General features: G+C 44.3%; 2 protein-coding genes across 2 annotated transcripts; both read left to right on the forward strand.

The window, feature by feature from the left end:
• Positions 1-14,390: 14,390 nt before the first annotated feature.
• LIPA (lipase A, lysosomal acid type) lies at positions 14,391-42,429 on the forward strand. The gene is made up of 10 exons (XM_058671221.1): positions 14,391-14,413; positions 17,246-17,357; positions 18,522-18,639; positions 30,949-31,147; positions 32,229-32,338; positions 34,022-34,158; positions 35,997-36,143; positions 37,233-37,304; positions 40,753-40,824; positions 41,544-42,429. Exons 2-10 carry the CDS (start codon positions 17,253-17,255, stop codon positions 41,775-41,777), a joined length of 1,194 nt encoding a protein of 397 aa, XP_058527204.1. The 5' UTR covers positions 14,391-14,413; positions 17,246-17,252; the 3' UTR covers positions 41,778-42,429.
• Positions 42,430-50,682: 8,253 nt separating this feature from the next.
• Positions 50,683-52,714, forward strand: CH25H (cholesterol 25-hydroxylase). The gene is made up of 2 exons (XM_004583566.2): positions 50,683-50,749; positions 51,131-52,714. Exon 2 carries the CDS (start codon positions 51,226-51,228, stop codon positions 52,117-52,119), a length of 894 nt encoding a protein of 297 aa, XP_004583623.1. The 5' UTR covers positions 50,683-50,749; positions 51,131-51,225; the 3' UTR covers positions 52,120-52,714.
• The last annotated feature ends 18,834 nt before the right edge of the window (positions 52,715-71,548 follow it).

The following is a 71,548-nucleotide window of genomic DNA, read 5'->3' on the forward strand; positions in this document are numbered from 1 at the left end:
GTCTCCATTTGCCCAATATTTCGCTGCCAACATATAGCTGAGGTGGTTGATTGACTTGTTCTGTCTTCTGTCTTTTCTTGGTTAGGGTTCTGAGTCCAGCAGTTTGATTGGGGAGATCCCCAAAGAAACTTTTTCTGAGGTATTCCCAGACCAGATTCTTGTGTTTATTAGCAAGCTCAGAGCCCAGCACAGTGCATCGCCCCAATCAGCTGGTGGTTGCAATTGCTGGGTTGGTTCTGTTTTCAGCCCTGGCTTCTACTGGAACCAATGGGTGTTGCAGTCCAGCCTAGTTCTGTCCAGCACATACTCAGTGCTCACATAAACCAGTGGGAGCTGCAGCCTAGTCAGAGCGAACCACAATAACCATTTGGCTCTCATACATGTCAATGGGTATTGAAGCTTAGTTCCATCTAATCAGCTCAACTATCCAGCCCTCACGGATGTTGTTGAGTGCCTCTCTGTCTAGCCACCCCAGCCCCCGTCCGAGTTTTCGTGCCCTCCCGTGGGAGTGGTAACCCCAGAGGGAGGAGGCCACTATTTGCCTCCCAGGTCAATCCCACTCCCAGATTATGCACCCGCCAGGTGGTCCTGTAGTTTGACTTGACAGAATTAGCCCCCAGTGCCAGCTTCTGCCAGCTGATGCTGCGGCTAAGCACAAACAACCTTCACCCACTCTAATTTTGTTTGCACCAGTAGGAATAATCAGCCCAGCCTGGCTTTTCCCTGATCTAGTCCACATGAGGTGCACAGGTGTTGTAGCCCTGCTTAGTCTGGTCTGCCCCCATCCCAGCTCACGCTCTCCAGTGGGAGTAGCTATCTAGCAAGGGAACCCCCCATATTCCCCCTGCCGGCTCCACCTCCTCCCTTCCTGGTTCTCACGTGTGCTGGTTGGGTGCTGAAGTCACATCCAGTACAGGCAACCTCACCTTGGCATTCCATATTGTGCACTGGTTTTTGTTGCGACCAAACCTGGCTCGGCCCACACCCTGTTCTGGTGCTCAGATTTGCCAGTGGATGACGTGAACTGATTCAGCCTGGTCTGCCCCCGACCCATGCCAAATGAATACCAGTGGGAAACTTTCCATGGCCTACTCTGGGCTGTTTTCTATCCTGCTTCTTGCACTTACCTGCATGGACTATGTCCTGCCAGAGGAGTTGTCCAGGCTCCTCCATCAGAACCCCTCCCAGTGTCAGATTTTGCACATACCAGGGGGTCCATGAGCCAGCCCTACTCAGTTCACCTCCTGTCCTAGCAGGAACAGTGGCTTTTTCTGACTGGCCTTCAACTCAAGCTGGTTCTTGCTGTTCTTGATGTTTCAGCCCAGCCTTGGCTCGTCCATACCCACAAACGGCTCACACATGGCTCAGCAGGGATTGAGACCTAGTCTAGTCCATCCCACATCTACCCTGGTCCTCCAGAGCACCAGACAGTGTTGGAGTCTGGCCTGACTTGGTGCATCCAGTCCCAGTCCATACTTGTGCCAAGGGAGACTACAACCATTTCCTGATCAGAATGTAGCCCCCATTCCAGCCTATGCACCCCTTGGCGGGAACCTCAACCCAATTAGGGTGTCCCCTTAGCTCCCCAACCAGGCCTGTTTCCAGCCATAGATCACACGCATGCCAGTGGTTGCTCTCAGTTTGGCTTAGCCCCTCACCTGTCCCGGCCTCTGCCTTAGACACTGTGGCTTAGCGTCCCTGACTCACGCAGGCCAGTAGGTGCAAGAGCCTAGCTCAGTATGACCTGTGCTCCGTCCTGGTTTGTAGTTTCGCTTGTGGGCTAAGGTTTGCTCAGTCCTTCCCAATACATCCTGTTCCATTACCAATTCACACATTAGTCAGCTGTTGGAGCTACTTTGCCCAGCTTGTCCAATCCCCAGGTCTAGACCACATGTTCACCAGCGGGAGCTATGACTCGCCAGGAGAGTTTCCCAAGTTCCTCCACTTGATCCACTCCCAGACCCAGTTCTCATATATGCCAATGGGTTTTAGGCCAGTGCCCGGCTTAGTCTGGCCTTCCACTTGGCCTTGTATGAGCTGGTGAATGTTGCAGCCTGGCCCACCCCACACCCTATTCAGGATGCACATTTGGGTACTGCTACCTTGATCAGTCCGGACTGTTGCAGTTTCCTTTACCTGTGGTTCATTTCAAGCTCCTTGGTCACACCTAGCTTAGTCCATCACCACCCCAACTTTTGAGCTAACCAGTGGGGCTAGAATTCCCACAGGGTATGGCCCACACATCCCCCACAGAATCTACCCCCGGATATGGTTCTCGAGTGCTAGTTGATGCCATGGTTCTGCCTAATGTGACCCGTCTGCTGGTCCATCATCATGTCAGGTAATAGGATATCCTGCTGGACAAGTCCCAAGCCTTAGCTTTTGCATGAACTGGTGTTCAATGCTCAGCATTATTAAGTGATTACAAGTTCTTCAAAGGAAGAGTTACTGTCATTGGGAATCTTTAGGATTGATTCACATCCCAGAATCACAGTGGGTTCAACCTGGAGTTACCTAAGCAGCGATTCAAAGAAGCAAAACCCCAAAGCTCCCTGGCCCGGTGGCCAGCAGGCAGAGCCTGGCACCAAATGGCACACTGGCCGCCCAGGGACAGCTCACCACGTGCACGTGAGACTCCCCATCCTGAGACCCACCCACAGCCAGCAGGCTGCAGGAAGTTTAACCCCCCAGGCCCAAGGTCACGCCCCTCCCCAATCCCATCCACCACTCAATGAGGGTGGCGGGTGGGCCCAAGGCCTGCCCAGTCATGTAGACCTCCCGCCTCGGTTGGTGTACTCACCCTGAAAGGGAGCAGTCCCCGGAGCCCGGGCAGGCCCAGGGATGGCTCACCACGTGCACACAGTGGCTGGCATCTTTTTCCTTTTTTTAATGTTTTAAATTTTTAAAATCTGGGAGCAGATACAGGGTACCTATTGTTATGTTCCCGTGAGATCTTCCTGCAAGATTGAGCCAAGGAGCTCAGATTGTTACCGTCTGTGTTATTGTGACCATGAGAATATGTATTCCAAGATCGTAACTTCATTCACGGTGGAAATCTGAAGCAGAGTGTAACTATGTTGCACAAGTGAGAACAGGATTCATGTAACAATGAGAGTGTACATTCAGGTATGAGGGAGGGTGACCCCATAAGAGAAGCACCTGCTGTGAGAGGACCAGAGATGCCTGGGCGCACAGAAAGAAAATCAAGAGGGTAAGAGGGCAACCCCTGAGTGTAACTGTCTTCTGTGGCATGAGGGGGGTGTTCCCTAATCAGATATACAAACACGGTAAAGTTTGGATAGGAATTAGTGAATGCAAAGTTTTCTGGGAGTTTTAGGTCACCCTGGTGTGGAATTTAACTTTCACGTGTTCATTATGGTGTCTTCTTCCCAACTCTCTCCCCCATAAGGTGTTTAGATTAATTCCATTTTTTAAAATTACTAAATGTTCTACATTGTGGCAACTTCATTGGGATTAAGTCCTAAATACAAAACTTGTAGGTCTAATATAGGCATAACCTTAAAGATACTTCGTACTGTAGTTAATATTTTATTGTTCCTTTTAACATTGTCTAAAACTAAGAGTATATTAGATAAAAAAAAAAACCATGATGACATTAATCAGTAGCTTCTCTGGTGACAACCATGGAATCCTTTAAGATCAGATGAAAGTATATGTAGATGAGCATGAGAACAGCCCGCGTGCACTTCATTTGTGGAAATTTAAGGTCAAATTTAACCTTTGGTGGTAAGACAACACAGAGCTGTAGCTTTAACAATATCCATTTCCTTACCAAAGGTTTGTGTCATTTCATTAAACCTGTCACCTGTTGGATCAATGAACTCGGTCAGATAAAGGACAAGAACGACTCCTCCCAACTCCACTCAACACCTCCAGTTTCTAGGAAGAAGACACTAGAGAATGCTTACCAAGTGTTTGGTTGGTTTCTTTTCTTGTTCCCCCTTCTTTTCTCTTGGAAAGGATGACAGCTTTCTTCTGTTCTGGAATAAGGAGCACTTCAGGTAGAAACTGGAGAGTGGAGGATCTTTCCAGGGGACTAGATTTCCCTGGAGCAACTTGCAGACTAGCAAACACCTGAGGCGTTATGGGCACTGATTTGATTCCTGGCTGCTCCAATTCCAATCCAGCCTCTTGCTAATGAAAGTTGTGGAGGATGGCTCAAGTCTTTAAGCCCCTGTACTCACATGGCAGTCTCTGAAGAAGGATTCAGGATTTCTGGCTCAGTCCTGGTTGTTATGGCTATTTGGGGAGTAAACTAGTGTATAGAAAATTCTCACTGTCTCCCTCTCTTAAATTAACTCTCTCTCTCCTTCTCCTTCTATCTCTAACTCTTCCTTTCAAATAAGGAAATTTTTTTAAGTGTCCTGTGATATCAAATGAGCTTAATAGTGAGAGATGTAGGAGATCTTCCCAATGTCTGTCTTCAGAATTCATCATCAGAGGAGTCCTCTTGCATCCTCAGTGTGTGTGACAGCACTCGAGTCATTTGCTTCCTCCAAGCTGGGTCAGAAGCAGAGATGTTGGTATGACATCAGGCTCTCCAATAGGGAGTGCAATGTCTTCACTCTGCACCACAATGCCCAGCCAGTTTCTGCTATTCCTGTGTATGCCTACATGCTGTCAGTGCTCCAGCTCATGGGCCACTCTTTGTATAGCAAGCTTGTAAATGTTGTGATAGTTTTAAGACACACAGAAAATGCAGCGACAGAAAAAAAAAATCAAGGTGTGCTTAGAAAATGTGTAATGTACACAGGAAGATTTTATATAATTATTTGCTTGCAGTTGGGCCATGTAGAAGCTTTAGGTGGTGAGTAGAAAAGAAAGACACTCTATCAAGTTCTGAATGGAGAATGAAGAGATAAGGAAAGCAGCTTGTGGACAGAATCCAGGGCTGCCCTTTGACCATCAAGGAAAGGATTACCCATTTAATTAATGCCTCACTGCCTGCAAGGTGATTTGGAGCTGTTAGATAGTGTGTTCTATTCTTTGTTTGCTTTAGAAAATCTGATTCAATGATGTATGTATGTAAGATATTTAACATTACATGCTTTTCACAAAGAATACCAAGAGAGGTGGGCAGTGATTAAGATGCCTAATGAATGCTTGAATTCCATGTGGGAATATTTGGTTACATTTCCAGCTCCTCCACTTCAGATCCAACTTCCTGCTGACGTGCATGGTAGACATAGCAGATGATGTTTTATTTACTTGGGTCCTTGTCATCCATGTGGGAGAATCAAATTGAGTACTGGGTTTCAGGCTTTGGTCTGGCTCAGCTCTGGCTGTTGCGGGTATTTGAGGAGTGAACCAGCTGGTGGAAAGTCTCTCTCTCCTAAGTAAAATGAGAACAAACAAGAATGCCAACAGCATGTAAGTCCTTAGCACATGTCATGTGAAAACCATTCCCCTTCCTATAATCTCATGTCCCCCAGATTCCAGCTTGGAGAATCCATCAGCAGTAACTGGGTAGGTGGGTAGCAGAATGCCTTGGAAGAGGGAAAGAGCAGTTTGCACATTCTTGTTTGGTGAAACCCCATATGAAGCAGGTGTGAATGGAGGTGGGGATAAAGTTTTCACTTGGAATCAGGATTGGAATTGAACTGACCACGCCAAGAGCCAGCCTAAGGAGTTATTAAAGAATAAGAAAGACAGCTCTGAAATAACACTCAAGGGGAAAGTCATGAGAGAGAACAATTGTTTTCTGGTGTATCCTAACAAGTTCAGTCCATTCAGTATAAGCTAGATCTGATGCACAAGTTGTTATTATTTCTGGTTTTGTTTTGCTGTATGTTAGAGACAGACTGAGAACTTGCTACTACTGCTACTATCTGCTAGTACTCTACTCTCCAAGTGCTGGTAACTGTCCCTGGCTAGGGCCTAAATCAAGAGCTGGGACAGTGTAAGTCTTCCTTCTGGGCATCAAGGCTTAAACTTCCACTTCTGCCTCTCAAGGACCACTCCAGCAGGGAACTAGAATAAGGATGAGGAGCCAGTACGCCAGGTCAACTGTAACTATAACTATAAACTGGCACCTCACTATAAAAAGGTGCACAGGTTTGAATAGGAAAGTATAAGACAAGACTAGGAAAGGTAGGAGATGCAAATGGAGGTTCACTGTGTACTCGGGAATGGTTGATCTTGAACTTAGCAGAGGGTTTCTCCTGAAACTCTACAAGAGTTCTGTTGTATTGTGCTCAAAGGCCAGATTTCTCACTGCTCTTTCAAAAGACTTGAAGAGATAAGAGCTATACTTTTCTGCTCTGTTGGGCATATTAAGCCATGACTCATACTGGAAAGGGAGATATTATAGAAGGGGGTGGAAGAAAAGTAAAGACACAACAAAGTTGCTTATACAAATAAGTAGCAAACTAGCAGATACAGAGTAACACTATAGGATAATCATTGTGGTTACTTATAGTTGCATCCTTAGCACTGTTCATATTTGCTGTTTCTAGAAACATGTAAATAAATTCAAAATACACAGAAAGATGAATCTTATTGAATGTAATTGTAAGACTGGCCTAAGTGTCTGAAACTGGCCAGAGTTCTTCTTCTATGACATGAATGCTAGCATAAATGGTGTTTATCCACTTCTACTTCAATACCCCTTTTGCTTCTTGTCTATTTTTAAGCCCAGTGAACTTTTAAAATAATGATTTGCTAGCAGAAGAGCAGCAGAAATTTGTGGACTGTAATGTGCAAATAAGGGGGAAGAAAGCATCATAGACAAATTGTTTCAAGATATAATCACATTTCACAGAATTTTAAAATACTAATGTAGGTGATAGAATGACAAATTTCTCAATAATAACTGCTAGCCAAATAAAGCAGCAAAAAGTACACTATTTTTAAATACACAAACAGAATCCTAAAAGTACATAGTATAAACTTTTACATACAAAATATTTCATTATGGTAGAAATTAATAATTTTGTGTTTGCAGAAAGTAGATCAGGAGAGATATATAGCAAATGTTAACAAAGCTTCTTGGTCATGAGTTTTATACATTTCTGTTTATTTGCTTGCTTTAGTTATACTCAATTTTTTTTCTTTTCAGAAAACATTATTTGAGAAGCAGAGAGATATACAGAGAAAGATAGCAGATGTTCCCATCTGCTGATTCTCCAGACGGTTGTAATAACTGACACTGGACTGGGACTCATGCTGGAAGGCAGAAACTCACTCCAAGTTTCCCACCTGGGTGGTAGAAGCTAATTATTGGAGCCATCACCTCTGCTTCCCACAGTCTGCATTAGAAGGAAGCTGGTGGCAGAACCCAGAACAGGAAACCAAACCGAAGTAATCCAAAATGAAATTTAGGTAGCTTAACGACATTTTCACCAACAGGTCAGACACTTGCATTTTCTGTTTCTTTTCTTCAATTAACTTGCAGTACTCTTGCAATGACAGGAATTTTACTATGTATTGGAGAATAGAGATTATAGCAGAAGACAAATGAGCATTTGTTATCTGCCAAAAATTGTTGAAGCACTTCCCATACATTTTAAATAAAACACATGTAAATAAATGGTTGATTTAATATAAGAACCCTATTAAATGGGTGCTTTTTAAAAATCTGTTCATTTTTATTGGGAAGGCAGATTTACAGCGAGAAGGAGAGACAGAGAGAGGCAGAGATCTTCCATCCACTGGTTCATTCCCCAAGTGCCCATAACGGCCAAAGCTGAGCTGATCTAAAGCCAGGAGTCAGGAACTTCTTCTAGGTCTCCCATGTGGCTGCAGGGTTCCAAGGCTTTGGGCCATCCTTGACTGCTTTCCCAGGCCACAAGCAGGGAGCTGGATGGGAAGTGGAGTAGCCAGGATATGAACCAACACCCATATGAGATCCTGATGCTTGCAAAGCAAGGATTTGACCACTGAGCCATTGCATTGGGGCCCTAGATGGGTATTTTTGTAATGTCCATTTTACAGATGAAAGTGCTAAGAAAAGGAAAGATTCCAGAAACATTTATAAAGTGAACAAAATTGCCAAATGATTCACTGAATATCAAAAAATAAACTGTATGGTGCTCACCACATTATTGATGCATTTTTTAAAAAGTCTTTTATAGAAAGTGTTGTTTTTGCCTAGTGCTCTGTTTTGCCATTTTGTTTTCCTTCAGCAACTCATCTGGAACCAGGATACCTGGGAGAGACAAGAGGCATGTCAAACGATTCAGTGAGTTTCAGGGAGAAGACACTGTTGGAGCTGATCTTATATAACAATGAGATTGGCAGTTTATTATAAGGGGTCCCAGAGGGACAGATATTTTCCAAGCAGGAAACAGAAGCCATGGGTGAGATGACAACTCAGAGCAATAGAAAACAGTTGACTTGGCTGCAGTTTAGATTCTAAGGAACCATGAATCCAGAAATGGGATTGCTGACATGAGCAAGGGTGAACTGTTAGATGTCATGCCTCTGTCCAGACACTAGCAGCCCAAATTCACACAGAAGTGGGTGGATGTCCCTCTAGGGTGAGGCAGAGCTGGTGTGTGGTAGCACCTCCAAAAAGTGCCAAAGCTCCAGGTCCAAGTGACAGGTGTTGCTCAGTACACTGTTGTCACAGGAAGTACAAATGCCAAGTGGCCTTTTACCTGTCTTAAGAGAAGCCAAATGTTCTAAAGATCTAGCTGTGTTAGTTGAAGAAACTCATCTGTGAGCCTAGGCATCATGCCTGCTGCATTTATGCTGGAGAGCCCTGAAGGCTTGGACTTACTCATCAGCTTGGGGCTAGGTCCATATAGTAGGCTCTGTAGATAATGCTAATAGAACTCAAAGGAAATTATGTGCTGGGGACTAATGGACTCTTGCGTAACCATTTCCAGAAATTCTTCTGGTGCTGGGATGTGCTACTGGCAGCCATCATTCAAGTTTGCTGATGGAATCAGGGGAAGAGCTCATGAGGAAGAAGCAGTTCTTCCTTCTTTGTCCTATGATAGAACCTTTCCCTCTCTCCTAATTTGTTTTATTTGGCATGTCAAGTTCATGCCAATGGAAGTTTTATTAATTTCAACTGGAAAAACTGGAAGGAAGGAAGGAAGGAAGGAAGGAAGGAAGGAAGGAAGGAAGGAAGGAAAGAAAGAAAAAGGAGAGAGGGAGGGAAGGAGGGAGGGAGGGAGGCAGGGAGGGAAGGAGGGAGGGAGGGAGGCAGGGAGGGAAGGAGGCTGAGAGGGAAGTAGGGAGGGAAGTGAGGAGGGAGGGAAGGGGGAGAGAGGCAGAGCAGAAAGGAGTCAGGGAGAGAGCGGAGGAGGGGGGAAGGGAGGCTGGTTTCAGGAGTCCAGTGAGTCACTGGATCTGTTGAGTTGGAACTCCTTGGACTCCAACATTAGAACCAGGATATGTGAGTCACAAATGTGGAACTAGAGACAGTCTTTTAGGAGGAACTTCTGCCCACTCCTGGCAGTAAAGGGTGAGACAACATTCAGGATGTTTTTTTTTTTTTTTTAACTTGGTTATTTATTTGTTTTGCCATCAAGAATTTTTATTATTAGCCCTTTTCTCTTTTTTGTTCACACAGAGAATAAATTTCACATATTTCATATATACAATTCTAAGAACATAATAATACTTCCCTCCCTCATTCCTTACTCCCTTTCTTTTTCCCTCCAATCCCCCCATTTCCTTCCTGGGAATCCTTTGTTTTTGATTATTTGTCACATCAGGACATTCTTACGTACTTGTTAGACAAATCACAGAACTGCAAATCAGTTCTTCTGATCAGCAAGTGCCGCTGAATCCTTTCCCTTCCTAAATTAATCTAACTTGCACTCTTTAAAATATTTATTTTTACTGTAAAGCCAGATACACAGAGAGGAGGAGAGATAAAGAGGAAGATCTTCCGTCCACTGGTTCATTCCTCAAGGAGCCTCATTGACCGGAGCTGAGTGGATCCAAAGCCAGGAGGTTCTTCCGGATCCCCCATGAAAGTGCAGGGTCCCAAGGCTTTGGTCCTCGACAGCTTTTCCAGGCCACAGGCAGGGAGCTGGATGGGATGTGGAGCAGCAGGGACACCTGGTATTCATATGGGATCCCGGTGCATGCTCAAGGCAAGGATTTAGCTACAGACTCATTGCACTAGGTCCACTACCCCCCTGCCCCCTTTTTTGGACACAATTCTTGTATATTTATTTGAGAAGCAGCTCCTAACAGCAGTTTATTCCCCAGATGTCCACAGAGCTGGGCTGTGAGCAAAGCCAGGGGACAGGAACTCAGAATCCAGGCCTCCCAGAAATGGGACAGGAAATCAGTGACTTCAGCTGTCATCACTGCGCCCCAGATTCTCATATTAGCAACAAGCTAGAGGCAGGAATCAGAGGTAGGATTCAAATCTAGGTACTCGGAGGTGGGAGGCAGGCATCATAACTAGTAGGTTAAATACATTTTCTTCACCAGCCTTTCTAACATGGTGGGCGGAATGGTGGTATCTCATTGTTTTCATTGTGTTTCCATGACTATTGACTAAGTATCTTCCACATGCTTGTCATCCACCTGCACTATTTTCTTTTGTGAAATGTCCATTCAGATATTTTTCCCAAATTTGTTTGTGATTTTAGTCTTCTTGTTAAGTTGTAAGCAGTACACATTAACATTGTGTAGTTTAGGGCCTGGCACGATAGCGTAGTGGCCAAAGTCCTCACCTTGAACACCTGGGATCCCATATGGGTGCCAGTTCTAATCCCGGCAACCCCGCTTCCCACCCAGCTCCCTGTTGGTGGCCTGAGAAAGCAGTCAAGGATGTCCCAAAGCCTTGGGACCCTGCACCCGCATGGGAGACTCAGAAGAAGCTCCAGGCTCCTGGCTCAGCTCTGGCCATTACAGCCACTTGGCGAGTGAATCATTGAATGGAAGATCTTCCTCTCCGTTTCTTCTCCTCTCTGTGTATCTGCCTTTCCAAAAATAATAAATAAATCTTTTAAAAATTGTGTAGTTAAAAAAAACTTGATGAGATATAAACCACAAACTATACAATTCATCATTTAATAGTAAGCAATCAGGATCAGCACATTTGCAGAGTTGTGCAACTGTCACCATAATTAACTTTAGAGCATTTTCTTCACCTTGAAAAGAAACCTTCCGCTGTTTAGTCATCAGCCAGCTTCCTTCCACTTCCCTCCCCCTCTATGGCAGGCAACCACTAATCTATTTTTCATTTGACCTTTCTAGACATTTCATATTAAATAGGATGGGCTTTTATACTGGCTTTACACTCAGCATAAAGTTTTTAAACCCTATTCATCTTGCAGTTTGCATTAGTGCTTCACTGTAAAATTATAGAATAAAATTCCATTGTACATACATAGTGTAGTTATCCATTTATCAGTTACTTTTTGATTATTGTGAGCGATGCTCCTACAAACACTGATGTACAAGCCCCTACATGCAAATAAGTTTCATTTTTCTTGACAGTAAAAGGAGTGAAATTTCTGAGTCACAGAACAACTCTATGTTGAACATTTTAAGGAATAACCAGATCGTTTTTCAAAATTAGCCACACTGTTTGCATTCCCATTGGCTCTGTGTGAGGGTTCAGAGTTCCCCACATCCTTACCAACACTGATTACTTATTTGTTTCTTTTTATTGTCCTCATCCCAGTGGGTAAGAGGAGTTACCTTATCGTGGTTATAAAGTGACTTTTGAAGAAATGTCTTAAGTGGAAAAAGTCCACTTCCTCTTTCCTAAATTGTTATCATTTATGTGTATGTGCTTGATGTCAAGGATAGCACCTTCCAATGTTTTCCAAGTGTCTTCTCAGCCTTTATTCCTCTGAGTCTCTACATACATTCTTTGCTAGTTGTACTTACTTCACAGGTGTCATCTAGCCTTCATTTTAAATGCTGTCTCTGAATCAATAGTTCCCAAATTGCATCTCTAGCCTGATCCTTGACTTGGAGTACCAGACCCATAAGTCTTAGCATCCACTCAACATCACCAAGTGGAAGCTCTATTTTCCTTTGCCCTTTCCGATCTCTCTTTTTGACCTGCTGTGCTCTGGGTTGGAGGGCACAGGCATTTGCTTCTTGCAAGAGAATTTCTTAGGTTCCTCTGTCAGCACTTTAGGCTGCATTTGGTGCACAGGAAGCAATCTATATAAGGTGCACAGGAAGCACGGATGGGAGACTAAAGAGAAGAGCGGGGGTGAAGCCACAGCTGCTGTAGTTTCCCCTGTTGGCCTTGGGCAGTGTCTTCAGCAGAGGCTGCTGCTCAAGCTCTAGTCTCTCTTGGTTCTTTTTCTCCCACTGCTGCACCAGCCCTTCTTCCCACTGTTGTCAGTCATCTCTGCTTGGCTGCCCAGCCTATATAACCATATCCTCTGTCTGGCATGGGTAGAATGTTCTCTGCTTCCTGGTGTAGTCTGAGCTCATTGAATTCTTGAATGGGCATCTCAACACGCCTTGTACACACTCTGGCTTTCCCTCTCCTGCTGTTCCTCCTGTGACTTTCTCCACTTCAAGCCATGCAACCCCATCTCACTCAACAAGTGAGTGCTGTCCTTGACACTGCTTTTCCTCTCCTACCTCTGTCCAATACAACAGCAAATCCAGTTGGCTTCACTTCATGAGTCTACCTAGAGTTGCCTGTTTTTCTCCACCTCCACTGCTCTCACTGTCTGGTCCAATCCATGACTTATTCTCACCTGGATTATTGCTGTCGTCTTCCAATCCTCTGGTCTCCATAGATAAGCCAAGCAGCCCAGTGCCCTCTCTAAACTGTACATCAGTTTATGCCATCCTTCTACTGAAAATGTTCCACTTGCTTCTTAGCTGGGCCTGAAAACAAGACAAAGTCTTGACAACCAAGTCCCAATGCACCTGCCACTGAGAGGATTCCCTGTTGCGCCCATCTCCACCAAGTGCATTCTGTTTCAGCCCCACAGGCCTGTGACTCTTGACAGAATGCCCAAGCAACAGCCCTGCTTCTGTCTCTTGCTCCTCCCTGCACCTTCCCTTCCATGCTTTTCTTGCAGTGGTCACAGGATCCTTGATCATCTCCTTCCCCTCTGAGTCAGACATCACTCCTCTGTCAGAATCCTTTTTGGATCACCACATAAAAGGGTCCTTCAAAACATTTGTGGGAAAATGGAAGAAGCCATGTATTTAGGTGCAAAAAAATGTAAAGTCCATGCACAGTTTCTTCGTATACTCACGAACTTTTTGGAGACTCTCTCATTTGTAGCAGTATCCTACTTCAATATCCTTTTCACCCTGGTTAACTGCTCTCACAGCACTTAGTGCCAACTCATGTATTACATAGCTGTTTGTATGTAGGATGTCTCTTCCAGTTGCAAGATATTGGGAAAATCAAGAATTTTTTAGGGCTGCAGTAGCCAGTCTCTTAATAATACCTTTCATTTGGTTAAGTGCTCAGTAACATGTTTGTAGAGTAAAACGATTAATACAGAATCCTGCGAGTTGGATATTGTTTACGTTCTTCCACTTTTAAACAAGGGCTAACAATAAATCTAAGATGTACAGCAAGTTTGCTTTGTGTCGGGAGTCACGCTAAGTTTTACAGGGAGTACATAATCTATTTTCATTAACGGCCCTCGGGTTCTCTATACAAGGCACAGAAGACGCCGGCCCAGCAAGAGCTCCGGGGCTGGACCTGGTTGCAACCGGTAAGGAAAAACCCAGCACGTGCAAGCTGCTGATAGCCTTGGGGATTCCGCCCAGAGCAAGGCCTGCGGGCCAAACCTCCAGGGCCCTTCCAAGGCGCATGCTCCGCCAGTACAGGGTTCCCGGGCGAGCTGGACCGCAGTGTTGTCCGGAGAATGCGGGGCGGAGACTCGGCCGCACTTCCCGTGCTCTGCGGCTCTGGTTGGCGGCGCTCATGGCTTCTGTGCTGTGGCGGGTGCCCGCCCACTCACCGGAGCCGCCCCGGTCTGCCGCAAACTCCTCCTAGCCCCGCAGCCCCGCCAGCTCTCTGTGAGACTTGGGAAGGTGGCCCGGGACGGCGGTCTCAGGTAAGTCCAGGCCCAGCGCGAGGCGTGGGGCCGGTCTGCAGTCCGAGGGTCCTAAGGAAACCCCGCACCACCACCCCCATCCACAGGGCGCAACCCTCGCGCCCTGCGGCTATCTGCTTGGATCCTGGCGCGTTGTGTGTGGGTGTCTGTGGGTGCTTTGCCTGCGGCTGGAGGTGCCTGGCAGGCAATCTGGAAAGATCCGGGCGCTCCGGAGCTGTCCGTTCTTTCCTGAGCGCGCGCTCCGGTTCCAGGAGAGTTGCAGAGTCCCTTGCCCTCAGGGACAGCCGGGGCGTTTTGCTCCCAGCTCCCCTTTCTTGCGCCTCCGCCTTGCTTCCCGTTATTCCCTGCAGAGAGTCTGCCTGACAGATAGGGGTCTTGATTGAATACTAGCGATTCTGCAGCCTGGCGCTTTACCTTCAGAACTTAGTGTGGGTGCAAGGGACTTTACAAGCGCTGCTGGCGGTTCCTGGCGCGGAGGTTACGCAGGAGCCGTAATGATTCTTGTTGGTATTATCCCTAGAAAGCTGAACGGAAAGCTGCACTTTTCTTTTGCCCCTGAATTGTTGGGCCACCTCGTCACCCTCTTCTTCCCCCTCCCCAACCCAGTATCTGTGTTGGGTATCTGCTACGTTTTGGCAGGTAGAATCAGACTCAGGCTCTACCTTGCTTTGGAGTGAATGAGCGCAAACACTGCCTGTATTGTTAAAGAGTCAGAAGACCCAGGTGACTGTGCTGCAAAGGTCTAGGACAGAAACAACAGGAATCCAACTTCGAGGGTTTTTTCCCTCCTTTGAATGATTCGCACCATGATTTGACTAAGTGGCAGAGGAACGAACATAATGTTTTCTGACAAGTTAGTTCACTGAGTAGCACAAACGGTAGAGTAGTTTAAGCTGTTACTTTGGCTGGATAACCGGTCCAGATTCCGTAGAATAGAGGCTGGGGAAAGAAAGCAACAGTTACTAACCCCTGCTTTCTCCCTTTTAAGTACTTCTTATTCTCTAGTGATAACGGACTTCGGAGGAGGGAGGGGATATGGAGTTGCAGTAACAGGTACCCTTGAGAATTACCAATTTATCGGTCAGTGCCATGGGCTTGCTTTGCCAGTTAAAACTCAACCCGATGTTTGGTCTTGTCTTAGAATTTAGAGGAAATAACCGGGAAAATAACTTCAGGAGAAATTTCACCAACAGAAGCAGATCAGTTCATTTTGCAATTTCCTGAGAATTCTTAAGCTTCTTAAGAATTGTGGAATACTTAGTTGAAGCACAAGTCTTGGCTGAGAAAACCAAGCCCAGCAATAGAGAGGGATTGTTGCTGTAAGGTGGCTGGATGTATTTCAGCTGTACATGTTTTCTGAGTGAGTTCTGGCATGTGCGAAGTGAAGCCATCAGTACCTTCTCTGGCATGAACCTGTGTGTCACACCCTAGCAATGCACGGGCATTGTCATCCTTCTCCCTTTCTTCTCTCTCCAGGCAACACGGCCCTACTTTTCTTTCTTTCTTTTTTTTTTTAAATTGCATTTCATTTTATGACATCGTTTCATAGGCTCTGAGGTTCCCCCAACCCCTCCCTGTGCCCTACCCCCATGGTGGATTATTCCACCTTATTGCAGTATTACAGTTCAAATCCAGTCTTGTTTCTTTCATTGCAAGCATATACCATGCATAGAGTCCAGCATCTTATTGTCCAGATCACTTTCTCTCAATATAGATCAAGTTACACTTTCTAGAGCTTTCTATAAATAGGCTCATACATTTTTACTTTTCTGTTTTCAGTCAGCCTAATTATTTTGAGTTTTATCTGTGTTGTTGAGTAGTATGTATGTACCATAATTGGTTTATTCATTCACTCTTTTGGGGCATCTGGATTTCTCCAGTTTTTGGCTGTAGACATAAATAAGGGACTTCAGGAAGTTTGTGGAAAGAGGAAATTAAAAGATAATTGTATTTCATTGCAAGCATTGAAATCCATGCAGTTCTTTTTGGACACTTTTTGAACACTATTGAATGCATAGATTTCAGTATCTTCTGCAGCACATAATTTAAAAAATAAATTTCGGGCCCGGCGGCATGGCCTAGCGGCTAAAGTTCTCGCCTTGAACGCCCTGGGATCCCATATGGGCGCTGGTTCTAATCCCGGCAGCTCCACTTCCCATCCAGCTCCCTGCTGGTGGCCTGGGAAAGCACCCGAGGACGGCCCAATGCATTGGGAACCAGGAAGAGGCTCCTGGTTCCTGACTTCGGATCGGCATGCACTGGCCGTTGAGGCTCACTTGGGGAATGAATCATCGGATGGAAGATCTTCCTCTCTGTCTCTCCTCCTCTCTGTATATCTGACTTTGTAATAAGATAAATAAATCTTTTAAAAATAAAAAAATAAATTTCAATTTCATTTGGTGTGAACTTGAAGTACCCTCAGACCAGTCATTGTATGAGCATAAATGCATGCATATATATGTGTGTGTGTGTATATATATGTGAATATATATATTATATATATATATATATATATATATATATATATATATATATATATATATATGTAAAATCATGTTTAGTGTTACAACTTGAGAGTACTGGGCTGTGTGTAGTCCCAGCTTTTCTTGAATCATCTGGATGTCTTCAGGGGAAGGAGGACCACCTTTCATCTCTGAAATGTTTTCTTTCTGGTGATTCTTTAACTATTGCTTCCAGCAACTGAGCTGATTTTTGCTAATGGTTGGAAGAGTTTCAGAGAGAGTGAGAGAGAAGAAAAGACTTCTTCTTTTCTGTTTCTCTCTTAGGCTCTGTTTTGTTTCATTTCACTTTTTTACCTTGAGTGACAAATCTGACCTTACTTTGCACAAGAGCAGAAATGGATAGATGATAAGAGGCAATAGCTAATGTCAACTGAGAAAGTGCTTTCATCACAAGGGAAGGGGAAGAGATGGGAAATTAATAGGTTCCATAATGTTGTGAATATTCTTCTTTCTCAACCTGTCCTGCTTTAAGTTCTGTCTTTTGTTATTTCTGCAAGGAACAAGTTGTTTAATCTGGTTAGGAGGAAAGTGGGTATCCATTTCCGAAGGTCACGTGTTATTTGGGGGTGACAGGTACGGAGAATCTTAGCAGGAAAAAATTCTCATTTTTTGTTTCCTGTTTGTCTTTCTCTTTTACTCACCCTACATTGCTCAGAAATGCTTGGGAATCTTATTCATCTGCTAAGGTACTTTTGTTTAGTAAGATTTGGCCAAATAACAATAGACTGTTTCATACAGAATAAAAATGCAGCTCCTGGCGCTGGTGAGCTGTTTGGTCCTTGGGACACTGCATTCTGAGGGCTCTAGAAGGAGGCTCACTTCTGTGGATCCTGAAGTATACATGAATGTGGTGAGTATGTGAAAGCCATGCGCAATTAGAATGCCTTTGCGACAAATGTTACTTTCTTCGTCCAGTTATATGGCTATCCAGAGCCAGAACTCTAATCTTTTTATAGCTTGTTATGTTTTTCACTTTCTAGGAATCTTAGCTTCTGTAAGCTGGAGTTTGCCCAGCAAATAATATGTATTTAGTAAACCTCATTTTACTTTTATACATTTCTTAGTAAGATGCATTTTTTTTATTCACTCATTTCATTTTTCAGTCTCACAGTTTGTTTACAGGGCAGTAAGAACGTGTTTAAACTCTTCATTGACATTGCTCATGAGGGCTGCTTTTGGAATTCATTGAACCAGATTGTGATTAAAGAAAAAAAAATCTTAACAACACTCATTTATGTTTGAACTAATGGGAAAACATAAAATATTAAAGAAAGCAACATCTTTAACTAGCTGATGCAGTGGCCCAGCTGAATAACCCAGAGATTGGCTAGTGCAGAGAGTATGACCTGGTAACAAATATTCCCCCTTGCAGAATGAAAACATTATATCTTTTCAAGAGAGGATGATGGACACTTATTTACACATGAACTATTTTGAGTAGCAGAATCGGTCTTCCCTTTCCCACAGGAACTCCTGATTAGTAATTGCTCTGTGGGTCTTTCTTTCTGGGAAAGCACATCTATCGTAATTCCTTACTTTTTCAATTTTTCTTACTCCCAGCTCTTGGTACTCCAGTTTAATATTTTTTTAGTCAGTGATTAAAAACAAATACATCGTTAAGCTTTATTTCTCAGCATGGGCTTATTAAAATAAGGAAGATATTTTCTAATTTGACAGGATTATGTGGTTTTCTGTAAGAAGAAAGAAATGAGTTACTCTATTCCTGATAGGCAAAATGGGAACAGTGAGGCCCATAGCCATGATAAAGTTAGAGGTACTTGGCATAGAGCATCCCGAATGATGAAACCGCATTTAACGAAACACCTGTGAGTTGGTAAATTTTTTTCCCATTTAAAGTGATGTTGGCATCTAGATTGAACAGATTAAAATTTTAGTAACAGTTTCTTCCATAGAACCCAGAAAATGTCATCTGCAGTCTGCTGTTCTCAGCTGTCTGTTCATGGAATTTGCATCAGAATCTGCTCATAGTACTTACATCTTTTTCTATCTTCAGAGTGAAATTATCAGTTACCGGGGGTATCCTGCTGAGGAATACCCGGTGGAGACCCAAGACGGATACATTCTGAGCCTTCACCGGATCCCTCATGGGAGGAAGAACCATACTGACAAAGGTTTGAGAATTTTCTCATACAAAATAGCAAAGCTCTTGAAATGTTATTGAGACACCTGTGTACCACATCAAAGTGTTCCTGCTTGCTCTCCATCCTGACTGCGGCTTCCTGCCAGTGCATACCTTGATAGGCACTAATGTTGGTCCAAAGTGTGAAATTTCTTCCACCTGTGTGGGAGAACTAGTTTAAGTTCCCAGCTCCTGACTTTAACATGACCCAGTCCTGGCTGTTGCATGCTTTGGAGGAGTGAAGCAGCAGATAGGACCTCTGTGTGTGTATGCGTGTGTCTCAAATAAATACATTTTAAAGAGACAAATATATGGATCTTACAAGAAATTTTTTTAGGCTGATAAAATGAGCAGTGTGAATCCTAGTTAAATGCACTGAGAATCCCAGGAAAAGCACATTTCTTCTTTTTCTGTGTCTGCTCTAAGATTCCTTCTATGTGCAGGTACAGCACTTAGAACCATGTACCCTGCAAGTCCTGTTGCAGGTGAAGACGTGGTATCCGGAGGTAGGAGGACAGTGTGCTTGGGCTTGACCTGTACCTGGAGGATCTCAGTGCTGAACCTGGCTCTGCCCTAACTGCTTGTGTGTGTGCACTTCCATGGGTCTCAGAGCCTCATCTGCAAAAGACACTCAGTGATCTGGAATGGCTTAGTTACGCTCACTCTCTCATCCTATTCGGTTAAATTTCTTCTCTTTATCTTTTTTGGTAGAGCTGTTAGAGGATGGGAAAGTATACACTGTTGGTCTTCAGAATGGACAACACACATTATTTATGTTGAATCTGGCCTTTGTATTAGATACCCAACCTACTTCTCTGTCCCTCTCACCCCCATTGGGGATCAGGAAGGATATCTATAACTAGCTTTGAGCTGATTTCAGAGGGACGTTTTCAATAAATTCTTGATGAAAGACTCAGCTCTGCAAAGGAACTGAGTTTTCCTAGAAACTGCATAGGTGCTTTTCTGATGCTCCGGGTGGCCCTGGGACAAAGAGGAACCTGGATCAGTGACCCTTGGCTGACTTTTACTGGAGTAATTCTGTGTGGTGTCACTTTGCCTTCTTTAAAGTACGATAACAAGAATGAACAAGGAACCTCTCAGGCCTGACACTTCCCCTCTGGACTTCTTCTTCTATTAATAGCACCATCATCCTCCCGATGAACTGGGCTGGGAACTGTAGACTCATTCTTGTCCTCTACTCCCAAATACTGGCAGCTCTGCTCTGGGCAATCCAGGTTACACTGCTTTCCTTAACCAAGGCCTCCTTCAGGCACCTGAAAAAAAGCTCAGAAACAGAGAGCCCTGTTCTGCTATCCTTTTGAATTAAAAAAGGGAATTACAGGGGCTGGTATTGTGGTATAATGGGTAAAGCCTCCACCTGTGATGCTGACATACAGTGTATTTGTTGATTTGAAACCTGCCTGTTCCACTTCTGATCCAGCTCCCTGCTAATGAAACTGGGAAAGTAGCAGAGGATGGTTCAAGTGCTTGGGACCCTGTACCCATTATGGGAGACCTGGAAGAAATTCTGGGTTCTTGGCTTTGGCCTGGCCCAGTCCCAGGCATTGCAGCCATCTTGGGGGAGAACCAGCCATCAAAAGATCTTTGTCTCTGTTCTGTTTTTCCATGTGTCTCTGTCTCTCAAATAAATAATCTTTTTTTTTTTTAAGTGAATTACGAAAAAGGAAAATGGAAATTCACTCTGCTTATAATTTAATAAATTAATGCTTCTAATATGCCCTCAAAATAATGCCATATACCTGTATTGGGATTTTGTTTGTTTGTTTGACTGTCCTTCTTTCTATCTGTCAGTTCATTCTCTGAGTCTCCACAGTGACCAGCACTGGGTCAGGCTAAAGCCAGGAGCCAATAACTCCATTCGGGTCTTCCTCGTTGTGGGCAGGGACCCAAATACTTGAATCATCTTCCGCAACTTTCCCAGGCACATGAGCAGAGAGCTGAATCAGAAATGGAGCAGGTAGGACTGGAAATGGCACTTAAATATGTGATGATAGTGAGCCTTGATTCACTGTACCAAAACACTGGCACCTCCTCTAGACCATTTCTAAGAAATTACAGGACACGTTAACATGTTAATAATTTGTCGCTACGGCAGTCCTTGTGGAAGCCAAGTTGCTCCTCATTCAACTATGCTGTGGTGGGCCCCTGTGATTGTAGGTGTCCTCCCTTGGAGATAATTGGAGATTTTTAATGAACACAGGGCTGGCCTATTGTCCTGTCAGTGACTTCTTGTAAGTTCTGCCAGCTGCCCTCTTCTCTGCCAGCCTCCCAGTTCTTATCCATGCTAAATGGCTTTATGTGATTTAAGTTTCTTAAGATATACATTCTGTCCTTGCTGTGGTGTGCACCTTTCACCCCATTCTGTACAGTAGTAGCTTTTGGCTGCCTTTGGAGTGAGTATATGTAGGCTCTTTCCCACTTAGTCAGCAACCTTCTTATCTAGGATTCAGCTAGGGCTTGCATTTTGGTAACCCCTTAAGGGAACTGAAATTCAGAACTTAATCATTTATAAGGAAGTGCTTCTATATTTATCTGCTCAGCCTTACTTCAGAAGATCATGGGATGTTAGCACCAGAAAGATCTCAGCTTCTTGCCTGGACACACTCCTCTAGTGGGTTCCAAGATAAAATGCTAAAGTTAGGGAACTTGTGTTCTAGCCCAACACCCTGATTTTACTGGGAGAGACTGCTTTTTCAGGAAGGCAAAGATACTTGCCCCAGGTTGAAGGGTAATGGCCCAGCCAATGTGACTACAGAATTCAGTGTTCTTTGATCTGGAGAGTGTGGTGTTATGTAATAAGTATTGAGTAAGTTGATCTCATGATACTCATATCTTTTACTGAGTAAAAAGAAGAAAATCGATGCTGTTTTTGTATGAAATGCATAAAATAGCAACAACATACAGGACAGATTTACTCTTAGCCTAACTGGGAAATTGACCAATTAGTGGCACTTGTGTAGTTAAAATGTTATGTATACAACTAATGGCCCTGTGGGAGCACAGGAACAGTTCCTTCTCGGAAGGCCTGGAAAAGAGGTTGCCAGCTTCCAGACTGTGAGGAAAACAAACAACAATGACCAGGAAAAAAAAATCAGCTCTTCAACTGTGGCCTTGACAGAGACTGCCCCCTGAGCTTTGAGTCATAGGTATATACTCACAATGTGGCTTGTGGCTTCAGTCATTGGTAGGATAGATCATTGGCTTGTGTTTTGATTTGTTTCTTTTAAAGATTCTTTCTAGTTTCAGATTTTTTTTTTTTCCCTTTCAGAAACTGTTCCATTTTACAAATACCATTTACGGAGCAAATTCAGTGTGTGCTAATAAGCTTCAGACTTCATGCAGGGCACGACCCAACCCCACAGGCCTCACCTCCCATGCTTCTTGTTCTTCTTTTTAAAAATGTTTATTGGAGATTTTTTTATATTATATATTTTTTATCAGAAAGGCACATTTAGAGAGAGAATAAGAGACAGAGAGAAAGATCTTCCTTCTGCTGGTTCACTCCAGAAATGGCTGCAATGGCCAGAGCTGAGCTGATCTGAAGCCAGGAGCCGGAATCTTTCTTTGCATCTCCCATGCAGGTGCAGGGTCCCAAGGCTTTGGGCCATCCTCTACTACTTTCAGGCCATACGCAGGGAGCTGGATAAGAAGTGAAGCAGCCAGGACATGAGTTGATGCCCATATGGAATATCAACACTTTTGCTTGCAGGTAGAGGATTAAGTCCTTGAGCCATGACACTAGCCCGCCTCCATCCCCCACCCATGGTTCTAGGCAAATGCGGTTCATTAATCCATACCTTGGCTGGGTGACAGTGAGGGTTCCTTTGCCTAATGGAGTAACCTGAATCAGTGTCAGCTGGGCAGCTGGTCTTACATATCCAGGTTGTAGCTGGAGTACAGGGGCTGGGGCAGTTTGGCAAATGAGAGTGTACTCAGTGTGCCCTGCTCACTCCCCGGCCACTCTCCTCACCCTTTCTTCTCCTGGCAGTTAGTACTCTGATTCTTCCTCTGTCTGCAAACTTGAAAAATAACTTCTTCAGGGCAGCTTTCCTAGCCTTTCCTACTAGGCCAGGCCCCTGGCTATGTATTCTCTGAGATCTCTGCTAATTTCACAACAGTTAAGATAGTGAACAAAAACTGTGGGCTGGGTGTGCCTGAGCTCTGTCTTCCTCATTGGACCTAAAACTATCCGAAGTCTTTTCTGACTCACTCCTCCGGTAATTGCTCTGGCCTGAAGTATGAGGTATCTATCATGTGTCCTGGCAGCCTTCCTGCTGTTCACAATGCATTGAAACCTCACAGTGATCCTTGCTCAAGGCCACATCAGATTAAGGATTCTCTGCTTCTGTTGTCAGAAATTGCCCACAGAGATTGGGGACCTCCTAAGATGGGTGACTAGAGGCTTTGTTCTCTGGCAGTTATACGTGGGCCTGTGAATGGCTGCCAACCTGTGGGTTAAGTTACAGCTCTACTGCTTTACCTGAAAAACTCAGGGATTTGCTGAACCTCTCTTGGTTGTTAATTTTTTTCATCTCTTACATCAGAAATGTAAATCCCCACACCTCTATTGTGAAAGACATTCAGATAAACTAGGCTTGTGGCATCATCAACATCCAGATAAAATAGGTCTGTGACTTGCCTTACCTGGTTCAAATGGGAGTTGTAGTTTCATGTATTGCGATCATATCCAGTCCTCCTTGATAGGGAGTGTTTTCTTCTTTTGTTATTATTATTTTCTTTTTTGAAAATTTCTTTTTATTATCATATACATAGTTGAGAGGGATGTACGCCCCCGTGGGCCTCTGATTTAGGGTGGAGAGGGTCAGGTATGGAAGAAGTTGGTTGGGACACATGTTCCAATCTTTTTTTTTTTTCTCCTGTGTCCATAGGTGGGGAAGGGGAGAGGGCTGCTCATTGCTTTCAAACTACATCAACGATGGGGAGAGTCATTTGATGATGCCCTGGAGAATCTGACATGGGGAAGAGTGTTCTGAGGATATTACTCCAGCGATTTCAGTAGCCCTGAGACATTGTCAGTTTTATTGCTCCAGAGTTAAGAAAATTTTTCCACGGTCTGCTTGTTGACTAAGTCTACTTTGGTGAACCCATAGACCCAGGGACATGCTACAACGCTTGGCCAGGAGAATCCCAATGTAAGACCTGTTTCCAACTGTGGATATTGAGTGTGCCAGTTGCTGCTATAGCCTGGCTTAGCCTGCCTTGACCCTAGTCCCAGTTCTAGCCAAGACTTAGCCCAGCCCACCCCCAGCCCTGATGTGAGCAAGCAGGTATTGTATGTCAAGTAGACCTGGCCTGCACCCTGTCCTGGCTCTCACTCATGCTAGTGAGTGCTATGCAATGACCATGCCCACCCACCCATCTCATACTTGTGCCCATGGTTGCTACAGCCTAGCATGGTCTAGCCTGCTTCCAGCCCTGGCTCTCACACTCACCAATGGGAACCGTGGATTAGCAGGGAAGTTCCCCAAATTCTGCTACTAGGTCTGCTCCCAAGCCTGGATTTTGTATGTGGCACTGGGTGCTGTTATCTAGACTAATATGGCAAGCACCCAGTCCTGGTAGGTACTACAGCCTAGCCTGACTGGCCTGCACTCATTCCAGCCCTCACTGATGGCTGCTACAGCCTGGCCTAGCCTGGCCGATCCCCAGACTCAGCTGTTGTGTGACACTGGTGAATGCCATGGCCTAGCCTGGCCTTTCCCACATCCATTCTGTCTCTTGTGAGCACAAGCAAGTGCTGGAGCCAAGCCCAGCTTGGCTTGCTCCCAGATCCTGCCCACATACATGCTGCTGGATGCTGCAGCTTTGCCCAGCCTTGTCTGCCTACAGCCCCAGCTCTCACACTCAACAGTGGGAGCTGTAGTCCCCAGAGTCCCTCTACCAAACCCATTCTCAGCCCTGGGTCTTTGCTCATACTGGGGAGTACTTCAACCCAGCCTGGCATGACCCACCCACAGTTCATTCTCTCTTACATGTCAGCAGGAGCTGAGGCTTGGCCCAGCCCAACCTGGTCCCAGACCTGACCCACACAGCCTTGCCTGGCCTGGCCTGCTCCTATCCCTGGTTCCCCTGCTCCCCAGAGGGAGCTGCAAACTGGTAAGGAATTTCCTCAAGATCCCGTATGAGGTCTGCTCCCAGTCCTGGATCCCATGTGTGCCAGTGGGAACAGCAGCCCTGCTTGGCATTGTCTCAGACATGAGTCCCGGCTCATACAGGCACTGATGGGTACTGCAACCTTGCCCCACCCAGCCTTCTCCTTGCCCCAGCTCAGAAAAATAAAAAAAAGAAGAAGCAACTATGTTGGCATACTGGTGTAGTTAACACAAATTTGGCATTAACCAGGTTCAGAATGCCCTCCAGCTATTGGTTGCTTTTCTCCCAGCAGTGTAACATCAGTGGAGGGTAATGACTCAAGAAGTGTATTCAGTAAGACTGTAGGGAATCGCTGATGGTATGTTGGAGCTTTTAATTGATCGGGATGATACTCTGATGGCTCTGTCTTCAAACCAGAGAGGGTCTACCTAAGAAGCCGTTGAACTTGACTGGTCAATAAGATGTTGGACTCTAGGTTTGGTATATGCTTGCAATGAGGGAATCTCAACTGAACTTGAACTGTGGTTATGCAACAAGGTGGAGGAATCCACCATGGGGGGAGGGTTTGGGGAGGGGAGGGGAGAAGCCCAGTTTCTATGAAACTGTGTCACATAATACAATGTAATTAAGGAATAAATTATATATAAAAAAAGACTGTAGGAATCAAGTGACCACAAGTGTTATCTCTGGCCAGGTTTCCCTGGGATTCTTTTTGTTTGTTTTAAGATTTATTTAGTTTTAGTGGAAAAGTAGTTATACAGATAGGAGGAGAGACAGAAAGATCTTCCGTCTGATGATTCACTCCCCAAGCAGCCTCAATGGCTGGAGCTGAGCCAATCTGAAGCCAGGAACCAGGAGTTTCTTCCAGGTCTCCCACACGGGTGCAGGGTCCCAAGGCTTTGGGCCATCCTCAACTGTTTTTGCAGGCCACAAGCAGGGAGTTGGATGGGAAGCACGGCCGCCAGGATTAGAACTGACGCCCATATGGGATCCCGGTGTGTTCAAGGCGAGGACTTTAACCACTAGGCTACCGCACCAGGCCCTTCCCTGAGATTCTAATGAGCACCCAGGTTGGGAAGTCACAGGATAGACTCAGTGCCTACATGCACAAATTGCAGCTGATGCTTCAAAAAAGGGAGTTTGCGCAACCCCTGACACCCATGGCGGGGACATCAGAATTGCAGAATCCAGAGGCTAGAAACAAGGCTGAGAGACCATTCTTGGTGCCCTGTAGCCATGTATTTTCCAGGCTGTCTCTTTCCTATCAAGGCTAGGCAGGGAATGGTGGGTGCTGTGCCCAGGAAATACTGCTTTTTCTGAATCCTGTCTCTACCATTGATGGATATGAAGCTATGGCCACATTCTTTGGCCTCTGTGTGCCTTAGAGTCCTCCTATGAAAAACAATGTACTCAAATCCAGTGTCTGACTCTATTAGTGTCTGATGGCTGTGTAACAAATTGCTATGTGCATAGTGGCTGGAATCCGTACACCTGTCTTTATAGCTCTGGAGTACTGAGATCTTGGCAGGGCTGTTTTCATGCTCTTGCTAGCTCCCAAAGGCTGCCTGCACTTCTCAGCTCTGAATTTTGAACTCAGGGTATACACCTTCCTGTTTCTCTGTTGCTGACCCTTTGTGAGGATCCTTATGGTTGCATGGGACCACCTGGATGATCTAGGATACTCTCCATGTCTCAGGACCCTTAATCACATCTGAAGGGTCCCTGTTGTCAGATAGGGTAGCATATTCACAGGTTCAGGGAATACATGTGTGTCTGCAGGGCCATGATCCCAGGGGTGACTGATCTGAGTTGTGGAAAGAACTTAGTGCTGACACAAAGTCAATGTTTGTGTGCTCTTGCTGTGACTGTAGTTACACTCTCTGAGCTGAAGAATACTAGTTTATTTCATCTATCTTTGCAATGCTTAGTTTCTAAGATTTTATTGCATTTGTGTGTCGTATATTGTATATTGAGCTTTCCTACCTTTCAGCCAGTGTATCAGTCCTGTAACTTTAGGAAAGGACATCTGTAGTTCAGATGAGTAAATCCAACAAGGTTCCTGGCTAGTGAGAACTAAGGTCTGTCTTATGCTAATGTCTTCATATTTGTATTTGTTTCTTTAATGTATTTGAAACTTACACACCCACCACTTTTGTTCCATCAGCTGCTTTACTCCCCTAATGCCTGGAATATCCGGACCCGGAGCAAGGCTAAAGCAAGGCACCCCAGAAACTCAATCCCGGGACCCAAGTGAATGAGCCATGACCTACTGCCTCCCAGAATGCACATTATCAGGAAGCTGGAATTAGGAGTGAAGCTGGGCCAGACACTGACAGGAGGTGTAGGTGTAGGTGTCCCAAACCATGTCGTAAGTTCCGTGTTAAATGCTAACCCCACATAACTTCATCTTTAACCTCCTCTTGTTCTTCATTTCGGTTCTACCCAGGATCTCAGCTGGTTTCTCACAACTGTTTTTGAGTTTGGAGGCGTCTCAGCTGGACTAGTGGCATGACAGAGGATGTCAGTGTCTGGGAGGCAGCAGGAACTTCCCCACCCTCCTGGTCATGTTCCTCCCACGAAGTTGTGGGCTCATTACTTCATTGTCCAAACACAAGGCATCCCCTCCACGCTGCTACCCACACTTTAGCCTCATCAGAGAAGCCGCACTGTGCAAGGCTGTTTCTAAGCTGGTCCACTGTCCCAGCTCTGTGCTAACTACCATAGGTGACTCTGATAAAGTCACTTACTCTCTTTGGGCCAAAAAATTAGCCCCTTCTTCCTGCTCTGTTAGAGCCAACTATTGAAAAACAAATTATAATTATTTTTAAGATGTAGTAATTTTTATTAGAAAGGCAGAATTACAGAAAAAAGGAGAGAAAAAAGAGATTTTCTGTGTGTTGGTTCACTCCTTACATGGCCACTATGGCTGGAGCTGGGCCTATCTTCAAGCCAGGAACTAGGAGGTTCTTCTGGATCTCCTATGTGGGAGCAGGAGCCCAAGGGACTTGGGACATCTTCTGCTGCTTTTCCAAGCACATTAGTAGGGAGCTGGATGGAAAATAAAGCAGCTGAGACTCGAACTGGTATCCGTATGAGATTCCAGCATCAGAGGAGAGGCTTAACATACTCTATCATGGCATTAACCCCTGTTTTCGGTAATTACTATTGTCACACTGAGGTTTATCATTTCAAGGTGTTTTTATTATTTTTCATATTTTCGCCACTGATTTTGTTCTTTGTTGAAATCAAGGAGTCACAAATTCACATAAATGCTGCATCTATTCCACTGTTTTGAACATAGAACTTTCACGGTAAACGTGGTCTTGTTCAGGTAGCAGTGAAAGGAATGTTGGGAAGCAAGCAGTGTGCACAGAGCAACCTCTGTGCTCACCTGCTTGTGTTTTAGTGTCCGCCACAGCTGAACGATCACCTTGTCACTGCGGAGGGCTCAGTTTTATCATCTTTTTCAATCATAGTCCTTCTGGATTCTGGCTGGGGTGGGGAGGTCCCACTCTTTCAACAGATGAGGGAAGTAGGACTCCGATGGTCTACAACACTACATGAGGGGCATTCACATCATCATGTAGGTCAATAGTTGTCACCTAACATCAGAGGAACTGCCATTTAAAAACAATTTATCATCAAATCTAATTAGCCCTCAAAGCTGATATCCATGCATTTAACCAACCACAGATCAAAAATACTTGGGAAAATTGGCTTTTACACTGAACTTATACCAATAATTTCTCTTATTAATATTCCTTAAACAATGTAATAGTAACTATTTGTGTAGCACCTGTATTTATTACATATGATAAGTAATCTTGAGCTGACTTAGAGTTTGGAAAGAGGTGTGTAAGTTGTGCACATGTTTGCATACTGCGCCATTTACTATCAGGGACTTGAGCATCTGAAGAGCTCCTGGAATCAATACCCTGTGGATACCCGTGGATGACTGTATGTATTAGGACATTAGCAAAAATGAAGGTTTCTTTGTGGTTTGGTTCCCCTGCTCATATGGAATCAATATTGAATCTCATTGATAAACAAAACTGTTTTTAGAAGTTAAATATGCCCATGTCACAGCATGAGCTCTCAAGGCTGTGAGATGAGGAGTTTCATGTAGCTCTGAAGGTATGGGCTCACATCAATGACACGTGGTTGTTTCTGTCGCAATGACTTCCCTGATCAAGATTTCTGAATTGGGGTGTGTGTGTTAATGGGGTAGACTTATCAAAGCAGTCACTATTTTCTATGGACACTTCTTCCAGAAAGTTTATCGTAACGTTTACTGAATACAAGATTCTAACTACATTGGAAACTTGTTTTTCAATTCACTTGCAATTTTATAATCCTGAGATATTACTCTTCCTGCTTCCCCTTGATGCTGTAGACTCCTTCTCATTACGGTGCAATAGTTTTGCAAAGTATAACCTGTCTGTAATTTTTGTATTTTACTTTTTTTCTCCTCAAAGCAATGTAAAAACTTGTGTGCTGTCACTGTTCTTGTCGTTGATGGTTTAGTCATTGTGCCAGCTGGATAGTACTTTATGTGGTTGACCACGCATTTGATTAGTCATTTCTGGTGTTTCACTGTAATTAAGAATGGGCAGAAGGCAAACAGAATTCCTGTTTGCTTACTTTGACCCATGCATGTGTCAGTCACTGTGCTAGATACTTAGTTGTCTCATTTATTGTTCTTAATTATTTATGGAACTGAGATTCACACTGGTTAAGTGATTTCATGATAAGAGCTGGTATATGTTGAATTTTTTGTATGTCAGTTGCTTTGCTAAGAGCTTTTCTAAAATATTTCACATTTTATTCTCTGTAAGGTTCATGTGAAGAATTTCTAAAATGCTCATGAGAAATGCATATCATGAAAAAACCCACATAGACTTCAAAATTTTTGATTCCATTTTCTACATACGTTTTGAAATACCTTTGCACACAAAGTTAGGACTCAATAGAGGTCTGTTTGTTGCATGACTGAATGGTCTCAACCTGTTAAAAAGAGTGAGGTCAGATATCATTGACCTCCAAGTCTTTTTTTCTTGCTGTATCCGAATCTCAATACAAAATATGGACAAAATGTAAAATAAACTGACATACGCAACACATTAAAATGTCCTTATGAATTTATATAGTGTGATAATTTACCATTTTGATCAACTTGAAAGTTTTATCCTTTTTGTTGTTGTTGTTCTTAGTTCACAGAAAAATTGCTTAGAAGGTACAGAGATTTCCTATACCAGGCCTCTCTACATGTTCCTCACTCCTGGCAACCACAGAACTTTTCATTGTCTCTCCAGTTTTACCTTTTTCTAGAGTGTCCTCTAGAATGTAGCATTTTCAGATTGACTTTTTCAGTAATAAACTTTGAAGTTTTCCTCATGACTTCTCCCGACTTAATAGCTCATTCCCTGTTAGGGATGAATAATATTCAGTTGTCTAGATGCACCACAATTTATCCACTCATTTACTGAATGCCATCTTGGTTATTTCCAACTTGTAGCAGCTGTCAGAGTAAACAGCCATGTGCAGGCTTTTGTGTGGACATAAATTTCCAACTCCTCTGGGCAAACACCAAAGAGCATAATTGCTGGACTGTAGATAAGAGTGTGTTTAGTATTACAGGAAACTGTCAAACTGTCTTCTAAGGAACTTGTACTATTTTGTAATACTACCTGTAAGGAATTAGAGTTCCTACTGGTCCATTTTTTGGTGGTGATTAGTCTTGTCAGTGGCTTAAGATTTTGAATATTCTTGTGAATGTGTAGTGTTATCTCATTATCTCGTTATGTATCATCTTTTTGGGGAGGGAGTTGTTTTATTGAGACTTACTTGAGAAATGCAATTATTAGAGTAAATTGTAGAAACATTTTGTAAGTTCTTACAAATTTATTAAAAATTTCCTTTGTTGGTGAAGTCAGTGTATTTTGTTACTAGACGTGCAACAGTAATCCTGTTTTGTTGCCTCCTTGCCTGTAATATTTTAAAATGTCTTCATGGTTTTACTAATGTCAAATAAGAGTACATTGCTACCTTAACATTTTAATCTGTTTCTGTTTCATTATGGGCTTTGGGATCCCTTGGGAATTACTTGTTTAGTATGATATGTTTCAAAGAATGGCATTGCTACCTTCTAATCATGAATGCTTTTCAGGTCCACGAACAGTTGTCTTCCTGCAACATGGCTTGCTGGCAGATTCCAGTAACTGGGTCACGAACCTTGCCAACAGCAGCCTGGGCTTCATTCTGGCTGATGCTGGCTTTGACGTGTGGATGGGGAACAGCCGGGGAAACACCTGGTCTCGGAAACACAAGACTCTTCCAGTGACAGAGGATGAGTTCTGGGCTTTCAGGTGAGGTGCAGGGATTATGTCATGGGCCTTTGTCCCCTTAGATCAGATACATGGCTGTCAGCAGAGAAATGAGTAACACTGAGCTAGTCTGAGAGGAGCAGCTGCTGTCTTGTGAGAAGCTTAATAGCAGGCAGTAAAGCAGATTATAACTAAATATAAAAAGATTGAATTAGTTGAGGGTCATTTTGTCATTTCTGGTAATGCAAGAGCTGCTGGGTAAGATGTTCCACATGTTCTAGAAGCCTGTACTCTAACATCACTTTGATCTTCCCAGAAAGTCTCCTCATCTGTGTCAGTCTTACTTGTGCCTCTGTTGGTTAATATTTGTCTGACATGGAGTCTGTTGCGTAAGCCTTCTTTGTCTTGGTTTCTGTGTTTTGAAACTGGAGATTATAAATACTTGTCTCCTGAGATTATGGGGATCTTGAAGGAGAAGATATGGCAGAAGAGCAGGCTCAGTGCTAGCAGTTGGTATCAACTATCTTGTCTGCCTGATGGCAGATCTACACACACAGGCTCCTTCCCTTGGCTCCACACTCGGACCCAGGGCTGTCTTGGTGTCAGGTATTAGAGAAGGTTGGCACTGTGGACTCCTGGGTTTGCTTCTCATTTGTAACACCAAAGCCATCCTAAGGATGTGAAACACAAGAATGAGAGTCTTTATTAAGACCTATGTAAAGCAACATAGCTATCATGTGATTGTTTATAATATGTGAAAAGTCAAAACTACCCAAGTACACCTGCTAGTCGATGGACAGAGTGTGGTCATTTGCGTAATAGAAAGCAAGTGAGCAAGCTTCAGGTTTCTCCGCTACCCTGAATTAAGCCAGAGGTGGAAAAATACTCACAAAAAAAGCTTCCAAATTAGTGAAACTGATTTATGATATGAAAAATCAGGACAGTGGTTACCTTTGGCAGGAAGCTGAAGATCCCAAGGAACTCTGTCCTGGTAACATTCAGTTTCCTGAACTCAGTGTTGGCTTTTCCTGCTATGCTCATTTTGTGGTCCTGTATCCAAACGCGTACTTTGGGCTTTTGTGTTGTTCTATTTCAATGAAAGAGTTCCTTATTTGGATTACAGTTTTGATGAGATGGCCAAATATGACCTACCAGCTTCTTTTAACTTCATAATGAATAAAACTGGCCAAGAACAGCTATATTATGTGGGTCATTCTCAAGGCACCACAATAGGTATGTATGGAATAAAGATAAGTGGGTGATTTATTTTTAAGTGGTAAGTGGGTGGTTTGCATTTGTTATTAAAAAATGAAGTAAATATTTTTAAAATGTTATTTCAAAACTTTAAGGGACCAAGCTGAGATAATTAATAAGACAAGAAATGTTGATGGTAGGCTTTTATGGAAGTTGAGATTTTAGTATAAAGTTCTAAACATGGTGGCTGGTTCTCTTAAAAATGTCAATGTAAGCCACATGCTACTCGGAGTTTTCCCATTTATGTAACCTGGGGCTGTGAGAGTAGGAAACAGGTTTTCTAAAGTCACAGAAAAGGAAATAAGGAAACACACAGACTTTCAAAGATAAGTGGAGTGTTACTGAAAGCTGGCAATCTATACTTTATTTACAGATTTTCCACGCTTGATGCATTTTAATTTTATGCTAATTCTGGAAGTAATGTGAATTTATTATAAGGACAAGTGGAAAATTTAGCAAAATTTAAAGAAAATAGGAACTGTACGTAAATCTTTCAAGCAGGCTTCTCCAGTGGAGGGCCAGGGAACAATGCCATGATTGATTTAGTTTTCCTTTTTCATGTTTACTGTGACTAACAGCTTTGTGTCACATGATCTCCACAAAATACATTCCTGAAAAGATAGTTGCTCTTAAAAGCACTATGTTTTTAAGGCTCTCAGTATATAGGTTTTGTTGCTTCATCTGCAGAATGTACAGTTTATTCATCTCCATTAATGTTCCTTTTTTTGAGTAATATGTAGTACTAAGCATATTTTTTATAGAATACCATGTGATATTTCAACACAGTGAAATATTCTTTCTTTGACATTCTTTTTTATATTCCTTATTTTTAGGTGACTTGTCTACTTGTGCAGTTTATCTCTCTTTTTTAAAGATTTATTTATATTTATTAGAAAGGCAGGTTTCCTGAAAGAGAAACAGAGAAAAAGATCTTTCATCTACTGGTTCACTGCCTAAGTGGCCACAGTGGCCAGAGCTGAGCCAATCCAAAGCCAGGAAGGAGCCAGGAGCTTCTTCTGGGTCTTTCACATGGGTGCAGGGTCCCAAGGCTTTGGGCCATCCTCCACTGCTTTCCCAGACCACGAGATGAGAAGTGGGGCAGCTGGAGTTTGAACTGGTGCCTGTATGAGACCCTGGCATGTTCAAGGCAAGCACTTTAGCCACTAGGCTACCATGCCAAGCCCACCCCTCTACTTTATAAAGCATCTGTCCAAGTAGGGAGAGGTGAGCTGAGAGAGGGTTACGAGATATTTTGGAACCAGGAAATTGTAAAAGTGTGAGTTCTTTTGAGTCGTGATTTTTTTGGGTACTCTGGGACTTGTGTGCAGGCATGGAGGAACAGGAGAAGGAGGTGCTGGAGCTGTTAGCACATCAGTGCTGTGGACATGAAGATCTGTTGGTTCTCACAGACTGGATTGGATCCAGTGCATGTCTAGGTTGAGATTTAGAACAAGCACTTAACAAGTACTTGTTTCACTAGCTTGATCCAGTTCAGTGTTTGCATACACAGTTGAGGGTTGCTCATTTCAAGTAGTTTGCCTCCCAGAGAGGCTTGCTTGGTTCTCTGGCTGCTTCTAAAAAAGTGTGGGGATAATCATCCCTGCGGTTGCTAAGAAAGTTCTGGAAGATGGAGTACCTATTTTCTTCCTTTTGTTCCCACAGGATTTATAGCATTTTCACAGCTCCCTGAGGTGGCCAAAAGGATTAAAATGTTTTTTGCCTTGGCACCTGTGGTTTCACTTGATTTCTGTACCAGCCCTCTAGCCAAAATCGGAGAATTGCCAGAGCCGCTCATTAAGGTACTTGGCCATGCCCTGTCTTCCCCTCCTCACAGATTTCCTCATCAGATCTGAAAAATTGACTCTTGGAGGGAGAATCTGTGCCTTCCTCCTGCAGCTTGCTGCCAGTGAAACAGTAGCTTTTTCTCCTCCTGGTTGTCTGCACTGCCTCCAGGCCAGGCAAGTCAGAGCAGGTAGCTCACGGCCTGCAGCTGCAGCACACACAGTCAGGGCCAACACGGGACAGCATTCCCATGTATACTTCACAAAGATGGCGCACACAGTCTGGGAAGATCATTTACTCCTGCTAGGCATACACAACAATATTCAGGGAATGAGAGACCCAAAGTATGTTTCTCCCATGTGCTTGTCTTCAGCCACAATGAAGGTGATCTTAAGGAACTGTTTTATTATATCTTATAATAAACAGAAACCAGTGACTTTGTTCAAGCTCAATCCTACAGCGTGGCTGCCCAAGCTCTGCTCAAGAAGCCATCAGCTGACATGAGAAGGCTTTTTAAAGCCAACTGAGGCCACATGGTCCATTATACATGCATTATATGTGTTTTATGTATAATGTGTTCACATACACAGCATCTGATACAGAAGTGTGTGCAGTCTTGTGCTGTGTGGCAGCACTTCTGTCAAAGGTAGATTGCTTATTTGACGTGTTTTTTGTAAGGTTATGGTAGAGCTTAAAAATTCCTGCTGCCTTGCAATGTCATAATGCAATGTACTGCTCACAAATTTCAGGCATTGCTGAGGTAAACAAACTCTGCCCTGCCCATTATATAAAAGTACAGCACATGCAATACATGTAGCATGTGATATTCAATAATGATAATAACCAGCGGTGTTGCTGTGCTTACTATACTTTTACTTAGTATTTTAAACTAGGTTTCCACTGCAGAAGAAGGTTACTGTGAAATAGTGGGCTGTGTTAACTGCCAGCAGCCTCGTACATCTTCCATTGGTTATGTCTCAACGCATGGGGTTTGTGTGACCACTCTGTGATATTAGTTCAGTGACAAAATCACCCAACCGCACATATCCCAGAATACATCTCTGTCCTTAAATGGCACGTAACTACACTTAGAATCAGAGATGCCATCTCTGATGAACCATTTCAAAGACACTCAGGAAATAGGAACCATACCCCGATCTCAAACCCGACTCTGATGTAAGGTGAGACTCCCTGTGGCAGTGACCACATTAAGGATGGGCATACAGAAAAGAGGCGACCCCCATCTGCCCACATTCACCTTTAGTGCCCTAGAAGACATGTCAGAGCATTCACTTTCATTATAAACATTCGAGTTGTTGCTAATGTGTTGTTGTCATGTCTTTTGCCTTTTTAAGGGTCCATCATAGAGTGGGGACCGAGAATTGAAACTGCTGTGTCATAGAAATACATGTTTGTAATTTAGTGTGTGAGACTGATTTAGTAGTTTGACTACCATGCACACTCCTGCTCCTCTTCTTCGACCCTCTGTCTCCTTCCTCCATCCTCCCTTGGAGATGGTGTTTTGTGAAATCTAAAATGAGCCCAGAAATCTGTGTGATGAGAGACTCTTGTGGTTTCTGATGTAAGCTGAACAATCTGGCATTTGGATAATCATGAAGACCATTTCCCATCCTGAAAGTGCCCCCAAAACTAATTAGGTTGTTCACCTCCGTGTTTTTGTTTTGAGACTTAAAAATGCCCATGTGTACCATAAGCTAACCATGCTGCCAAAGGTGGCCACTGGTGTCTGTTCTGCTGCCAAGAGATGCTCATGTCACCTCTGCTTCCAGGGCGTCTGGGGGCCCACACCCCAGGAGGAAAGGCTGAGGTGTAATATGTTCTTTCCATTTTGTAGGACATGTTTGGGAGCAAGGAATTCCTACCCCAGAATGACGTTTTGAAGTGGCTGAGCACTCACGTTTGCACCCATGTCATTCTGAAGGAGCTTTGTGCAAATATCTTTTTTCTTCTGTGTGGATTTAATGAGAGGAATTTAAATATGGTATGTATATTGCTAACAAGACTTGATTGAGACTCTCTGACCTTGTTGTGCATGTGGGCTTTTTTGTGTTGAGGGACCTGAGACAAGCGACCTTAGTGGAGCGCTAAAGGGCCTTCAGTGTGGTCCAGCAGCGCCACCTGTTGCCAGTCTTAGGCCTGCTGCTGTCAGCTTCCAGCCTGAAACCCAAATAGACTCCTGAATGAGGAGGGCTGTCGCAGTTTAAGTCATTGTATTCATCAATATTTATTTCAGTGATTTATTTCTTTTGCAACAACACTGTAAGAGTGTTTAAGGTTAGAATAGCCATTTGTGCACATACATATACTACATACGTGCACACATACATGTGTGTTTATTTAGTCAGTAGTAAGCTGCTGTTTCTCAATTATGTAGTTTTTAAGAATTCCTACAGTGAGGGCTCTAGGGAACATTTTGTTTTTTAAGCTGTATATATACTTCTTGGAAAGGCAGATTTACAGAGAAAAGAAAAGACAAAGAGAAAAAGCTTCTATCTGCTGATTTACTCCTAACTGGCCACAATGGCCAGAGCTTAGCCCATCCAAAGCCAGGAACCAGGAGCTTCTTCCAGGTCTCCCATGCAGGTGCAGGGTCCCAAGGCTTTGGACCATTCTCGACTGCTTTGCTAGGCCACAAATGGGCAGCTGGGATGCGAACCAACACCTCTATGGGATCCTGGTGCATGCAAGGCGAGGACCCCAGCATTAGGCTACCACTACAGGCTCTCTAGGGAATATTTTAAAGTTTTAAAGTAGGCTATTATTGTTGTTGTTGTTTTTATTATTTTTGCAAGAAGAAAGCAGACAGAAGAAAACAAGTGAGATACAGCTCAGCCTGTACAGTCCCCCTCTTAACGATGTGACTGCGTTTGCCTCACAGCTACTCTGAGTGGTTATATAGGCTTTCATAGGACATGTTTATAGTCCAATAAGGTTTTGTTTGTCTGTTTGTTTTAATGCTTGTCGTACTTCTTGGACTTCTGGCTCTGTGGTTTGTCCTGGTTTGAAGGGTCAACTGTAATGTTACTTGCCATCCATGCCTCTGTAGCACCGTTCTCTGTTTCTCTTGCAGTCCAGGGTGGACGTCTATGCAGCGCACTGTCCTGCCGGAACCTCTGTGCAGAATGTGCTGCACTGGAGCCAGGTATGCATCCAGGAGAGCAGTCGGGCTCATCCCAGTCAGTGTGAGCAGGGCCTTGTGTCTCATGGAGCTCTCCTCTGCAGACCTTACTCGGAACCTCGTCTGCTTCCCTGCCCCAGGGCCCCTGCTGTGATGGCCCCAGTCCTTCTCCCAGGGGCACATGAGGTTCCCAGTTCCCAGTTACCTCAGGAGTCTGACACGTCAGCAGTGTGGCAGTGAGCATCATAAACCCCTCTCCATGCGAGTGAGGAAGGACCTGGGTTGTCACTTCATGCTCCCTGTTCCCTAAACCCTCCTAACTTTTTTTTTTTTATTCTCCCACTGAGTGGACATTCTTCATAAGGCCCAATTTCTGTCACCTCAGACGCTGGTGTGTGTAAGAGATGCCTGGAAGGTGGCTGGGCCGGCTAGAAGGCCAATACAGAGCTGTCCACTGTGGCCAGCTGAGTGGTCCGCGGGAGCCCATATGGGACCAGTCACTTCCTTCATCTAAGTACAAACGGCCCTCTAAATCTAAATTTCCAGGGGCCCTTGGGAATATTGAAACCATGGTGTTCTAAACCTGCTGTTCAATGTTGCCCAACCTTTTGGGGTCTCAGATCTGGGTTGATTACTACGTTTGCTGGAGAGCTGTTGGACTAGTCATGATCCTGTGTCAATACTTGTTACCGAGCAACTGGCTGGCATCCAGGCTGTGGGCTGTTCTCTGGCCCAGCTGTGACCTTGCAGCTGTAGGTTCTAACCACACCGAAATGCGTCCACAAACATTTCCGAAGTCTGGATTCCCTGCAGAAAGCAGCCTTGCCCTTTAACCTTCCACTCACACTGCCATCCCTGTGTCAATAGAATAGTTGCTTTGTGCAGCTGTTTGACAGAGCTTGTGCTTGGTTAGCCTTCCTTTGTGCAGTTGGCCAGAGGCTGCTTCTCTCTGGGCTGCTCCACAAGGCAGTTCCAGTGCCTGCTGGCAGTGGTTTCTGCTGGGATTTGGCAAGGCCGTGATGGTGGGAGGCAAGGACTGCAGTTGAGGTATGGGGTATGAAGGCCTCCATGGTTTGAGTTTGGGGTGCTCTTAAAGGCCAGGGTGGTCACACTATCTTTAGAAGTTCACTTTTTATTTAAATAATGAACACTCACTTGTTAACAATTCTAAGATCCAATTATTCCCTGGGCTTTTAAATCTGGTTTGCCCAGTTTCCTACTTTCATATACACCTGGTGAATTTTGGAGACCACAAAGCCAAGACTTTACTCTCTCTATTCCTCTTAAGAGTATGAACAGGTCAGGATTATTTAGAGTGCTTTTAAACATGCAATTGCCAGAATCTGAATGCCTGGGCTGTGTCCTGGACATGCATTTTAATGGACATCAGGTGAATCTAATCTCTTCCCTGGCTTGACATCTACTGCTTTATATAAGGAAAGCCAAAGTGTGCATTTAGTAGGATCTTTTAGAAGGTTTTCTTAATTTGGATATTCAGTATAATGTCTATTCTACATTTAATATATGTTTGATGGGATTTCAGACAATATGTGAAATAATCACTTTTATGTCTACTTCCCAGCAATAACTACTATTCTGCTATTATCTTTTGATTATGCTGTAAGGTAAGATCATAGCACTCACACCTGTTAGGAACGTTTTGTGTAATAAACAGCATCATGTTGGTTATGGGAAAGTGGCTGTACTGGAAACCCCAAGACTCAGTTACTAAAGAAACCATTTCTTCCTCTTAATGTGCACAGCACAGTGGCACAGGCTTGTGGCAGCAGCTGAGGCTGAGCTGCATGACGTCATGCAGAGACTGCCCCTCCACACTGTAGCTCTGCCATCCTTGGGCTGCTCTTCCCGCCTGCCTGGTTGCAGCCAGGTCGCCTCCATGTCTGTTCTTGCCCCCAGGAAGGCAAGAGGGTGGAAGCCCAACTCAAGGGCTTTTTTCTTTCAAGATTTGTGAAAGGCAGAGTTACAGGGAAGAGAGGGTAGTACAGAGATTCTCCATCGGCTGATTCCGCAACACCCCCCAAATGGCTGTAACTGCCAGGGCCGGGCCAGACTGAAGTAAGGAACCTGGAATTCCATCTGGGTTTCCCACATGCGTTCGGGGGCCCAAGCACTTGCACCATCCTTTATTGCCTTCCCAGGCACACCAGCAGGGAGCTGGATCAGAAGTGGAACAAATAGTAGAATTTTAAGTGCTTGGGAAGAATCTCAACCTCACAGTAATCAAAGGTGGAACTGATGTCTTGAGTATTTCTTTGCATCAGACGCCACCATGTGGTCAAAACTTACAGTTTCTGATTGATTTTGCTTGCATATTTTGGGTTTAATTCTTGATACATTTTTAAAAAAATTATGTTATTTTAGATTTTACAGATAGTTGACCTTTTATTCATGTTTCAGTCATATTGCTTTACTAGACATAAATTTAAATTTTATATCCATTGTTTTATCTGTAGTATCTCTAGCTAGTTCAAATTGCAGCGTGAAGAGCCACCGCGGCTTAAGAAAACCCATTATAATAACAACATTATTAACTGATAGAATTGCACAACTAGTGTGAATATATAGAAAATATGTAGCATTACTGTGTATGTTTTATATGTAGTCCTGCATTGCCTAATGACTGGTTAGGTATGAAATATGCATCATTAGGCAAATTCATCTTTGTGGGAGCCCCATAGAGTGTGGCTGACAGAAATGACAGCTACAGTGTCACTAGGCCATAGGATCTCACAGGACCACTGCCGTATATGCGATCTGTCGTTAACTCAAATGTCAGAGGCAATGCACAGTAAAACCATTACCTCTTTGAGAAAGTCAAGGTGCGGATTACTATATGGAACGTCACCATTAAGTTAATTTAATGGGAATAGCTATTGGTCAAGCAAAATTCAAGACACCTGTGTATTGTGTCATGTCTTGTAGAAGATATTTTCCAGTCAAACAACGGAAAACTGAGTTATTCAGGAAAAGAAAACAGGGCAATTCTGTTTCATTTCATTCTTAAAAATTTTATTTATTTATTTTAAAAGAGCTACAAAGAGAGGAGAGATCGTCTACCCTCTGGTTCACTCCCCTGATGGCTGCAGTGAGCAGTGCTGGGCCAGGCTGAAGCCAGGAGCCAGGAGTTTCATTTAGGCCTCACATTTGGTTGCAGGAGCCCACTTCTCGACTGCTGTCCACCACTTTCTCAAGGTCACAGACCAAGACTGGGAGTGAAGCAGCGCAGGCACAAACTGGTGTCCCTCTGAGATGCTGACATCCCAGGAGGCAGTTTTACACACTGTGTCATAACGCCGGTCTCAATTCTGCTTAATGTTCAATAACGGTTTGAAAATGATGAGTAGATCTGGATATTCTGATATCTAAAGGCAATTAACTGTAGGTAGCCACCTGTCATTCTATCCCATACGTAAGCGTAAGGTAACCTTTTCCCAAATTATCTTTTTCTTAGATTGTTAAATTGCAGAAGTTTCAGGCCTTTGACTGGGGAAGCAGCGACAAGAATTATCTTCACTATAACCAGGTAAAGTTTTCACTCTTTCAATGATAATGGGTCCTGAAAGAGCCCAGGAGATTCACGTTGGGTTACGTTTCGGGCCGGGCTCACCTGCTGTGGGACGCACATGGAAGAGCCAACTAGGTTGACTTGCTTTTCTCTCGGTTCACTCCTGCATCTAGAATGGCCCCTGCCTTGAGCCAGTGATGTGGACTGAGCCTCCCCTCTCGGTCCTAACCCCAGCTTTGAGTCTGGCCTGGCCCGGTCATGCCTCTTCAGCATGGTCATGGGCCCACGCTTCAGAGTCAGGCAATCCTGCGTCTGTTCCCATTCACTGTGGTGGGGTTATGGCCAGATCCTATTGCTTAAGCCTCAGCTTTTCTGTACAAATACGATCATCATGCTTTGGCCACTGAGTAGCACCAAGAGAGACACTTTGTCCCTGTTTTTAATTATGAATTTAATTCTTACAGTACCCTTGTGACATAGTCAGGGCTGTCTCTGACTGGAAGATGGTGCAACTGAGGCTTAGGGAATTCCTGTAATTTGTACATATAAAGGAGAAAGTAGGAGGGATTTCCACCAAAACCCTTTCCCTGCCATTTCCCCCTCACTGCAGGGTTATACACTTAATTCTCAGATCCATTGTGCTAAAGAAGTGTCTACTGGAGATAATGTTTATCATGATTTTAAAAATGAGAACGATGTCAGCACAGCTTTCTCTGGGTTCTCTTTTGTTTTTGCAGAGCGAGCCTCCCATGTACCGTGTGAAAGACATGCCCGTGCCCACTGCAGTCTGGAGTGGGGATCGGGACTGGCTTGCCGACGTCAAGGACATCAGTATGCTGCTGACTCAGATCCCCAATCTGGTGTACAGCAAACACTTGCCTGAATGGGAACATCTTGACTTTCTCTGGGGCTTGGATGCCCCTTGGCGGGTGTACAATGAAATTGTCAGTCTCATGAGGAAATACCAGTGAAAGCCAAATTAAAAATAACACCATCCAGTAGGTGATTAAGGCGTGTGAAAATCTGCTTGATGTGTGCACAAATGCTGGTTTTGCTTTCTCAGGGTGATCATGAATACAGACTTTGTATTTTTATATACAGAAAGCTTGATAATGAGGATTCCTAATTTTTCTCATTAGAAATAGAAGACCCTTAGCCATTATTTGTTTAGCCATGACTGAACATGAAATGAGTGCCTCAACTATTGTGTTGTTCCTCTTAAATCTTTTCTACAATACTACTAACTTGTGTAAAGTTCCTTGTAACCATTTGATTGTCCTTATAATCTAAAGCCTGTGATGTTGCCTTTTGACCTCCATACAGAAAGAAAAAAAAAACATTGGTTGGAATTACTGAGCTGTGATGTTTATAGGCAAAAATCATCTGTCATTGGTTTTAGCTCAGTGTGGAAAATATTCAGTTCTCATCTCCTGCCCTTCACAAACTCGCCAGTATAATGGTCTTCTATGAGGGATCCAAGTGGCACTTCATGTGTTTTTGATCAAACCAGTAATATCCCAGCTGTATTAATAATAAAGACCTCATCATGAATTTTATCAACCCTACATTTTAGAAAATGTTTAACTTGCTCAAGGGAAAATAACTTGCAGGTGTTTTCAAAAACATTGTACCAACTAAAAGCAGTGTTTGAGGAAGATTGAAGGCTAATATATACTACATTTATGAACTCTAAATTGTGTGACATGTCCTAGTTCTGTGTGTCTCAGAGAAGAACCCTATGGAGAGACTATACCACTATTTTACATGAAATTAAGGTGCTCTGTGAGCCTATTGCTGTAGATAACATTGTGGCCCCAGGCCCTGGACCTGCCCAGGAGAAGTATCGTAGTTCACTTTCACACCAGTGATATATGAATGTGTTTTCAGGCTGAAGGTCAGCTCAGAATCCATTTTGTATGTTCAGTTTTGAATGAGCATATGCCTGAATTTTTAACACGGCTCTTTTGCCTCCCTGTGTCAGGAGGTCATTCACCTGTTAGATTTGCAACGTTGTTTCCTTAGAAAGCCTTCAGGTGGACAGAATGACAGTTAATGTATTTTCTTATGTGGTTTTTTCTTTTTGCAGCATCTTCTAACATACTGTCTTAAGTTTCAATAACAAGACTTAATATTAGCTAACATATGCAAGAAAAATACTGGTACTTTGTAACATTATTAAAGGGTCTTATTTAAAGTTTCCAACAAATTGCAGCCCCATAAGCTTAAAGGATGGTTTGGACTTGTTTTCTTTTTCTTTAATAATGTTTCCATTCTTCTTTAGTGTTGCAAAGTGTAGGAGAGATCACACCAGACCCAAGTGTAGGATATTAGGAAGAGTCTTTTTGTTTGTTTGTTTAGTTTAGTTTTAAAGCAAGATTTATTAGAAAAGTTGAGAAAGGAGACTCCCATCCTAGTGATGGGAGAGGGCTTTGAGATCCTCTGCCGTTGCCCAAGCTTGGTGACAGAAGTTCCCGCTACACTCCAGGAGCCACTGCACCAAGCCACCAAAGTCAGGGGGTTTTAAGCTCTTCTCCTCCAATCAGATTGAGAGTTTTATGTAACAAAGTTTCCATGTGTTCAATTAAATGCAAGAGACAAGAAGGGAGCTACCAGAGCCCAAAGTTTTCCTGTAGTTAATTAGCCTAGTATAATAGGAGGCAGGAGGGCCAAGGGTAGAGCCTCCAGAGTCATTTACTTGCTGTCAACTGTCCTGAATGGTACAGAAGGCAGGAGAGGCAGGGTGTGCACAAGGAGCCTCTGAAACTAGTTTCGTACCTTCAATTAACTTGAATGGCATGATAGTAGGTAGGAAAGGCAGAGTGCAGAAACTCAGTTTCCATGCTGTCCTCTGTCAATTAACCTACCATGTGGGTTCTAGCCATTAACCACTGCTCCTCATCACATTTCGGTAAGGTGTAAATTTTTCTTTATCATCTCTCCTCCTCATAACACACTACTGATTTGATCCTTGAGTTTTTTTTTTTTTCTCCCACAGGGAGGAAAGAACAGTCTGGAACCTAAGAAAGTTAGTGGTTGGAAAAGCTTTGAAGATTATCCCATGTGGTCCATGTTAAGAAGGCTCTGAGTGGAGACAGGCAGTCCCACAGATTCAAGGAGTGTGCAGCCCATTGCTTCAGCAAACAGTAACACAGGGAACTACCTGGGGTGAAGCCAGTGTGCTGTGTTTTCATGGTTCTCACAGAAACTGATGACAATGTACCAGATGCCAAGAGTGTGTCTCCAGGAAGATGGCACCTCCTCCGTGGCTGTATGTCCCCCAAGACCTCTTTCTGCTTTGAACAAGGCAAGGTGATGTGGCCAACCAGACACAGAACCACTACTTGAATCAGGCTGAGAAGAAAGGTGTGGTGAGGGAATATTTTTTTTATTGTCCCAGAGAATGGCATCAGCACCAGTGATGACTTGCCATTGCTAGCTTTGGTTACTGCTGGGGTGTAATGGGATGTCCCAGAGATGCCCTGAGAACACAGTCTGTCTGATTCCCACACAGTACACAGGAGATTGAGGAATGAGTAGGGTTTGCTTCCTCAAGTCTGTTTTACACTTGCCTGTTTTCATCTTTCCAGTCTTTTCCCTGGCATGTTTTCTAAAATAAGTAGTAGATAGGCGTAAAAGTGGGGAAATTGCATTGTCATTCTTGCTGTAGTTTAATTACAGTGTTCATCTGCCTTTAAAAAACGTTGCTGGTTCATTCCTGAGCTACATCACTGAATGACAGGAGCTTCAGACACAAGCCATGTCTCCTCACATAGGTGGCAGGAGTTTAATTACTTGAGCCACTGCTGTTCAGGGTCTGCATTAGGAGGCCATTGGGGTTAGCAGCAGGAGCCAAGAATCAACTCGGGCACTTCAACTAAGCATGTAGAGTTATTTTCTGCCAAATATTTCACATTGTGCCTTCTGGGTTTTTAAAGCCTTCTCATAAGGCTTTTGATATGTGTAGTAACCCCTTTGACAGGCAAGGTAAGCATTGCTTTCTCTGCATAAAAGGCTATATGACTTTTACTGGCAATGATGTCAATGTTTGAGATTCCAATGTCTCAGCCACCAGCCAAAATGCTCATCTTTGTTAGTGACCTCTTGCCTGGGACCTAGTCTCTTTGCAGCCTTGTAATCCTGGCTGTGTTCATGCGGTTTTCATTCATCATGGCTGAGCTTCTGCCTCCAGAAGAGCTGTGGTGGTTTGGTCGAGGCCATTCTGTTGACCCAGCGCTGGTGCATTTCTTTTGAGTAGAATTTGAAGATCCCCATCGATCTCTAGCCTAAAGAGACCAGTGACTGTTCTGGCCTTTCTCCAAGACTTGTGTCATCCTGGAATCTGGAGAATGAAGACATGTCATTTCTTTCGTAGCCACAAGGGGACACTCTTGGCTCTGCTGCAGATTTCTTCAGTTCCCTCTGTAGCACCTTCCAGGGAAAGGAGGTTTGTTGCCTTCTGAGTCAGTTGGTAATTGGATGATGCATCAGGCGGTCATGGTTGGGGCCGTTTTTCTCTAGAATTTGACTACTTCTTGCATAATGGGTACATATGTGCAACGTGTTCTCAAGGAATAGTCCGTTGTCTGCCAAATGTGACCTGAAAATAAAAACTTATCTAACAGGCAATCAAGTGATCATCTTGGACACAGATGGGAAGTGGGCAAAGTTTAAAGCAGACCTCAAACTTATTACAAATAAAAATTTAGAGGTATTAATTTGTTGAATGTAAACACTTACAATAGCCTGTACTTTGATCTCTTGTTTCTTAACAAGTAGATTTTTCAAAATAAACACTGATCCCTTGTGGCCTATGAAAGGCAGCATCAGGCAGTAATTATTCTGATAAAAAAAAATGTCAGACATTCCATCACAAGAGTTCGTTGAGGGCTAGTATGATGACTCAACTGGTTAATCCTCTCCCTTTCAGTGCCGGCATCCATGGGTGCTTGTTGGTATCTCAGCTGCTCCACTGCTCACCCAGTTCTCTGCTTATGCCCCGAGAAAGCAATGGAGGAAGACCCAAAGCCTTGGGACCCTGCATCTGCATGGGAGACCTGAAAGAGACTCCTGAATTCAGATCAGCTCAGCTCAGGTTGTCGCATTCACTTGGGTAGTAAACCAGCAGATGAAAGATCTTTGTCTCTCCTTCTCTTCCATATATCTGCCTCTCCAACAAAAATAAATAAATCTTTTCTCAAAGTATGTTTATTGTGCTAGCAGCAGGTTTCAAGTCCAGTTTCAAATTGAGCAAGTAAAGCCAATTCTCTACCAAAATAATGTCGCTAAAAAATAATCCTTTGTGGGGCCCAGTGCGGTAGCCTAACAGCTAATGTCCTCACCTTGCACTCACTGGGATCCCATATGGGTGCTGGTTCTAATCCCGGCGGTCCTGCTTCCCATACAGCTTCCTACTTGTGGCCTGGGAAAACATTCCAGGATGGCCCAAAGCCTTGGGACTCTGCGCCCCTGTGGGAGACCCAGAAGAGGCTCCTGGCTCCTGGCTTTGGATTGGCTTAGCTCCAGCCATTAGGTCACTTGGGCAGAGAATCATTGGATGGAAGATCTTTCTCTCTGTCTCTTCTGCTCTCTGTGTATCTGACTTTCTAATAAAAATAACATGAATCTTAAAAAAATCCTTTGCATTTCACATTGTGACTTGTTGGGTTTTAAGCAGCTTTGATGTTGGCAGGGGTCCCTTTGACAGACGAGGTATTTGCTCTGCCTTGCAGGTGATGGTATGCCTCTACTTGGGGATGGTTTTATATACAGTAAATGTTTGAGGGGATTGATGAGTGTTCCAACAACACCAGTAGGCATACTCATACATGATGTGAATGGATCAAAAGTATAAAATGTTTGGGGCCCAGTACAATAGCCTAGTGGCTGAAGTCCTCACTTCGCACACATCAGGATCCCATATGAGTGCTAGTTTGTATCCCGGCTGCTCCACTTCTCTTCTAACTTCCTGCTTGTTGCCTGGGAGAGCAGTAGAGGGTGGCCTAAAGCCTTGAGACCCTGCACCTGTGTGGGAAACCCAGCAGAAGCTTCTGGCTCCTGGCTTTGGATCAGCTCAGCTCTGGCCATTGTGGCTACTTGGCGACTGAAGCAGTGGATGGAGAACTTTTCTCTGTCTCTCCTTCTCTTTAAATCTGACTTTCCAATAAAAATAAATAATTTTTTTTTTTTTAAGAATAAAATGTTTGAAACCAAATATGCATCAGAATCCGGGTCAAGGGTGCATCAAGGAAGTGTCTGAGGAACTACTCTCCTAACCTTGCCATACTTTCCTGGTTTTGCTCATTAATGTTTTCTGAGTCGTTAACAGATTTAAGTGAAAGGAGCTGGGATGCCCTTTCCAATACCAAAACCACCTAAAAAACTGTCTTTGGAACAGACACTGACTGGCATGGCCCTGGGTTTGACTGTGACTTCTATGTAACCTAAGCTATCTTGACTGAGATGGAGTCTTTCATCATTAAAATACGTAATTAGTTTTGGTAATTGATGTGAGGCCTGCCCGTGAGTCATACATGTCACAAAGCATTACACATCTCTGATATCCAAGAACAGTTGTTTCGGTAAGATAGATGCTAAGACACCTCCATCCAATTTTAAAAAGAAGAATTTTAAGCACTAAAAAAAAAAGATGATACTGATCACAGGCTCTGGCAACCATATGTTCTATTTTTAGGGGAGGATCATTAAGCAAAGTCTTGAGTTGGTATCAGATAATTTCACGATTGTGTCACACAGACTTGATTGTCACCCTCAGGGAGAAATGACTCGACCCCCTGTGATAAGCAGAGAAGACAGGACTCCTGGCTCATAGCCCTGTGAGACAGACCATACCATGCTCTAAAGGACTCACAGGAAGCCACAGGCAACTGGAGAAGTACCAGAAATGGTGTGGACAAAGCCCAGACACAGTCAAAAATCTGAGAACAACCCTCCGGAAAACCGTGTCTAGAAGTGAGTGGACTGAAACCACACCAACTGGTGCTCCCCCCAAAAAAAGCGAATCTATATTTTCAACTTGATTTAGAGTCAGTTTCTCTTAAAATGTGCATGAAATCCACACATACATTTGGTACATGCCTTATTATAAACATCAATGCTTGGCACTGTGGGAGAAAATCCTAGAAGGTACACCTTACTTAAAAAGAATTGTTCCCCCCAGTAAGCTGTTAAAATTTCGTGCAAATAAAAATTTACAGATGCAAACTTGCCAGATTCAAGGAATGATGGTACTTTTTGGGAACATCATGCAAAGTTTGATTGTATTTTGGTCTGTTGAGGGCTTGTTGGCTTGAATTACCTGACATACATTTTTAGCATCCTCCCTGCCTGACATAGAGTGGACAGCTGAAATTGTAACTATCCGACTTGCTTGTGATGGCTGTATTTGTGTACTGGGCACAAACGTTTATGCTGGTAGACAGAACTCACGTGCAGAGCTAGTAGAAAAACCTGTTATTCTTTCAAGTGATGAGAGAGAAGCGGAACCTTCCTGAACAAAACAGACTGAAACCCCAGCTCTCAGGTCTGGATGCGAAGAGTCCTTGAAGTGACGCAGGTAGAAGCCCTGGAGCAGAAGAGTGGTGCTCCAGGAAGACAGGCCCAAAGGAAACCTAACAACTAAACCCAAATTAAGAAAATCTGCTGATGCCACTCAACCCGAAAACTCAACAAGAACATGCAAGCATCCAAGCGTAGGAATGGCCACAAGGAAGGGACAGCATGTGTTGAAAAGATGTTGTTGACTCAACTTCTGCTAAGGATGAACTTCAATGATACTTCTGAACGCCTTTATTATTTAAGACTGTGAGCTCTGAAGACGGAAGGAGGAAAAAAAATACTTCGCTCTGATACACTGTGTCAAGGGCAAGACCATGTCCACCACAAGGGAGATAGAAGAAAGTTCCTGGATTTCCTCCCAAGTGCTGTGTGAAGAGCACTGCAGGGCAACTTGAAGGGAGCCTGGAAGGGACAGGTTGTGTGACTGGAAGAAACCCATTGGCAGAGGGGCCGAGGCCTGTGCTGCATCTTACCCTCTATCATGTAGATATCCCAGCAGCATTCCAAAATTCGTCATCTTTCCCTTCTTCCTTCCTTCCTTTCTTTCTTTCCTTCCTTTCCATTGGCTATTAAGAAGTTTAAGGCTACTTCTGAATGTTTACTTTATGAGTGAAAAATATCCAAGCAAAATGTGATAATGTGATAATGCAAACATTTATGTATTTATTTGAAAGCAGTGGGACAGAGCAAGAAAGTGAGGGGCTGAGGCAGAGGGTAGGGTGCAGGAGGACAATTTTCCACCAACTGGTTCATTGCCCAAATGGCCTTAATAACCAGGGCTGGGGACTGAGCCAGGCTAAAGCCAGGAATTTCATTCCAATCTACTTGGATGGAAGGCTCCCAGTTGCATGAGTCATTGCCTACTTCCTTCCCAGCAGCTGCATTAGTAGGGAGCTGGATCCCAAGCAAAGCAACCAGGATTCCGATCAGCCTCCAGTAGCAGATGCTGGCATCACAAGCTGTGGCTCCGCTCAGTGTACCACAACATAATAATCTTTTTTTAAAGATTTATTTATTTTTATTACAAAGATATACAGAGAGGAGAGACAGAGAGGAAGTTCTTCCATCCGAATGTTCACTCCCCAAGTGACCGCAATGGCAGGTGCTGCGACAATCCAAAGCCGGGAACCAGGAACCTCTTCCGGGTCTCCCACGCGGGTGCAGGGTCCCAGTGCTCTGAGCCATCCTGGACTGCTTTCCCAGGCCACAAGCAGGGAGTTGGATGGGAAGTGGAGCTGCCGGGATTAGAACCAGCATATGGGATCCCGGCGCGTTCAAGGCGGAGAAGACGCAGATCTCCAAAAACTTCATCTTCAAGTCTTCCATCAGAAGGCTCCAGCTTGTCTGGAAGCCTCGCCTGGGCCTCATCCCTGCCTCCAGGAGATCTAGAGGATGGGCTCAGTTTGCAGTAGGGAGATCCGTGGACTACTGCGGAAGCCAACAGAGCCTCACATTCCAGGCTCCCTCCTGCTGTGGTGGGGGTGGGGGGAGTCCTCCGCTATTTGGTGTTCTCTGGGAGAACAGCCAAGTAAAGATTTAAACAATATGTGTCTAACCTGTGCGTGTTCCCTGCTGCTGGACACGGTGGTGCTACTTGCCTGGGACTCGCAGTGGTAACTCCCGCTTCCAAGCCGGGTTTTCATGCTGACCCAGGGTCTCCTCAGAGCTCCCGAATCCTGCCTTCCAGTGCTCTTTCCGGACCCCAGTTTGAGGGGCAGGGAAACGCAGAGCCTAGACGCTTGCGGGATGTGGCATTGAGGGCGTTGGGAGAGTTTGAGAGAAGGAGGTACAAGTGAGTGTGATGAGAGTTCGCTCCTGGAACATGCAGGGAAGCAGCCAGGCATCCCCCCTGAGGCACTCTGGGGAGTTTGGGGAAGCGCAGATCAGAACCAAGTAGGTGCTTTATTGATCCAACCTCTACATACACAAAGGCCAGGCTTTTCAACCAGATCTGAGTAGGCTTTGGGATATCAAACCTAGCAACCTCTTCAATTCCCCTCCCTAACGGAAGCCTCTGCCAAGGTTGCCACTTTGCTGCTCCGCCTCCCGGGTCTGCTGCCGTCCGAAACATCCGTCCTCCCGCATCGCCCCTCCCCGCTGGCTCCTGGGGGGGGGGGGGCAGTCGGTCTGCAGGGCACTGGGTCCGGAGCTTGCAGCAAGCGCGCAGGAAGGCTCCTCTCCTGGGAGGTAGGAGCGCACTAAGTTTCCTGTCCATCGCGTGAGATCTGTGCGCAGAGCGACTCGGGACAAGTCTTTGGTCAGAAGCCCGCGCGATTTCTTCCTCCAAAAAAGTGTTCTTGCTTCCGCAGCCGACCAGATCTCCGTGGGGGACGCAGACAGCAAAGAACTGAACTAGGTAATACGCGAGGTAAGTCACTTCACCCTTTTCTTAGGTAGAGAAAAGAGAAAGAGAAAAAAGTAAAAAATGCACTCGTGCTTGTGTTTTTAGTAACACATCATACATGCTTGTGAAAACCAAACGCTGATGGCAAGGGCACGCTTTCTGGTGGTGATACTAACTTTACTCAGTTGGGAAGCTGGAACTGAGTTGTCAAAATTCATAGCAACTCTAGAAGTTACTGCATTTTGTTCACTTGGGGACTGGATTTAAAAGGAGAGAGAGGAGAGAAAAGAGAGATGAAAGCGTGGGTGCACATGATAGGTTGTTACGAAGTGACAGCTTACTAGGTGCAACTGTACAGGATCAAGTTTTTGCAGCTGAGTTCTACTGCATGCTGTTTTATTCCAGAAAAGGCAGCTGACATCACTCGAGGCGGGGCTGCAAGTCCCGAGAAAAGCAGAGCGGGACGGAATCAGGAGCAGCTGCCCAGGGACAACCTCACCATGAGCAGCCACAACAGTTCGGAGCTCCAGGTCGCCTGTAGCCCCGGGCAGCTCTTCTTGCAGCCGCTCTGGGACCGCGTGAGGATGTGGGAAGCCACGTTGCATTCGCCCTTCTTCCCCGTCATCTTCTCCATCTCCACCTACGTGAGCTTCTGCCTGCCCTTCGTGGTGCTGGATGTCCTGTGCCCCTGGGTGCCGGCTCTGCGGCGCTACAAGATCCACCCAGACTTCTTACCATCCCCAAGGCAGCTGCTGCCCTGCCTAGGACAGACGCTCTTCCAGCACCTGCTGTTCGTGTTCCCCGTGTCGCTGCTGCACTGGGCCCGCAGCCCAACCCACCTGCCTCCTGAAGCTCCTGAGCTGCTCCAGCTGGTGCGCCACGTCCTGCTGTGCCTACTACTCTTCGACACTGAGTTCTTCGCGTGGCACGTGTTGCACCACAGGGTGCCCTGGTTGTACCGCACTTTCCACAAGGTGCACCACCTCAATTCATCACCTTTCGCGCTGGCCACGCAGTATATGAGCATCTGGGAGCTGTTTTCCCTGGGCTTCTTCGACGTAGCGAATGTCACGCTGCTAGGGTGCCACCCGCTCACGGTCCTGGTCTTCCATGTAGTCAACATCTGGCTGTCCGTGGAAGACCACTCGGGTTATGACTTTCCCTGGTCCACCCACAGACTGGTGCCTTTTGGATGGTTCGGTGGCGTGACACATCACGACCTGCACCACTCCCAGTTTAACTGCAACTTTGCTCCCTACTTCACTCACTGGGACAAACTCCTGGGGACCCTGCGGCCTGTACCCCTCCAGGCAAAGTGTCCTGGCCACAGCGGGTGCCCCAAAGACACTGGAAAACTGGATATTCCACACTTGGATGATAAGAAACACATCTGAGCTGTTTTGTGTGCGTTTATTTTTGTTTTTGAAAACAAGTTAACTTATTTACTGTTGATAACTGTTAAAATTCAATTTTCATTTTGTGCTGACAAAGTAATTTATATACTGTTTATATAGTAATACAATTATTTCATTGCTGTCAAATTCTATTTTACTTCAGTAGCCTGGATTCCTGGATATAAAGTGGACACCGACCCCTGGCCTGTTCTAGCCACCTCTAAGAGGATTTATCAGTAGTATGAAGAATTTCCTGCGTTGAAAGTGGACTAGAACTTGGCTGAGTGTATTGTTATGAAGGATCTGACTTCTGACTTGATATATAATCCTGACTGTTCTTACTGGACAATGACCAAGATGATAGAACTTTTTCTATTTTTTCATGGGATTGTATATTTATGTTGAAAGAAATGTGATTTGTGCTTTTAAAATGAAAGAGAAAAAAGGAATATGAACTAAACTGTCTCTGGTTCCTGATCTACTGGCGTTTTGATGAAACTAAAACGGAGGGGAAGCTGCGAAGGGCAGATGTTTTTCAGAGTCTTCCTCAACTCTGCTAGGAACAGACAAGAGTCCAGGGGTGGGCTGTTTTGCTTTGTGCGGGGTTGGTTGTAGGAAGGCAGGCAGGAGAGCCTGTTTGTTTAGTCTAGAGATTTTTCAAAGGGGAAAAACTCGATTACTCCAATTACTCTTAGTGTTTTATTGCTGATTTCTGTTTCGTGAGGCAATGAGACAAAAACAGGGCACCTACTTAATTATTTGGAGTGGGGTGTGTGATGGGGGTATGGGGTTTTTTGCCCTAGAAATAGAGGATGAGTGCCTTGCTTTGTAAAGTTGGAAAGTCAAGTATTTGCATGAAGTAGCTGATGAGTACCGGAAAGGATTTGTGCAAGTCCACTTTTTCGTGAAACCGTCTTCAGCTAGTGTTATTAAAATCTGGAGTTTATATATGTATATATTATATATAATATAATATATATTATTTGAAAAACACATGCAAAATGCACAGCCATTTCTTAGAAAGGATGCAAAGGAATTTGGCCCTGGCCCTCGGGTTTCTCATCTGTAAAAGCAGACGGTGTACCAGATGTCCTTGTAGATTACTTGTGACCATGAGTGTCCCACATACCCGTCACTCTTCAGGTACCCTGTCTGGCTGCTGCCCAATTGTTACAATCACTCTGGAATGTAGTTCATATCATGCAAAGCTAAAAAGCAAGATACTTTACACAGAAAACCATACAGACAGCAACTCTGTGCTTCTAGGTTCATTTTAAATGAACTATGCTACTCTCCATTGGAAGGTGAAAAATCCATTAGCAAATCTGGTCTCCATAGTCTTTCTGCTTCTGAGGTTTGGACTTAGGCCTTTCCAGTGGCGGGCAGGATGCAGCCAGAATGTGTGGCTGCTGGCGAGATTTTTTCCTGTTCCCTCTAACATGCGGTTTTTCCTCTGCTTCTAGCCTGAAATTGCTTCCTCCTCTTACCACAGCCAAGTTGGCCCTTAAAGAGGACTTCAGCTCAGAAAAGTGAATTGCACAGAACGGAAAAGATGCTAGGGAAAAAAATTCCTGTACTGGGGGTGGCATAAGAGGATACTCCAAAGTATCTTGAAAAATGGAATTAAAGGATGAATTTCTTATGCAAAAAGTGATTTGAAGTTTCAAAATTCCATTTATTCCACTCCCCGTAAACTTTTTAAAAAAAGCTTTATTTATTTTTATTGGAAAGGCAGATACACAAAGGGAAGGAGAGAGAGAGAGGAAGATCTTCCCTCTGCTGATTCACTCCCGGAGTAGTCACAACAGCTGGAGATGAGCCAATCCGAAGCCAGGAGCCAGGAGCTTTTTCCGGGTGTCCACGTGGGTGCAGGGTCCCAAGGTTTTGGGCCATCCTCTACTGCTTTCCCATCCTCGACAGCTTTCCCAGGCCACAGGTAGGAAACTGGGTGGGAAGCGGGACTGCTGGGATTAGAATCTGCACCCTTATGGGATCCTAGCAGTGTGTCAGCATGTGGAAGGTGGGGCCTTTAGCAACTAGGCTACTGTGCATGACCCTCCTCATAAGCTTTTTGAAGTCTTCTTCTGTTACTGTCATGAAGAACATGGCTATGGGAGAAAAGAGAAGAAGCAGAAGCAAGCAGCAATGGAACACGCAGTGCTGTCTTTAGTTTTTGCGAGCGACTCCAAGCAATCAGAACCCCTGTGTAAATCTTGGATAATAAAAATTTATCACAGCTTTCCTTCAGAGAATTTTGGATATCCATCATGTTGCCCAACCATATAAGGGAATTTTGGGTTTGGGAAAGTTTTATGTGTGGTAAGTGTTTAGTCTTAGGAACACTTATTCAGGGCAGATGTTGCGACCCACTGGGCTAAACAGCTGCTAGGGACATCGGCATTCCATTTTGGAGTGCTGGTTCAAGTTCCCCTAACTCTGTGCTTCCAGTCCAGCTTCCTGGTAATACTTCCTGGGAGGCAGCTGGTGACAGTTTAAGTACTTGGGACCATGTCACCCATGTGGGAGACCGGGGTGGAGTTTCTGACTTGTGGCTTCAGCCTGGCCCAGCTCCTGCTGTTGTGGGCATCTGACGGATGAATCAGTGGATGAAAGGTCTCTCCTTTTCTCTGTATCACTCTCTTTCAAATACATAAATAAATATATCTTTTAAATGATCCACTTTCTCAGATGTCCTGCAATTCCTTATGCCTGGGGTAGGGGGAATGGAGGAGCAGAGAGCTTGAGCAATTTTTCATATCATTTAAGAACCTAATAAAGAACCTAAGTAGCTAATAAATTAGGACGGTTTTTGAAGAATTACATTATTGTAATAATATAGGGGAAGTCAGTGAGGGAGGGGACTTAGGGAGAGTGGAGGGGAAATCCCAGAGCCTACGAAATGGTATCATAACATGAATTAATTAATTAATTTAAAAAGAGGCCACTTCCATTTATAGTCATGTAAAAAGAAAAAAAAATAAACTAACTAGCTCCTACTGAAATAGCTCCTACTGACAGAAACTTTTTGTTCATGTTTTCACTCACTCTTGGCAACAAATCTAAGGGATATAGAATAATAGTAATAATAAATGCAATTATTATCATAAGTATCATTATTATTAGTAGTAGTATCTTCCTCCACCTTTTCTGTTATGGATGGAAGATTGGTGTTGCACAGGTGATGTTCCTTATCAAGTGATAATGTAGTAGTCCGCAACCTGGGTCTCATAGCATATGCTACACCTCTCTCATGATAGTGCTTGAGATAATTTTCACAATGCCTGCAATACAAATAGCCTCACTTTACTGTTCCTGCTTGGCCAACTGTCTCGAACACACAGGGTATCCTGGCCCACTAGGAATCCTTTGATTTTGATGTCCCTAGGGCCAAGGCTCTCTGGGGTGGGCACCTAGGGCAGTGTAAACAGGACCTAGGAAGGTGAGAGGCAGATGGAACACAGCAGTTCCTGCCTCCCTCATTGCCATTGTCTAAGAGCCACAGCTGGATGACCTGGCTGGACACCTTGGTTCTGGGAGGCCCTAGCTGGCTGGCCTTGGACATGCTGTTTCACTTCTCTGGACACTATTTGCTCACCCACAAAGTGGGAGGGATCTCAGCAGCTCTCTAGCTGAGCAGTTAGGAGGGAACTGTGGGTCATGGCGTGGCTGCATGGGCTGGAGTGCAGAGGGCTTCAGTCCCGTGTGCTAGGGACTTGTGCTGTGTGACATGAAGACCAGCTGTCGGTGCCCTCTTACAGGGAACCACAAAAAGTCATGTTTCTGATGCTTCCTTTAGTGGCTGCTGGCCTCATCATCCTTTTAAGACAAATGTTGTGGAAAGATGCAAGAGTTTGTCTCCTTTCACTTCCTTGCCTCTGAGTCATTCCACCCCACCTCCTCCTGAATCTTCTTCTCTGGGTTCCCCACTCTCTGTCTTCCTCATGATCACATCCAGGAACCTTTTCCTACTGGCTTCCCATCTCTCCTCTCTCTCCTTCTTTGGTGTTTGTTTTGGTTAACCACCTCATGTTGGAACATGGTTCTTGTTGATTTTAGTGAGGTTTTCTTTTCCTTTCTAATTTTCCCAGCTGTTTCTCTAACAGCTCCTCTTTCACCACAACAGGAAGGCAAGCCTCACAGTGCTACTCCTATTAATTAAAAAATAGATCACATGCATAATCAATGACCTACCTGCCATCTCCTAGCACACTCTGTAAATCCCCTATTGCATTGCATTCTTGTATACATACACACACAGTTATAATCCAATCAACACTAATCCGATCAAATATAATCTGATCAGATATGATCCGCTCAGCTATATAAGTGCCAACACAACATTAAATGTGCATGTGCATTTATTTATACACTGTGTATGTACAGATACTATCCATGTAAGCACATAACACATACACAGATACTATATTCATACTCTGTTGTACATTCATACAGTATGCACATGATACATACATTTGAAAATGTGTACACACATCACACTAAATATATACACACATTATATGCCTTGTCTCCCTTTTTCTTGACCCACAGCACTTGTACAAATGCACACTACCATTTTTGCCCTATTTATTATTTATCTGCTCTTTTAGTCTTGTTCGTTTTTGATAAATATTGGTTCAGTGTTAACATGAGTCCTGGATGCCATTGATATGTCTCTCTCCATCTGTTCTTTTCTGTTCCTCTGTAGTCCATCCTAGCTTCCCATCACGGCTGTGCTCTCCGTTCATGATCTCTAGACTTACAGAGGGGTACAGTATCCTGGGAAGAGAGTCAGGTAAGCAAATGTAGCCAACGTAACTTGCTCAGTATCATAAAATGGTGGATTTGGTGGTATTTGGAGTGGATGGATCATCTGGATCAAATCACAAAGGACTTGTATGACATTCACCAGATGTGACTTAGGGCATACTCGGCAGAAGAACCAGACAGTGATGAAAAGAACTTGGCATTCTTGAAACACAATAAGAAGAATGAAAAAAGGGCCCAGCGCAGTGACCTAGCGGCTAAAATTCTTGCCTTCAACGCTTCAGGATCCCATATCGGCACCGGTTCTAATCCCGGTAGCTCCACTTCCCATCCAGCTCCCTGCTTGTGGCCTGGGAAAGCAGTCGAAGATGGCCCAAAGCCTTGGGACCCTGCACCTGCATGGGAGACCCAGAAGAGGCTCTGGGCTCCTGGCTTCGGATCGGTGCAGCACCAGCTGTTGCGGTCACTTGGGGAGTGAATCATCGGACGGAAGATATTTTCCTCTGTCTCTCCTCCTTTCTCTATATATCTGACTTTGCAATGAAAATAAATAAATCCTAAAAAAAAGAATAATGAACAAGGAATGAAATTTAAGGCCTATGCCCAGGAAAAGGGCTGGGATGTTGCTTTGGGTCCCTGCTAGAAGCAATCTTGTGTTGCCTTTTGACAAGCCACAGAGGCTCACCTGCCTGTGTGGAGTGATTTTGGGGAGATTGTATGTATGTATGTAAAACGTTACATAAAAATGTGTGTAATATTTTTTTAAAGCCAGTATTAGGGCTTGCTGTTATCTGCTGATTTGCAATGAATTAACTTTAGATAAAAACTAGACTTGTCATTGGGGGAGAGCAAAGAGGGTGCTTTGCAGATTTTAAGAGAAGCAGTGATGTGATTGGATTTGGTTTAGGGGAAAAAAAATCTGGCAGCAGAGAATAATGCTAGTGATTGCAGCAAAGTATCTGGTACCTGTTCTATTGGAATGCCAACCTGAATTCGTCAACTTAGCTTTGTGACTTTGAGCAAGTTATTTCATCTCTGTAGGGCTCAACTTCCTCATATGTTAAAGGGGGAGGAAGTGTTAGGAAGGATTCAGAATTGTGCTGAGAAGTAACATTTTAGAGGGCTTGGCCTACCTCACACAGCACTCTGTAAATGGCAACTCTTTTGTTTCAAGTTCTTATAAACTTGCAGTGATGACAGGTAAAATAAATACATTAAAAGAAAACCCTGCCCACAGCTTAAAAAAAAAAGTAATGCGGGCTCATGAGATAATGCCAGGCCTAGAGGACAGGAGAAAGTAATTAGCAATTTTAGGAAAAAGCTTCCAGTTATGTTCAATTAAGTCATTTTCCACTACAGATATCATCACTTACTCCACTGTTTCCAAAACCAAAAATCTCTCTCCCCCGCCCTCCCTCCTCCTTCCTTCTCCCCTCTTCTCTCCCTCCTCTCCCCTCCAGCTTCTTTAACTGGTAAATAAAGAATTTTTAAAAGTAAAAAGAAAAGACAAATTCGTGTGAATAGAAATTCTGCAGTGGAAGGCCCCAGGGAATTTTGCTCTATTTTGTTTTGCTTTGCTTCTTTCATCTCGGCAGAACAGGAAGAGATGCCAAGGTCTCCTTGGCTCCCCTGAGAACTTTCCGTGATGGGCAGCCAGGTGTTCCGGGGGCCTGCAGCTGTCATCTTGGCTTGCTCATCACAGTCTTCACCTAAACCAGTCACATTCTCTGCTGGACAGAAAGACCGCAGCAAGTAATTCCGTCAGGGATCTTACATTTAAACGTCTCTGGGGTGTACTGTAGCCTTGGCGCCTGATGAACTTGGGATTGTGTTGCCAGATGTTCTGTTTGGGGGATGGGGAGGTGGAGGGAGGACATTGAGTGGTTCTGTACATCGGTTTTTCTCTTTGCAAAATGGGTGCAGCGGAACCTCACAGTGGCTGTCCTCACTCCACAAGGTGGAGCAGATGGTGCTGAGTGGAAGAGCACAGACTGCATGCACCCAGGGTGACTAGGTAGATCTTAGGCGCCATGAGGGGAGGATGGGAGGTCCCTCCCTGACCGATGCCCTGCCCGCCCGCCTCGCTGGGCTGCTGCCTTCTGGCTTGGCAGTCCTCGCTTCGATCAGCTCTGCTCCTCTCGGAGGCAGGCTGGGGCATGAAGCGCCTCGGAGGGTCCAGCTGATGGACAGAAGAGAGGAAGAGCGCCGGGACCCGCCAGCAGAGCGCTGCTGGTCGCGCAGGGGAGCTCGGCTCCACGCCAGCAGCTGCTGCCTGCTTCTAAGCAGAAAGGGGTGGCTCAGGGCTGTGGACGGAAACCACTTGAGATCACTGACTGGCAGACACAACCCGAGGGGCCAGTGTGAGTTCAGCGTTAGGGGAGAAGAGGAAGCGCTGCTGGGACCGGGTTGGAAGTGTCTCCACCTCAGCATCGCTGAGAGGCTAGTTCTCCTACTGACATCATCAGGGCCCAAGTGCTCAGAGATGGGAAATGATGCTCGCTGCATCACACAGCTGGGCCAGAGCCCAGAGACCCAGCCTGCAGCTCCCTCCTACCCTTCTTGGGGCCTGAGCGCCACTGGGGGCTGACTCTAGGAGAATATCAGTTATCCCAGGAGAAATGGTGTCAGGGACCCATCAATAAGGGTGCCTGCATCCCTACATCTGATCTTAGCCAAAAGGCCAAGAAGCGACTGTGCCTGCATTCCTTATGGGAGTGTCTGGGTTGGATTCCAGGCTTTGCTTCTGCCTTCTGACTCCGGTTTCTGGCTAAGGCTGACCCTGGGGAATAGCAGCAATGACTCCAGTGAGTTTCTGTCACTGACACGGGACACCCGGACTGAATAAAACAACCCCGACAACAAGGAGCACACGCTGTGTGCTTCCACTTATGTAAAATTCCAGGGGACACAAGCAAATCCACTTATGACAGAAAGCTGTGTAGGGTAGGAAAACGGAAAGAAAGCAAGAGTTTTAAGGGGTATAAAAATCCTTTAGAGAAAATAAATATATCCATCATTTTGATTCTGGTAATGGTTTCGTAGGTGTACACATGTATCAAAATGTATCAACTAGTACACATTAAGTATGTGTGGCTTGCTGCATGTAATTTAAATAATGACATGCAAACCAAGCAAAGAGAGTATGCAAATTAATTACAGTTTTAGTATTGACGCTAAATATGTGACAGCGGAATAACATCATCACACATATGCATGTTTGAGAACACACACTGGTTTAGTGCTTGTATCACACTGGATTGTATGATCTCTCTGTCGTGGACATAGCTTTCTATAGCATGGTTAGGAATCTTAGCCACATAGGAGGAATTAAGACTATTCTTCCCGCAAAGTAGGATATATAAGGAGTAAGGAAGGCTTGTGTTCAGTGAACTCAAAAGTCTTGTATCTCTGCAAAGTGATGCTGTCTCTTTAACTGTCGGTATGATACAGCCCACTTCCCAGTGTACAGCGGTGGTCCCCAGAACCAGAGCGCATGCTCAGACTGCGCCTGGGCGCCTCCTTCCTGACAGAGAAGGTGGAAACGCTGGCCTCAGGCCTCGGGCCTCTGGCGCCCGTCTCCCGCTCGGACGGACAGACGGACGGACACAAGTCCCCGGCTTACACATAGAGGTACCGTCTTCGGTTTTTCTCATACGTCAGCTACTCTCGGGCTCAATTGTGCCGGTGTGTCTCGGTGAGGAGCGGCCCACACTCGCCCGTGTGCGAGCTTGCATTCCCTCGCTTTAAAAAATGAAGTTCTGTTCTTACTTATACCTGCTGCCGGGTCTCCACCTAGTGGTTTTTTGTTTGTTTTCGTTTTTGTCTGGTTGTTTGCCTTGTGGGAGACAAGAACTTGGACTGGAAGTGAATTTCTTCATGGCTACCATCGAGGCGACTCTATGGGGGTGTTCATTCCATATGCATAGTTGTCCCAGGAAAGCTGGTCCACCAAACAAAAAGAGGAAAAGCAGATTTTGAGGCCGACACGCCGACCTGGGAAGAGCAGAGCTGCCGTGCCTCGGTGTCCGGAGGGAGGCCCTACAGGCCAGGCTGCTAAGTTCTGAACCTGGGGGGCTCTGTGGGTTCCTGAGCTGTGCTGGTGAGGTGCCCGTGTGGTGCTTGTGTTGAAGAGCACGTTGGTTGCTGCAGGAAGGGTCTCTCACAGGCTCTTGGTGTCAGGTGGAGAAGGAGGGACGGCTGTGGTGCACACCCGCCTGACAGGGCGAGGATGACTGCCAGCAATGGGTCAGGTGTGTGGGTCGGGCCGACGCCAGGCCCCGGCGGAGGGCTGTGACATTTCATTTAATAACAATAGCAAAAAATTTCTTCCTGACTGTGTAGTTTTCAAGCTTGGTTTATGCCACTGTTTTCTAACATCTCGAGTGTAGCAGTTCATGTTCAGCTTCTGCTGGGACCTGGCATGTCCCGTCAGGAGACTTTGAATCCATGACTGGATTCTGTACTTCCATTGGGTCTCCGTGGATTTGCAGTTTCTAGCGACTTCTTGCCCTGCAGGCTGACTTCCTCTGCTAGGCTGCTTGCCCATGAACTGTGGCTGGATGCCTGTTGGTATTTCTCCTGAGTCTGTCTGCTTCTCTTTTGTTGAACCATCGGGAGGGAACTGGAATGGGACTGCAGAGGTGAGTTCTCGCAGCCTAGCACAGGTGTGGAGAACCCCGCAGCCAGCAGAGAGCTGTGTTGCCTGCCCAGGGTCACAGCCCCATTCTGGTTGACACTCCAGAATGCTCGGGTCTGGTTGAGGCTTCTCTCCTGTGTTATAAGCACTTGGCCACAGCCTTTTAACCCTGGGACTCTGTTTCCCTGTACTGGTCTAATGCCCAAACCTGTGATCCAACTAATACTTGAATGAGCATGCACGGTGTGACAGCAAAGGCGATGATGATGGTAATAATTGTTACTCTGCAAATAATTGCTCATTTTGGCCAAGGTACTGTGATAAAATGTTTCATATACACAGCTCTTTTTTCATTCTTAGCAATCTTCCAGAGCTTTATGAATGGATCTCAGAGATCCATGTCAGGAAATAAATGAACAAATTAACTTTAGATTGTGTTAGGCTGTGAAGAATGAGCCTCATAGTGATAAAGGTGACCTAGGAGACGGGAGATGGGTTCCTGTGGATAAAGTGCTATGGAAAGGAAACCTGTATGACAACAGAGAGAGGTTAAGTAAAGTACCTGAGATGCTAAGAGCCAGAGCTGGGATACAGACTCATCACATCTTATTTCCCTTTTAGTATCTGTTGACTATGTATTTATGTCACCTGTTACCTACCAGATATTGAAATTTGGTCATCTTTGTTCCTTATCACTCTAACTAAAGGACTCTCAATTTTGTAGCTCTTCTTTAGGAAACTGCTTTTGCATTCATTTACTTTTTATTTCTCTACTTTCTGCTCATTTATTTCTAAAGCTATTTCCTTTATTCTGCTCACTTCAAAATGCTACTATTCTGTTTCTAGGTTCTTAAGATGATCATATCTGATTTTATATCTTCTTTTATGTTATAAAAATTTTAGTGCTGTGCAGTTCCCTATAAGTATTGAATAGTGTTGAGCACCTGCTCATGTACTTATTGGTTATTTATGTATCTTCTTTGAAGAAATGTTTCTTCAGCTCCTTGCCCTTTAAGTATATTTTTGCTGCAATAGTTTTTTATATATTCTAGATATTAGATCCTAATTAGATAGATGATATGCAAATATTTTATTCTATGGGCTGTTTTTCATTTGCTGAAGGTGTTATTTGAGGCACAAAGAATTTTTAATTTTGATTAAGTCTAAGTGTATTTTTCTTTTGTTAGGTGTCATATTTAAGAAACTGTTCTTTAGTCCAAGTTCATGATGCTTTATCCCAAATTTTCTTCTGAGAGCATTATAGTTTTAGCTCATAAATTTTTCTTTAATCCATGTGAGATAATTTTTCTTTATTGGATATTAACCTCAATACTTCTGCATGTTAATACTCATGTGTCCAAGCACATTTTATTTGAAGTAATATTTTTCCTTGTGGTCTTGACTTTTGTTTAAAAAAATCAGTTACCCACTTGTCCAAGGTCTGGAGAATTTTAAATACTAGATTTTTTGTAGCAGGTTTTCAAATCTGCATGTATCAGTGCTCTACACTTACTGTTTTTAGAAATGTTTCCATTATTTAGTATTCTTTGGAATTTCATGTGAATTTTAGGTTTGACTTCCATTTCTGCACAAGGAGAAGTTGGAATTTTGACAGATATTATTTAGAATTTGTACACCAATTTGGGGAAGTACTGTCATCTTTTAAAATTTTCTATTCTTATTTTTTTAATTTCCAAAAATTTTATTAGTGATGCTGTTTACGTAGTTGATCAAAGTGGGAAGGATAGAGGATCACGGGGTAGTGGGTGAAACCATGGTTTATACATTTTCTTCTCGTTTATGGGAGAAGGGGTTGCAGAGGAGAAACCACACCCAGCTTCCCAACTGCCACATTACACAGGGAATGGGGAAGTACCACTCGATGTCACCCCAGGCTCCCCATTATGGAGGCTTTTATGAGGGTTCTGCTCATGTGTTTTCCATAGTTCTGAGATGCTGCAGATAGCACTGCTCCAAGGATGAGGAAATCCTTCCAAGATCTATTGGCTGTCACAGTCTACCTCGCAATCTCACTGGCCCAGAAATTTGCTTTCAAGCTTTGCTGGGGTAGTTAATCAATTTGTTCTGCCCTCCATCTTCCACCTTCAGCAAACCAATAGGTGCTGCAGCCCAGCTCAGCCTGCCTAACACATACTCTGCCCTCACATACCAAATGGGGAGCTGCAGCCCAGTTCGAGTGACTCCCAATAACTCCCACTGGATTGGCCTCACAGTTCTAGTTCCTTTGCTTGCTAGCATGTGCAGTGGACTGGTCCAGTCTGCCCCACATCTCATTGAAATCTTGTATACATCATTGAGCATGGAAGTCTAATTCAACCCATCTGACTCTACCTTCCAGCACACACTCATGCCAGCAGGTACCACTGCCTGTCCATTCAGGCCCACCCCAGTCCTGGTTCTTATTCTCATCAGTGGGAATTACAGCCCATGAGAGAGGAACCACAATGTCCCCACTGGATCCACTCCCTGCCCCAGATCTGGCACTCCCCAAGTGGTTTTGTGGTCTAGTTTGACAGGACTTGCTCTCAGTCCCAGCACTTGCGAGCTGATTTTTTTATACTGTTGATCACATTGAAGAAGATCCCTCTCTTCCTGAGGGTATTTTTTTAAATCATGAAAGAGTATTTGATTTTAGACAAATTCTTTCTCTGCCTTCATTGATATGATGTATAAACCTTCAGTATGCTGCTATAGTATTTTTTTTAAATATAGTCCAAAGAAATGTTGAACTTTAGTTTTCTTTTCCATCTTGGTTTGGCTTTAGTATCAGAGCATGAACTGTGTCTTTTTATACTGAATGGAGAACTTTTCTCTTGGCATCTAATTTTTTTTGGGGGGGTGAAGCAGTGCAAGAAGCATTGTTGTTAATCGTTCTTTAAATGCTTGATAGGATTACCTGGGCGTGAACGTTTTGGGGGTTGGGTGGGGGGTGCTTCATTATTTTAGTATTTATTCAAATTTTTAAATTTTTAAGTTAGTTTTGGAAGTTTGTGGTTTTGCCTGTTTCATCTAGATTATCTAATTTGTCATCACATAATTGGTTTTAGTGTTTTTCTAAGACCTTTTAATTTCTTTTTAAAAATTTTTTAACAATTTTATTTTGATATTGTTTACATATTTGAGAGGGATGCACACCCATGGGGGCCTGAATTAGGGTGGGGAGGGTAGAGGTATGGAGTAAGGTGGTGGGAAAATATTAGTTCTTTTTTTTTCTCATGTGTCCACAGAAGAGTAAAGGGAGGGTGCTGTTCCTTGCTGCCAAACTACCTCAACTTCCAGGGATTGGGGATGGCCATTTGATGACGCCTTAGAGACCCCAGTGTGGGAGAGAATGTTCTGAGGGTGTTACATGAGTGCTTTTGATAGTTCTGAGATGTTAGCTTCCTGCAGTAGGGTTGAGAAAATCATTCCAAAGTTTATTGGCTGACCAAGTCCATCAGTGTATCCGCAGACCCAGACACCTGCTGCAAAACTTGGCCAGGGAGTGGTCCAACATATTCTGCTTTACATCCTCTGATGAGGCAGTTGTTGTCCTCTGCTGGCCTAGATGAGCTGGCTGTCATATTTTTTGTGTGCACCTGGGCATGTTGTCCACTGCACAGGCAAATGAGGAGTCCCAGTCCCAGTGCATGTACTACAAGGTCAGACCACATATAGTATGATTTTTCCCTCTAGTTGTGGTTTGAGTCCAGTGATCTAGTTGGGTAGTTCTCCCAAGAAACTTTGTCTGGGGTGACCTCAGACTTGATTGTTGTGTGTGCCCGTCAGCACAGAGTCAGGGTCAGTCCATCAACCACACCAGCCATTGCACTTACCAGTAGAGGCAGCTGCCTGGTCAGTTCTGCTCCATGCTCCATCTCTCATGCCAATGATGGGTGCTGCAGCCTATCCCAGCCAAGCCCATCCCATGCCTGATCCTCACACACACCATCAAGCCTAGTTGGGGTAACCCCTAACAGTTCCCATTAGGCCCTCCCCCAGCCCAGATTTTTGCACATCCTGGCTTGTGCTGTAGCCTAGCATGGCCCATCCTGCATCCCATCGGGCTGTTGTGCACACCCATTGGTGCTGGAGCTTAGCTCAGCCTAACCCATCCTAAACCCAGGCTGCACTTATGCTGGAGGGTGCTGCCACCCAGTGCAGCCTGACCTGTCCCTGTCCCTGGCTTTCAAGCTCACCAGTGGAAGCTGCAGACTAGTAGGGGAGTGTCCACAGTTCCCCTAGCAGGCCTATTCCAAGCTCAGGATCTTGAGCTTACCATGGGAGTACTGTGGTTTAGCCTGACATGACTTATACCCAGTCCCAGCACTTGCTAGTTAGTGCTGTGGCCTAGCCCAGTCTGCCTGCACCCATGCTGGCATTTGCAAGTACCAGCATGTGCTGCAGCCTTGCCCTAACTAGCAAATCCCCAGTCCCAGTTTTTATGCTTACCAGTAGAAGCAGCAACCCAGCAGGAGAGTCCTTTAAGTTCCCTTACCAGGTCTGCTTCCAACTTTGGGTCTTCATTGTGCCATCAGATATTGTGGCCCAGTCTGAGATGACTTAGTCTAGGCATTTGCCAGCAAGGGCTACAGCCTGGCTCAGCCTGGCCCATCCCATCCCATTTCTTTCCAGTGGGTACAACTGCCTAGCCCAGCCTGGTCCTCATGTGAACTGGCAGGTGTTGCAGTGCAAACCTGGCCTCCTTGCACCCCAGTCTGGCTCTCATTCATGCCAGTTTGTGCTGCGGACTGGCCCAGCCCAGCTCACTCACAGACACAGTCCACACATATACTAATGGGTGCTGCAGCCCTGCCTGGTGTGGCCTGGACCAGCCCTGGCTCTCATGTTCACCTGTGGTAGCTGCAACCTGCCAAGGGAATTCCCCAAGTTCTCCTGCCAGGCCTACCCCCAGCCTGTATCTTGCATGTGCTGGTGGGTGTTATTGCCCTGCCTGACACTCCCTGGCAGATACTGCAGCCTAGCTTAACTGGTACACACCCACACCTTGTTCTTATGTGAACCAGTAGTGCTGGGTACTGAGACAAAGCCCAGTCTGGTATGCCTCTAGACCCAGCCCACACACATGCCATTGTGTGCTGCATCTTACCCAGCCCATTTCGCCCCGAGCCCTGGCTCCTTGAACTCACCAATGGGAGCTGCATCTTAGCAGGGATGTTCCTCTACTATGTCTGTTTCTAGCTGGAATTTTGCATGTACTGTTGGATGCTTGGGACCCAGCCTGGCATGGCTCACTTTCAGTTTCAGTTCTTGTTAGCTACTGTTTCAACCTAGCTCCACACAGCATGGTCCACACCTTGTTCTCACTCTTGTGTATGCCAGCAAGTACTACAGCCTGTCCCAGCCTGCCCCACCCCCAGCCCTGGCTCCAGTGCTCCCTAGCCAGAACTGCAGCCTGGCAGGACAGTGTCCAAGTTCTCTTACCAGGCCAGACCCCCAGCCCTGGTTCTCACATGTACTTTTGGGTGCTGTGGTCCTGTCTGGCATGGTCTCCCCTCAGTCATAGCCTTTGCATGTGTTAGCAGATGCGGCAACCTGACCCAGGCTGGCCTCCTCCCAACCCCAGCTCCTGGAAATATTGATGAGTTCTATGGCCCAGCCTGGCTTGACCCATCACCAGCCCCAGCCCAGCTCTTATGCAAACCAGTGGGTACTGTAGTCCAACAGAGATAAACCCTCAAATCCCCTATGGAATCTGCCCTCAGATCCGATTCTCTAATTTTCCAGTGGATGCTGTGGCCCAACTGGATGTGGGCCATCCCACTCCCCTATACTTGCAGGCAGGTACTACAGCCTCTCCCAGTCAGGCATGTCTCCCAGCTCCAGTTTTTGCATGTACCTGCAGGCAACAGGCAATGTTACACTTTCCAGCCCAGTTTTAGGTGGGTGGATGCCTTGGCCTGACCCAGTTATGCCCTACGGTTTGCCCACTCTAAACCACCCCATCCCAGTTCCCTCACTTACCTGGGAGTGCAGTGGCCTGTTGTTCTGTGAAACCTCCCTGAAGTCACTTCTCAGATGGCAAATATGTCCTCCATGGCCCCCGCTCCAACACATGCCCAGACTCCCTTCCCTGGGGCAAGCTGCAGCCCGCTCCAGTACCATGCACCTGTGCAGTGTGCCTAGGGGCTGGGGTGGGGGTGGCAAGTCCTGTCTCTTCCAACATATCTTTAAAAAAAAAAAGAATAGGCAACTATGCTGGCACACTGGTATAGTTAGCACAGATTGGGTATTAACCAGACCAGGAATACCCGCCAGCTATGGGCATTCTTTTCTAGGCTACCTAGGCAGTTGCCTACAGCTGGGAGCCCCTTTTATTTACGTTAATTCAGTTGTAATGCCTTTTTTCTCACTTCTGATTTTATTGACTTTGGGTGTTTTTTTTTAATACATCTAATTCAAGGATTTTCAGTTTTGTTAGTTTTCACAATACCATGTTTGGTTTCATTGATTCCTCTATTTTTTATTCTTTATTCAGTTTACTCTGGTCTTTGTTACTTCTTACATTTTACTAGCTTTACATTTTGTGTACTTTTTGTTATGTTTCTTTTTCCAGCTACTGAAGGAATAGCGTTATTTATTTCAGATCTTTCTTATTTTAAAATACAGGTATAAACTTCCCTCTGAGCACTTTGTAAATCCCCCTTTTATTTTTTAATCATATCTTTGAAAGATAGAATTTTTATTAAAAGTTTTTTAATCTCATCACTTTAAATATGTCATCTCACTTCCTCCTGTCCTCTGCGGCTTCTGATGAAAAATTATGTTAATCTTGCTGAAAATCCTTTTTCCAGAATAAGTCATATTCAAGACACTCATTTTTTCTTTTGGAAGTCTCATAATGTACTTCTGCTTGGATATTTTGGAGGTCATTTCATTTGGAATTTGTTGGGTTTCTTGGGCATATAAACTTGGGAAATTTTTTTGCCAGCATTTCTTCAGGTATTATTATTCCTTTATTTTGTTTCTGTCTCCCCTTTCCCCTTCTATAGGTGCCATTTCTGTGTATTAGTGTGCTTGCAGGTGGCCGTGGGTCCCTTAGGCTCTGTTCATTTTTCTTCATCTTATTTTTCTCAGTGCCTTCCTCAGACTAAACAATATCGGTTGACCTGGCTTCACTTTTGCAGATTCATTCTTTTTTCTCTCAAAAGCTGCTTTTGATCCTTCCTAATGTGTTTTTGTTTGTTTCTAATTCCAATTCTCATACTCATTCACTCTGGAAGTTCTGTTTGGTTCCTTTTTATCATTTCTATCCACTGATACTTAAAAATCTATGTGGTGAGTTGTAAGGGAGGAGACTTTACTTCATCCCTTGAATGAGAGTGAGGTTCCCTGCCACTTGTAGCTAGGTGGATTGAGTAAATTTGGGGAGTGTCTTTTTTTTTCAGATGGAAATATGGATGGTACTCCTTGGAATATGCTATTTACAACTTACAGAAATTTTTAAAGCTATAAAATGGCTAATGTGTTTTATTCAGATAAGCAAAATTATGTTGGTAACTCGTGCTCACCCCAGTATCTCTACTTTCATTCTTAAAGGTGCTTTCCATTGTTTCATAATTCTATGTAAATAACCTAAGTGGACTTGACCACATGAGTTCTCACCTCTTGATTTTCTTGACAGGTAATTGATGAACCTTCACTGGTACTAATCTTTTAGTATTTCCTTTCCATATGCCCCTACATGCCTTCTACCTTTCAAAACACTGCTGTGAAAGAAATTGCCTGGCAGTACTTGGCAACTTAATGCTCAATCATAGGCCAAAAGGATCCAAATTCTTCTTGAAAGATTTCCTTATTGTGTGCATATGGTGCTTAAACTTGCTGAAAATTTTGAAATCATCTAGGAACTAAACTTTTCCATGTATTGTTTTCTAGAAAACAAAGCTTTTTACTGTGGTGAGACTTTGTGAGGTTTGTCTTTGTTCCTACATGAGAGGAAATAGGAGTTTAGGAATTTACGAAGTACATGAGTGATTCTCAGGTGGTCCTGTCTCCTTCTTCTCTTAGCCAGCTCTTAAATACTGTGGTCCAAGGAGGCCTCCCCCTACTAGCTAAGATTCAATAAAGACATTTGTGCTCAAAAGAAGCTGAAGGTATAACCTTGTGGAGAAGTTTATGTGTATATATTATTTTCAATTATAAAGATTTTATTTATTTTAAGGGCACACACAGAGTGAGAGAGTAAGAGAGAGAGAATGAGAATCTTTCATCTGCTGTTTACCTCCCAAATGGAAAGGGCTGGGTCATGCTGAAGTCAGGAGCCAGGAGCTTCATCTGGGTCTTTCACATGGATCCAGGGGCCAAGAACTTGAGCCATCTTCTGCTGCTTTCCCAGGTGTGTTTCCTGAGAGCTGGATCAGGAATGGAGCATCTGAAGCACCACCTGGGGACCATATGGGATGCTGGTGTTGCAGATGGTAGCTTATCTGCTCTGCCATGCCTGCCTGGCTAGCTGGCTACAACTATATGTATTAACCTTATGATGTTGATGCTAATAAATAATTACATGTGTTACAAAAGACAAATCTGAAATCTGATAGGTAGAGGTGTTAAGTAAGATACCCAAATTTACTCTACAAATTTGAGTTCAAACTCCTGTTGTGTTTTCTCTCCAAATATGCCCATAACAACCACAGTATCCATTTGGAGTTTGTGGAGGCAGAAACCCTTTGTTTTCTAAAAACAATTACCCTAATGTTTTGCTATAAAACTATAGAGAACATTTAAAACCCCTTTAACTTGTGATGGTGACCTTAGGCTAGAGTTGGGTAAAGCTCTAGTACAAGAAATGCATAGGTATGTAAGTGACCATATTCAGAAGCTCTCCTTTCTAAAATCCTTTATCTCAGTTACAATTGCTAATGTAAATAGTAAGCAGAATTCTAATTGCTGTCTGTTAGCAATTGCATCAACAAGCACTTTACCAAGACCAAGGAGACAGTAACACTCTAATGTAAACATATACTTTCCATCAGCTTACAGAGTTACATAAGTAGCTAAGAGGGCAAATAGCCCAACTCATTGTCTCTCAGATTATGATGCTGTATTTACACTCAGCACATAGAAGTAGTTATCATTTCAGAGAAATTCTTGTTTCCCTCCCTTACCTTCCACCCAAGTGGTGTCCTGGATTGCACGTATCATCAAATCTGGTATTTCAAGGGTTAATACATTTTATTGTATAAATGTCACATTGATAGTATATATGTCAATGTATGATTACTTGATGGTAAATAGAAAGCCCTGTTTTGTTCTCTCTCTTAACATTTTCTCTGACTTAAAAATGCTAATTTTGGAAGTAATAAGATTTTCTCTCCGCGCTCTCTTTCTTTTTTTTTTTATTTATTTATTTTTTTACCTCAGTGGAAGTTCATACTGCTCCCTGGCTGATTGGGGATTTTAAACAGAGATCTGCATAGACCAAAATTGAAACAGGCTTGAGCAAGAAAGAATTAAGGTTTTTTTACTTCAAATATTCCTTCTATGGCTTGATATGTTTCCAAAAGTTTTGCTTCTAAGTCAGATGCCGGAGTAGTAGTGCCACTCAAATTAGTAATTCTGTTGTCTTTGGCTCACTTGATAGGGAAACACATTCATTGAAGTCTAATGGGTAGGGAAAAGGTTATGCCAGCTAAGCACCAATTTGAGGAATTTTCTCTGAATTACCAGAAGTATCTAAAAAAGACAGAATGGGGAAGTTGCATTAGAGTTAAAAGTTTTTGTTGAAGATAAATATTTGAATATGTGTCTGTCTAGGCTGTTGTTATAAACTTTCCATCTTGTTTTAACTGCAATCTTATTTGTAAATATAATAAAAATAAAAAACCTGGAGTAGTTGTGCTTGAATAGGAAGTAGGTGTCTACTTAGTCTGCCACCCCTCACATTCTCCTGGAGAACATGAGACACTTCAAAACTCCAAAAGACACAGTTAAAAAAAAAACAGTGGTCTTGGGAATTTCTACAATTTATCTGGAATCAGGTGGTCACTGTGTAGCAATTGCCAA

Source organism: Ochotona princeps, chromosome 13, assembly GCF_030435755.1.
Source record: "Ochotona princeps isolate mOchPri1 chromosome 13, mOchPri1.hap1, whole genome shotgun sequence".
Taxonomy (NCBI): domain Eukaryota; kingdom Metazoa; phylum Chordata; class Mammalia; order Lagomorpha; family Ochotonidae; genus Ochotona; species Ochotona princeps.

Excerpts from the sequence above, each read along its gene's own strand:
- LIPA (XM_058671221.1), top strand. The coding sequence starts at position 17,253 with ATGCAGCTCCTGGCGCTGGTGAGCTGTTTGGTCCTTGGGACACTGCAT. Across the intron at positions 17,358-18,521 it reads CTGAAGTATACATGAATGTG|AGTGAAATTATCAGTTACCG; the intron begins GTGAGTATGTGA and ends TTCTATCTTCAG. Across the intron at positions 31,148-32,228 it reads GATGAGTTCTGGGCTTTCAG|TTTTGATGAGATGGCCAAAT; the intron begins GTGAGGTGCAGG and ends TTTGGATTACAG.
- CH25H (XM_004583566.2), top strand. The coding sequence starts at position 51,226 with ATGAGCAGCCACAACAGTTCGGAGCTCCAGGTCGCCTGTAGCCCCGGG.